The sequence below is a fragment of the Nicotiana tomentosiformis genome, chromosome 9 (assembly GCF_000390325.3).
Source record: "Nicotiana tomentosiformis chromosome 9, ASM39032v3, whole genome shotgun sequence".
Lineage (NCBI taxonomy): Eukaryota > Viridiplantae > Streptophyta > Magnoliopsida > Solanales > Solanaceae > Nicotiana > Nicotiana tomentosiformis.
Window position 1 is genome coordinate 53,164,353 of NC_090820.1, and position 72,089 is coordinate 53,236,441.

Genomic DNA, 72,089 nt, shown 5'->3' on the forward strand with positions numbered 1-72,089 from the left:
ATTAATGCTCGCGGTACGTGGCCAGATATCATAGGATCTGCTGTTGGTGGCAGTTTCTTAGGCAATGATGGTTACTTTTAGTGATTGATGTGAGCCTGACTCTAGGGGTTTTGGCTTTGATTTTTGTCTATATATACGCATGAATAGCACCATCTCTTCTGCCTTTTTTTTTTGCTTTGCTAGCTTTCCCACTTTGTTTCTTCCTTATTTGTTGTGTTAGCTTTCTTACAAAGTGCTACAGATTTACAAGATATTCACCATGCTGCCTTGTTGCAAAGTGCTATGGATTCACGAGATATTCACCATGTTCTTCCTTACTTCTTGTGTTAGCTTATTTGCAAAGTGCTATGGATTCACAAGACATTCACCATGTTGCAGCTGCCGTCTTAGTGGCTCTATCTATTGTGGTGGCGGAGCCCTCTAGTAAGGTGGCCGAGTCTAATCTTTGCAAGAGTAAGAGGGTGGCAAAGGTTTCTTTGAGTAAAAGGGCAAATACTAATGTTGAACCCACTGTTTCAGATATCATACCAAAGCAGGGCGGCAGTGGGGCGGAGGGTGGTGCATGGAACAACACGACGTACCCTATTGGCACCTTGAATTTTCTTGTGAGATCAGACTATCTTCCTCTAGTAAAGGAAAAATGTGGCTAGGATCACATAAATGTTCAAGCTCCCTTAGTTTCTAAGCAGATCATTAGCTACAGAGAAGGTTTGTTTTCTTGTATACCTATCTTTTTACCTTGAAGTTTAACCCTATGGTAGATTCCGTAATCTTAGATCTTTGTTGGAAGTTTAATGTCACCTTGGCCCAGGTTGGCCCGACAATCTGGAGGTTTGTGGCTTGTTTCCGCCATCTGTCGAATCTATTCGGAGTAAGTTTTTCTCTTCAACATATCCTTCACTTGCATTTCCTGGAGCTATACAGAGGATGTGATATCATTGTTTCTAACCAAAGCACATGAAAGATCATAGATACTGAGGATGATTTTGATAAGGGATGGTATGATCACTTTGTGGCTGTCTTACTCGGGAGTTTACCCAACTTGTGAGGAGATCCTTCCCGGAGAGGTGGAATGGCAAGCGTAAGTACATTGTTTTTCTTCTGAAATTTCCTTTTACCATTCATCTTACTCAGTCTTTGAAATGCAGTCGCTCTTAGCACGCTTTGAGAGGTACCCCATATTGAGGAGTGGGTTAAGAAGATCTTATCTTTTTCTCTACTACACGAAAGGTCTTGGAGGCACATCTCGGAGTTGCCGGATGGAGGCATCGAGGAAGCCTCTATCCTGGGCCTTGGTTTATCCTCGTTCAAGCGTTGCCTAGGAAAGGATTTAGGAGCTTTCAGCGGCCAGCCGCAGTAAGAAAAACTCTCAAGCAGATGCTCCGGTCAATAGCCCTACCAGCTTTCCCAGGAGAAGGACTCGATCCAGCTTTGTGAAGAAGCCTTCTCTGTCCCGGGATACCGGTCCTATCTTCATAGATATTGAAGAGACGGAGTCCCTAGTAATAGATTCTCAAGAGTTCTTGGAGGGTGGTCCCCATGTAGCGGAAGCACTGCTCATTCTGGAGATTCCTATATCTGATCCAACTCCGATCATAGCCCCATCAGCCTGAACTTCTCCCCAAGTTGGTCCCTCCATTAGCACCGATAAGCATTATATTACGGTGGAGGTTCCCAAGGGGATTGACTTACAAAAGTTGGAGGAGAAATCCACTTCCTATCTTGTGAGAGACATATTAAACTTCCCTCTCCGAGTATGTCTTTATATTGCATTTTATCTTATGCTCATCTTTAATTATAATATTCAAATGGTTTACGCTCTGTCAGTGCAGGCCAATTTGATGTCTCCCAACATATAGAGAGGACCCATTGTCATGAGGGAGTAATTGAGGAGCTAAACGATCATATCGAGGCTAGGAGAGAGCGTTCCGAGAAGGTAGTTTATGAGTCTCGGGCCAAGATAGCGGGGGAGGAGTTGGAGCGAGTAAGTATTGAGAAAGCCCAGTCTGCTAAGAGGATATTCCATCTCGAAACCTTGCTCGGCAAGAAGGTGATCCTCTTAGGTCGGGTTACCAAGGAGCGCATCACGCTAGTACCTAACCTTTGCCATGCGAAGGAGAGAGGAAGAACCCTTGAGGCGCAGCTTGAAGTTTTGAAGGTTAAGGATGAGAAGCTTAGACGTGAAAAAGATAAGATAGCCTCCGATTAGGGACTTTGAGATTCATTCCGAGCTTGTTCAACACTGCTTTGTTTTTGGAGTCCCGATTGTTTGTTCCAGTGATTCGGACTTGGAAAAAGAGATAAGAGATGCCAAAACGAGCATGGAATGACGCCTTACTGCAACTAGATTTAGATGACATTGACAATTACTCCTCCGAGGCGAAACCGAATCTGGATATGCCAGAGAACAATATGGGTCAGGGAGCTATTAATGTGCTCTCTTCCCTTGACTTCTCAGGTTACTCTTCCCTCGGGAACTCCATAGTATCTCCCATGGCTCCTTTGAATCCTTCAGTTGTCTCTCCTTCGCCGGATACCCAAGCAAGCATGTCATACTCTCCTTCTCCTAGTGGATGTTAACGAACCGTGCAGTGACCAATTTGGTTGAGTACTTTACTCTTTGTTTTTAGAAGTTTTCTTTTGGAAATCTTGTGAGTGTTCTGGGATACTCATTTGTTTTTGGGAGGTTTTTTTGGAAATCTCATGAGTGTTCAGGGATATTGATTGTTGTAATTCTTCGTGCTTTGAACAATTTACAAGCAATTTTTTGCTTTTATCTCTTATTAGAACCCCAAGGGTATTTTAGTTTCTTAATAATGTGAGTGGACTTCAGTGTATTCAACTCGTAATTGAAAGGTGTAGCACATGAGGGTGACATATCATCCTCTCTTTAGGCGTTATGTTAATTTTAAAGTGATGTAATTCGGATACCTCTTTGGGAGCACGTCCGTAGAGTAAAATGAAGATAATTCTTCAAAGGAATGTAATGTCATTGTAAAATATTTGTAAGGATCATCGGAGGGTGAAACCGCAGAAGGCCAAGCGTATAGTAGGAGACAACCAGATTATTACCTAGTGTTCACATATCCGACTTACACACTAGGGGACTATGCCTTCTGCAGGTCAAAATCACGAGGAAAAGCTCGGGATCCAAAACAGTCATCACTGAAGGTCAACCCCAATAAGATTGTAACATGAAGATGTCTACAAGGCACAATAGGCCAAGGTGACTTTCCAGAGTCATTATCCCCTAGCATTGGTTTAAACGAATATTTCTAAGGAGCTATAAACGGGCACGATCACCCTATAAACTAAATCTCTATATTCGGGTCATGCCACCCTATTATCCAAGGAAGCAAAATGGATTGGGGGTGTTCTTTTCGATAAAGACTATGTCAAACCCCTTTTTAGTTAGATGTTGCTCGACTGTGGCCGAGAACTCTTTGAGGTTCCAAAATTTTGCTGATATTCAGTATAATCATCATTCTAGCCGGGTAAACTTTTAGCATATCATCTAAATATGTTAATAAGAATATAATAAAATTAATTTGTAACGCGTGCAGAAGGGAGGAGGCGAAATCGTTGCAATTCTAGAAATAGAATCATTTGAGGTGTACTGTATTTCAGTTCGATTTCCCGGGCTTCCTATCCATCTTTTCTAACTTATAAGATCCTTTCTTAGTTACTTCTACGATCTAGTATGGTCCTTCCTAGTTGGGTCCGAGATTTTTTACATTTGACTCCTGCATTTCTGAGAACATATTCCGGAGTACGTAGTCCCCAAACTTGAAGTTTCGTAGGTTGGCTTTTTTGTTGTAATACTTCTCGATCTTCTAATTCTGAGTGTCCATCCGGACCATGGCCAATTCTCGCCATCCTTCGAGCAGATCCAATTTTGTTGCAAGCGCTTTGTTATTGATTTCTTCTGTAGTGTGAGTGAACCTTAGGCTCCCCTATTTCAGTCGGAATAAGTGCTTCAGACCCATATACAAGGCAAAAATGGGGTATTCTTGGTGCTAAATTTTATTATTGTTCAATAAGCCCGAAGTACCCCGGTAATTCATCCGGTCAATTTACCTTAGTTGCTTCCAACTTCTCCTTTAATGAATTTAGCAAATCCTTGTTAGAAATAGAAGGAACTTTACTTTTTCCGGTGCCTGTGGTAATGGCCTCATATTGTCCATTTCCCATTTCATGAAGGGTCACCCTACTGAATGTAGGGGCTCATCCAGTTGATGCAACCATGAGGCGATCCACTAGCATTTCTCACATCTTTTGACAAAATTTGCTGCATCATGTTTCATCCGAGGCTAAAAATATCCAGCTCTCAGTAGATTTTGGACCAAGGACCTATCCCATGAATGATTTCTGCAATGGCCCTCATGAAATTCTCGCATCATATAATCGGTATCCCCCGAGCCCAAACATTTGGTTAACATGCCACTGTAGGTTCTTCAATATAAGTCACTTGACACGAGGCAATTTCTGGCGACTTGGTTTCAAGCTTCTGAGATTTTTTCTTATCTTTCGGTAGTGTCCCATTTTACATGTAACCGATGATTTCACTTTGCCAATCCCAAACTAGACGAGCCATGTTCACCTCAACTTGGTGTTGGTCGATAGTGGAGTAAAATAAATGAACTACCAAGGTTTTCCTAGATTTAGTGATGTTTGAAGCTGCCCCGAGGGTGGCCAGGGCAACAACTTCGACATTTTCCTCTTAGGGTATCTGAGTGGCTTTCTATTATCGAAACTGATCAAGAAGAGAGGTAACTTTGTTCATAAACCGCATCAGCCGGGCATCTCTGGCCTCGTAGGTCCTTCGAATTTGATTGACCATCAACTGTGGGTCACTTTTCCACTCTATATATTCTACTCTTATCTCCTTATCTAGTTCAAGATCTGCAATCATAGCCTCATACTCTGATACATTATTAATTATAAAATGGCATTTAATAGCTTGACATATCGTTAACGGTTGGAGTTGTAAGCACAATACCTAATCTGAAGCCTTTGGTGCTCATTGAGCCATATGTGTAAAAGGTCCAGAGTACCGAAGCCGTTCCGGAAATTTTAATCAGCTTCCGGGAATATACTCTCACTAAAGTCAGCAACAAAGTCGACTAGGACTTGTGACTTAATGGTGGTGCAAGGTTGATATGTTATATCAAATAAACTTAGTTCAGCTGCCCATTTGTCAAGCCGTCCAGAGAGTTTCGGCTTATGAAGAATATTCTACAGTGAGAAAGTGGTCACCACGGAAATAAGGCGACACTAAAAATAAGGCCTTATCTTTTGGGAGGCTATTATGAGTGCTAAAGCTAACTTTTATAGGCTAATACTTGGTTTCAGTGTCTATAAGTACCTTACTAACATAATAGATTGGAGATTTTGTATCTTTGTCCTCTCGCACCAATACAACACTTATAACTATTTCCAATACGGTTAAATGCACCAGTAGTTGTTCTCCCTAGCAAGGCTTGAATAAAAGTTGGGGATTTGATAGGTATTAGGTCCCCTAGTGCTTGTTGACACTCGAGGTTCCAGTAGAAGTCTTTTTTTTTTTTTTTATCTTTAGTGATATGAAGATTTTGTGATACCTTTTTTAGGACCGGGATATGAATCGACCGAGTGCTACTATATGTTTAGTCAGCCTCATTACATCTTTCTGGTTCTCTTATATATTTGGGATTTCCTTAATGGCCTATATTTGCGCAGGGTTAACTTCAATATCTCTATTAGAAATCAAGAAACCAAAAAACTTACTTGATCCCACTCCGAATGTACATTTCTTGGGTTTAGCTTCATGTTGTACTTCCAAAGGATAGAAAATTTCTCCATTAGGTGATCAAGATGATCATCTTCTTAGACCGATTTGACCAACATATCATCAATGTATACTTTCATGGATTTCCCAATGTAATCTTTGAACATTTGGGTGACGAGCCTTCGATATGTTGCACCGGCGTTGTTTAACCCGAATGACATGAAATTGTAGCAACATGTCCCCCCATCAGTTATGATGGATGTTTTCTCCTGATCTCCTAAGTTCATATTTATATGGTTATACCCCGAATAGGCATCTAAGAAACTCAGCAACTTATGTTTGATAGTGGAGTCTATAAGTTGGTCAATATTTGGCTTGGGGAAGAAATCTTTTATGCAAGACTTATTGGGGTCTTTGTAATCGAGGCATACCCTCAGTTTGCCTTTCTTTTCGGGTACCACCATGACATTGGCTAGCCAATCTGGATATTTTACCTCTCAGATAAATTCGTTGTTCAACAATTTGGCTACCTTCATTCCATAATTGTATTCCGCTCAGGTATGATATTTCTATTTTTTGTTTGACCGAGCGACAATTTGGGTTGACATTCAGTTTATGTGTCATTACCTCGAGTGGGATCCCTTTTATGTTTGCATGAGACTAAGCAAAACAGTCTATGTTAGCACGTAAAAATTCAATTAACTTACATTCTGTTTGAGGGCCAGCTCTGAACCACTATAGACTTTCCTCTTTATCCAATAGATGAAAAAAATCTCTTCCTTCTACTCTTTGGTAGTTGATTCTACAACACCAGCCTTTTCTAGTTCGATGATTTTATCCTCAAGAGTCGACTCACTCTGCTCCGAAACATGTGCTGTAGTTGCTATTTGTTTGTTTCCTTTTTGTGAAGGTTATTGGCAATTGCAATTGAATTAACTTCTCAGGCGGTGCTTAGCTCTCCCCGGATCTCCCTAATTCCTTATGGTGAAGGGAATTTTATCACTTGTGCAAGGCTGATAGTACTACATACATGTCGTATAGGACCTAGAATAGCATTGTAGGTCATATCTCTGGCTACTACTTGGAACAGGGTTTCCTTAGTTACCCCTCCTGCAAAACTCAGTAGAGTAATCCCACCTTTGGTCATCTCACTAGAGTTGTTGAATCCAGAGAGTAGTAATGCTTTTGGGACAATTTGATCCACAAGCTGCATCTCCTCAACCACTCATATTTGGATGTGTTGGCTGAGCTACCTGGATCAACTAAAACATGCCTAACATCAGTGTTATCAATTCGTAACGTAATTACCAGACCATTGTCTTGTGGCATGATCAATCTATCTGCATCTTCATTGCTGAAAGTGATTTTTTCTCTGATCAGGGTGTACCGAGTGCGCTTCTCGCGGTTAATGGATATTTTTGAGAGATTCTTCAATGATGTATATGTGACACCGTTCACCTCTTTTCCTCCTAAGATGACATTAACCACCCGTTTTAGAGATGGAGCCCAGGGTGGTTCTTTATTGTTCTTGTTTTGCATATAGGATAGTTTGCCTTTTCACTAAAAATCTCTGTAAGGTAACCTATCTTGAGGAGTCAATCCACCTCGCCCTATATGACCTTTCATTCTATGATTTTATGTCATGGTCTCCATAGAATTAACTCCAATGGGATTGTCTTCTTTTGCTGGGATCTGATCTCATTTCCTTGGTCATCTCACTTTGTCTCCCATGCCTCAGAGTACTGCTATCAGTTTTGTGGTGTTAAAGTTAAAGTTGTAATCAGCCAACTTGTGTCTAAGATAATGATCATTGTCTCGCGATATCTCGGGTTCCTTGCCCTTCTGGGCTGCCCCTTAGTGTTTTTGAGGTTGCTTCACCTGTGGTCCCGTGCTGGTTCTGACCTCATATCATGTGTTTGTCTGGAAAGACCATGATAAGGCTCGTATCCACCTTTAGGATTTCCTCGGGCAGGTTCAACACACATGGTGTTATGGATTTTAGAAAAAATACGCAAGCAACAAGAAGGTTGAAAATAGGATTGAAAAACTGTCTCTAAAATTTTATTAATCATAGGGCTTTAAATAGCCAAATAAATAAAGTAGTAGACTCCTCCTACAACTAAATTACTAAAATCTTACTATAATTAAAATTCTGAATCTTCTAGCAGACTCCTCCTAAAACTAAACAACTAATTATTCTAGAAAACAGTAGCAGTAACAGATGCAAAATCCAACACTCCTCCTTGCTTCTGTTGCTGCAGTCTAAAGAAGGCCATCCTCAATTCCTTCTTCAGCTATTAATGCTTGTGCATGAGCATCTTTGAACTTGCACACTTTTGTAACATGACCTTTTTGTTTGCAATTTCCACATAATGCATCAGGTCTCCACCAACAAAATTTTTCCAAGTGTGTTTTCTTTTTGCAATATTTTCAATAAGGATAATCGACTTTTTCTTTTTGGTGTTTCGCATAAAAAAAAATACCCTCAATAACTTTGTCTTGTCTGAAGGCCTTTCTTTACTCTTGTGCTTGAAGAGCATTTATTAATTCTGCAACATAGATGGTAGAGAGATCTTTAGACTCTTCTAGAGAGGAAATTTTGGATTCAAATCTCTCGGGAATTGTCACAAGAATATTTTCAACTATCCTGTCATCTTTGAAATCCTCGAGAATTGTCACAAGAATTTTTTCAACTATCCTATCATCTTTGAAATCTTCGCCAAGTAACCTGATTTTATTGACAATTAAAGAAATTCGGTCAGAATACTTAGCGATGGTCTCATCATCTTGCATTCTAAGAGATTCAAAATCTCTTTTCAAATTTAAAATCTGATTTTGTCTGCCTCGTTCACTTCCTTGATACTTCTGTTTGAGTGTTTTTCAAGCTTCTTTTGCTTTCTCACATGCAATGATTTTAGAGAAGATTGAATCTGCAACTGAATTTTGAATTATAGTTTTGGTTTTGTATTTTTTGATTTTCTCATCTGAATGAACTTTGATTTGAGAAATGGTAGGATTTGCAGGAACTGGTTGTATAAGTTTGTCTTCATTACAACTTCCCATAGATCATAAGCTTCAAGATAAGATTTCATATTCACTGACCAAATCTGATAGTTTTCACTAGTGAAAGTTTGTGGGGTATTCAAAGAGAGACCGCTGCTTGCCATTATTAAAAATTTGGTTAAAAATCGGTATGGGTAAAAATGTGTATGGTTTAAAAATGGTTGAAATTGGTTGTTTTTCAGTGAATTCAGAGATCCGTCAAGATCAATGGAGGCTCTGATATCACTGTTATGGATTTTAGGAAAAATATACAAGCGGCAAGAAGGTTGAAAATAGGATTGAAAAACTGTCTCTAAAATTTTATTAATCATAGGGCTTTAAATAGCCAAATAAATAAAGTAGTAGACTCCTCCTACAACTAAATTACTAAACTCTTACTATAATTAAAATTCTGAATCTTCTAGCAGACTCCTCCTAAAATTAAACAACTAATTATTCTAGAAAACAGTAGCAGTAATAGATGCAAAATCCAATACCTGGGTGTTACCTCAGGGCTCCTGCTTCTATGTGCTTCTCGATTTCCAAAGCCGAAGAGTGTACGTAGATTTGTTTCAACCTGGAGCTTGGTGCTGTAATAATTATATACTTTATTCCAAGTCGTTGGCGGGAATTCTCATAGGATGTCTTTAAAATACCTTGTAACTTCAGAATTCATCTCGTTCAAATTCTGGGCAAAGGCAATGGCAACTCAATTATCTGGTATAGGGGGAAGCAACATCCTCTCCCTCCGAAGTCATTCAACGAAGTCCTAAAGTATCTCGTTCTCCCCTTATACTATCTTAAAGATATCTTTCATCCATTTTTAGACTTTTGTGCCTCGCTATGGGCTTTCACGAATGCATCTGCAAGCTTAGCAAAAGAGTTAATTGAATTTGCAGGAAAATGAGAATACCAGGTCAAGACACTATTTCTTAGAGTTTCGCCGAAGTTCTTGACAAGGACTTATTCGATTTTTGCCTTGGGTAAATCATTTCCCTTAATGACAATTGTGTAGGCCATGAGGTGGTCTGTTGGATATGATGTTCTATTATATCTTAGAATGTTCAGCATTCTGAATTTCTTTGGAATTGCCATGGGCATTGCGCTAGGCTTAGGGTTGTTGAGAGTACTTGTCCATGTTGGATTTCTTGATCATAGGGGGAATCTCTGGAACTTTCTCGATGCACTCTATTTAATCCTTAAGGCGTTCCTACAGAGTTAGAACCATGCTTTTTAACAGCCGTACATGACCCTCTTGCCTCAAAATTATCAGGAATTTTGGAAGCCGTCAGTAATGAGTTGGGGGTATCCACGTCTGGCATCACTCCTATTTGCAGGATTGGTGTGCTTTTATGGTTATTACTCCCAGTCAATACATCAAACATTATACCTATTTGAGCATTCAAGTACTGATGTTAAGCTATAAAAGAATTCAGGGTTTCTTCTAAACTAGGCTGATCTAAGGAATTTCTTCGAGGTGACGCCCTACGAGAACTTCTCTAGGGTAACGCCTCTCGGGAACCTCATGGCGAGGATTTGCCACTCTATTCGGTAAATCTATAGGTCGGCAAGTCCATGTTGGAAGGCAAGTCTTTGTTATGTGACACGTCCTTGTGGAGTGAAGCTCCTTTGTTGGGTGTTGCATCTTTGCTAATCGGTACCTCTTTACCCTCATGTGGGACCTTCTTTCCTTGCGGATTCATGGAGTCCCCGGATTGTCCACTAAGTTGTGGCACCTTGCTCTGATTAGTTGGCTGATCATTCTTTCCGGTCATTTTGAGTTACAAAGTATAAATGAAATTGATAAATGAGTGAGAATTAAGCATTTTAATGAGAACGAATTGTTGAATTTTGCATCTGTTACTGCTACTGTTTTCTAGAATAATTAGTTGTTTAGTTTTAGGAGGAGTCTGCTAGAAGATTCAGAATTTTAATTATAGTAAGAGTTTAGTAATTTAGTTGTAGGAGGAGTCTACCACTTTATTTATTTGGCTATTTAAAGCCCTATGATTAATAAAATTTTAGAGACAGTTTTTCAATCCTATTTGCAACCTTCTTGCTGCTTGCATATATTTTCTAAAATCCATATTAGTGGTATCAGAGCCTCCATTGATCTTGACAAATCTCTGAATTCGCTGAAAAATAACCAATTTCAACCACTTTTAAATCATACGCATTTTTACCCATACCGATTTTTAACTAAATTTTTAATAATGGCAAGCCGCGTTCTCTCTTTGAATACCCTACAAACTTTTACTGGTGAAAACTATCAGATTTGGTCAGTGAAGATGAAATCTTATCTTGAAGCTTATGATCTATGGGAAGTTGTAATGAAGAGAAACTTATACAACCACTTCCTGCAAATCCTAGCATTGCCCAAATCAAAGCTCATTCAGATGAGAAAATCAAAAAATACAAAGCCAAAACTATAATTCAAAATTTAGTTGCATATTTAATCTTCTCTAAAATCATTGCATGTGAGACAGCAAAAGAAGCTTGGAAAACACTCAAACAGGAGTATCAAGGAAGTGAACGAGGCAGACAAAATCAGATTTTAAATTTGAAAACAGATTTTGAATCTCTTAGAATGCAAGATGATGAGACCATCGCTAAGTATTCTGACCGAATTTCTCTAATTGTCAATAAAATCAGGTTACATGGCGAGGATTTCAAAGATGACAGGATAGTTGAAAAAATTCTTATGACAATTCCTGGGAGATTTGAATCCAAAATTTCCTCTCTGGAAGAGTCTAAAGATCTCTCTACCATCTCTGTTGCAGAATTAATAAGTGCTCTTCAAGCACAAGAGCAAAGAAGGTCCTTCAGACAAGACAAAGTTACTGAGGGTATTTTTTATGCAAAACACCAAAAAGAAAAAGTCGATTATCCTTATTGCAAATATTGCAAAAAGAAAACACACTTGGGCAAGAGTGGGATTGGGACTTGGGCAATGCAATGGTAATGGATGGATGAAAATAGTAATTTTGTGATTTGTTGTTGATGAAAATGGCGAGAAAATTTTAAAACCTCCATTGTCACTGTTGGGTGTTTTGCAAGGTGTGAAAAACGTATGGATATTATATCATATGGAATAAATAGAAGAAAGTTATAGGGCTTAAGCCTTTCTACTATCTCTTAAAGAGTTGAGAAGAAGGCAAGTCTTGCATCATTGTTGCTCTTACTTTGGTTGTGGTCAAATGATTTTTGTAATTCCACAAAGCATTTTTCAAACGGCCATCTTCGCACTTTTTGATTCTCCAACTTGTAGGCTATAAATTCAAAGGCTTGACCTCAGTTTTACACATCAAAATTTTTGAAATCTTTCTCCCCCGTTCTTTACATTTTTTTTTCAAATAAAGTATTAAGTGTGATTGCTCCGCTCTCCGAGTTAGTCGAAATTCTGTAATTTAATTTGAAGTGCTGCTGTTATAGAAAGCAGATCGAACAAAAGATCTTCCCACTAATACTTTCATTCTCCCGGCTATGATACTGGTAAAGAGCCCTCTTCCTTCTCTCTGACACAGTATATTTTACTTTATCATGGGAGGAATTAATCCGTACCTTCGCCAACAAAGAGGAAATTAAATTCCTTAAGAACACAGTGATTTATGCGGGTTAAAAATTATTTAAAGTTTCTGGTTATTATATTTTCCCGGCCTTTTTGGCCTTTACTGTTTTGGATACATATATTTAACAGTCACTAATAGAGAAGAAGCAATTCTCCACCAGAAGGGAGAAAACCAACTCCCAATGAAAGAAATCGAAGGAGGTAAAAGCTCTTTATATTGACAGTGTATATAAGTTAAATTCATTGTGAATTATGATTTAAGTCTACTAATACAATTGAAAATGAATTAGAAATGACTAGTTAATAAGTTCATGATGGGATAAGTGTAAGGATATTTCATGTTCTAGATTGTGGTTCATAAGCAATCTATGTAAAATTCTATCAATTATTTAGAACCGTGGAACTAAATAATTTTCACATAAAATGCATAAATCAAACAACATACTTTATTCCATTGATGATTCACAACGGAATTGTGTGACCTTTACTTGTGATTAAGAAAGTTCTTTCTCTCTCTTTTCTTTCTGCTTTCTTTCAGAACAACAAAGATGGAATACGCTATTATTTGCCTTTTTAAAGACAAAAAGAAAGGACCGGTAGTTTTAACGTATAATCCCACATTTTAGCTAATGTGAAACCGTTCATGTAGGGTCCGCACGTTCATGCATGAATTTCTTTCAATAATTTGGTTGCCTCAGCGGCATCCGCACATCTCAACAAATCCGTGTTTGGGATCCTCCTGTACAGAACTTCCCCGTTAAGGAAAACGTGATTTTCTAATCTCCTAAGCGCTCGCTTCTAACAATTAGTAGCATTCTCTGGGTATTCTCTTGTTTCGAGGAATCTTATGATACCATGGTACCATGGTTTACCGTCAAGCTCTTGGTATACATGAAAATAGTACTCATGTTGATACATGATCTCTACCTCGATATGGTCGATATAATTCTTATCTGGATGTTGAATCATGGATGATAAGGTTGCAAGAGCATCAGCAAACTCCTGTTTACTTACACAATACACCTGTGCGTTACATAGACCATTCACAGTGTTTACTTACACAATACAAATACACATGTGCGTTTCATAGACCGTTCACAATGTTTACTTACACAATACACCCAAAATTAACTTCCCCAAGTAGCCAGTAGGAATTTAGCAAATTTAATTTAATACATATTAAACCCAAAATAACTTGTAACCAATGTAGGTCATATTTTACATTCTCCCACTTGGAACACATGAATTATTCACTTAATGGCTTAATAAATATTTAAATTATGCGCACAATTAATACTAAATCCTTCTTTCATTGGAAACATCATTCGTTATTATTAAATAAGTAAACTAATATGAGTCATGGCGGTCATACATCACTTACTCGATATAGTCCCTTCCATGCACTATAATATTAGTTTATTACCCAATACAACATGTAAAAATAATACTTAAATGGTCCAGCGTTAATGCATAGAATATCTTTATCTAAGCCAGAATCTGTCATCGTTATTCTCAACATTATGTATATAAGAGAGAACATGTATAAAATACCAAAAACATATGCTTAAATGAGCTCAAAGTGTCAATTTCATAAATATAATTTTTATATAAAGACATACATTGCTATTAATAATGCCCATTCTTTCAACATGTTCAATAAATAATTTGGGCGATAATCCTTTCGTCAAAGGATCGGCAATCATAAGTTTAGTGCTAATACGTTTAATTGACACTTTATGTTTCTGGACTTCTTCTTTGACGGTAAAGTATTTCACTTCTATATGCTTAGCACCTTTTGAATACTTGTCGTTCTTAGAGAAAAAGACTGTCGCGGAATTATCACAATAAATTTTTAGCGGCCTGGTAATATTGTCGACTAGTCCAAGTCCCGAAATAAAGTTCCACAGCCAATTAGCTTGAACTGTAGCCTCAAAGCATGTCACAAATTCAACTTTCATGGTGGATGCAGCTATAACAGACTGCTTCACACTCTTCCATGATATTGCTCCTCCAGCTAACAGGAACAAATAACTAAATATAGATTTTTTTGTATCCATACAACCAGCATAATCTGAATATGAATATCCAATCACGTCAAGATGATCAGATCTTCTATAAGTGAGCATATAATCTTTTGTCCCTTATAAGTATCACAACACTTTCTTTGCAGCCTTCCAATGGTCAATTCCCGGATTACTTTAATATCTGCCCAGCATTCCACCAGCAAAACTGATGTCTGGCCTTGTACATGTCTAGGCATACATTAAATTCCCAATTATAGATGCATAAAGAATATCTTTCATTTGTTCACATTCCAATTCATTCTTAGGACATTTATTGAGACTAAATTTATCTCCTTTCTGAATTGGAACGGGACTTAATGAGCATTTTTGCATTCTAAATCTCTCTAACACTTTATTAATATAGGCTCTCTGAGACAACCCCAATAATCCTTGTGATCTGTTTTGGAATATTTCTATCCCGATTACATAGGATGCCTCTCCCACATCTTTCATTTCAAAGTTGTTAAAAAGAAATTTCTTGGTGTCATGCATCATACCAAGATCATTAGAAGCAAGCAAGATGTCATCGACATACAAGACTAACATAATAAACTTACTCCTACTGACCTTCAGATATATACACCGATCAATATTTTTTTCCCTTAAATTCAAAGGTGACAATAGTTTCGTTAAATTTAAGATACCACTGTCGGGAAGCTTGTTTAAGTTCGTATATTGATTTATTAAATTTACACACAATGTGTTCCTTTCCTTTAATGGTAAACCCCTCTAGTTGATCCATATAAACTTCTTCCTCTAAATTTTCATTTAAAAAAGCAGTATGTACATCCATTTGATGTAGCTCTAAGTTATAATGAGCTACTAAAGCCATTATACTTCTGAGTGAATCTTTTATAGAGACCAGTAAAAATGTCTCTTTATAGTAAATGCCATCTTTCTAAGTGAAACCTTTGGCAACAAGTCTGGCCTTGTGACGTTCGATGTTGCCATTTGAGTCACGTTTGGTCTTAAAGACCCATTTACACCCGACTATTTTGCAACCTTCCGATAATTTAACAGGGTCCCAAACCTTATTCTGTTCCATAGACTTTAACTCATCTTTCATAACATCTAATCATTTATCAGAATTATTACTTTCAACGGCTTGTGAAAATGAAACTATATCATTAACAATTCCAAAAGATTTCTGACTCATGTAGATAAACTAAATAATCTTATGAAATAGCAGATCTCTTTTGTCTTTGAGACCTTCTTAATGCTACTTCTTGTGGTTCATCTACTGTAGGTTCATTAATTGTAACTTCATTGTTAGTAGTAGGATCATTTATTTTTTGTTCTTGCTGATTATTAAGTTGTATAACAACTTCAGGAACGACAAGTTTAGAAGAAGTGCAGGGTAGAGGAACTTGCACCCTGACTTCTTTAATTTCCACATTACGTGGTTCTTCACTCCCACTAACTTTACTATTCTCAATGAACCTAGCATTTCCAATGTCAACTATTCTCGTCTTGTGATTAGGACAGTAAAATCTATACCCATTTGATTTTTATGGATAACCAATGAAGAAAACATTGATTGTTGTTGAATCCAGTTTCTTTGCTTGTGGATTATAAATTCTTATCTTTGGCGGGCAACCCCAAACATGCAAGTGCCTCAAACTAGGTTTCCTACCGGTCCAAAGTTTAAAAGGAGTCTTTGAAACTGCTTTACTAGGAATCCTATTTAGCAAGTAAAGGGCAATCCTTAATGCATCCATCCACAATGAGATGGGTAAGGACAATCCTTAATACATACATCCACAATGAGATAGGTAAAGATGAATTACTTCACATACTCCTAACCATATCCATTAATGCACGATTCCGCCTTTTTGCCACACCATTTTGTTGTGGTGTGCCAGGCATTGTGTATTGAGTACATATGTCATGCTTTTTAAGGAATATAGCAAATGGACCAATGTGTTATCCCGTTTTGTCATATCTTCCATAATACTCACCACCTCTATCTGACCTGATTATTTTTACCTTTTTATCTAGTTGTCTTTCAACCTCATTAATAAATACCTCTAAAGCATTCACTGCTTGAGATTTTTCATGCAACAAATAGACATATCCATAATATGAAAAGTCGTCAATAAAGGTGATAAAGTATCTTTTCTTACCGAAAGAAGTGACATCAAAGGGACCACATATATCAGTGTGTATAATTTCAAGAAGTTGTGTGCTTCTTGTGGCTCCTTTCTTTGTGTATTTTGTTTGTTTTCCTTTAATACAATCCACACAAATATTAAGGTCTGTAAAATCCAAATCTGAAAGGATTTCATTCTTAACTAATCTTTTCGGTCTTTCTTTGGATATGTGACCTAAACGTTTATGCCACAAGTAAGCAGAGTGTTCATTCACCAAACTATGCTTGGTTCCAACATTATGGTGCAGAGTTAAGAGAGTTTCGGCAAATAGATTATCAAAGACTCAATTTGTATAAGCCATCACAAATAATACCAGAACCAATAAGATGATTATGCTTAAACAAATTGAAACATACATTGCCAAAATTTTAAAAATATCCAGTTTTATCCAACTTAGACAAAGAAATTTTCTTGAAAGAGAAGGTACATAAAAAGTTTCAAATAAGTCTAAGTGACGCCCAATGTCTAGGATTAAACGATAAGTCCCGATAGCTTCAACTGGAGCATTCACTCTATTATCCATGTACACAAATCTTTTATTCCGATTTATGGTATGGGTTGTAAGGAATCCCTGCATCGTATTAGAAATATGAATAGTAGAACCAGAGCCAACCCACCAAGTATTATAAGGAACTTCAGTTAAATTTAATTCGAGACATGTAAAAAAGCGCAAGGCTTACCTTTCTTCTCGAACCATGCCTTATGTTTCGGGCAATCTTTCTGAAAGTGTCCAGGTTTTTCACAGAAACGACACTTATCATTCTTGTGTTTCTTCTTACGTACTTGAAAAGAGGACTCATTGACATTATGTTGCCTTTGTTTAACCTTTCCATATTTTTTTTCCAGCTCCTTGATGGCCTACAAGGTAGTGGATGTCTTAATTCTTAAGCCTTGTTTCCTCTTGAATCATCATTCCATGCAGTTCTTGGATGTTCGATTTATCTTTCATGGTGTTATAGTTTATTTGGTAAGGACCATACTAAGATGGTAATGAGATAATAATGAATTGAACAAGGAAATTCTCATCCGCTTCCATTCCCAAAGTCTTAAGTCTTGCTGCTATATTTGTCATTTCAATGACATGCTCATGCATGGTACGTGAACCATCAAATTTTATGGTGGTTAAAGTACCCATTAATGTCCCAGCAAGAGACTTATTAGTAGTTTGGGAGCATTCTTCCACAAGTTTCATAAGTTTTTCCGTGCTTTCAGTTTTGGGAAGAGTAGTCTTTATATTACCCGCAATATTCATTCACATAAACATTAAGTTTAGTATGTTGGACCTATCCCAATGCTTAAAGTAGGACTTTTCTTCAGCAGTACTAGTTTCAGTTATATTAGCTGGCTTCTCAGTATAAAGTGTAACATCAAGATCTAAAGCTCCAAGATGGAATTTGAGCTGTTCGCACAAATTCGAGAAATTAAATCCGTTAAAGGTCGTAATAAAAGCAGAGTGCGAGTGAAGGGCAAGTGCTGTAAATAGAATATGCTCATTCGTTAATGATTTGAGTTATAAAATTTAAACATACTATTAGATTCAGAAACGGTTTTTATTTACTCTTAAATGTATATTAATGTCCACCTTTTGGCGAAACACAAAATACAACTTTTAACATAATGATGCTTAAAATAAATTTTACATAATTCGATAAGTTTAATGTACAAATTAGTAATATTACTATCTTTGGATAAATAAATAAAACTAACGATACATTTAAAATATTGACTTAATGTTCAATAATTATAGGAACAAACAAACGATCAACCTTTGGGCGATCCATAAATATCTTATAATCGAGAACTTTAGTTTACCCAATATTTATTATGTCGTTGATAAGCTTCACAATTTATGGATAATATATTGAGATAGGCTTAACCATTACTTTGAAATTAAGTATTCATAATAATTCGATCACTTTAGTCATTAACGAACCTCACGTTTATAATTCCAATGAAATTGTGAATATGGTATTTATTCAAATATAATACATAAGTTTGGATTTAACTAGACTCTGTCTAACTAGAAGGGCTTTCATAATTTACACTACTGTGCCAACAAGTATTTCCAGTAAAAGAAGTTCCAATGATGTTTAATTTTACGGTTATCAATCATACTAAAAATGATGCTATAAGCAGGGGCGGACTCACGTTGAAGCTAGTGGGTTCAACTGAATCCGCTTCGCAGAACAATATACTGTTTATATATATAAATTATATTGGAAAAAGATAATTTTCTTGTTATATCGCTGCAAATGAATCCACTTGACAAGCACGAAGGTTGTGGAGCAATGGTCAAGCGGGTTCAATAAGTCCAAGAAGTTCCGAGATTGAACCTCCGCTGGCTCGGTTGTACTCTTTTTTTTTAAACAAAGTTATCCTGCAATTGTCTTATTCCTTATCAAAAATTCCCTTACGGGGTCTTTGTATACCTAAGGCTTGAAATTCAACCCATATGTTTCATTATTAGTTTATCAAATTTCTTTTCTATACTATCAGTAAGGTGTTTTTTAGTTCAGTAGTAAAATCCAGAAGAACCCTGTGAAATTTGATTTCTTTTATTTGAGCAACTAAACAATTAAGCCCACATATGTGGATTACTAATTCGATAATATGATATATATTTCCTAAGAATTTGTTGATTTTGTTTTGTGGCAGAATTTGCTGAAACACATTTATTATTTTTAGGATACTTTAACTTTCGTTTATATTTAATTTTATTTATGCTACAGTAAAATTATTTGATTGCTATACAACTTTCTTCCTTCTATTACACTTTGTTAGTTTTGTTTACGTTGTAGTTCTCGTTTCTTTTTAGTTATTTTATTAGTTCATTTTTTATATGTATATAATTTGCTTTTGTTATTTCCATAAGAAATTATTAGATTTTTTAAAGTATGTTAAAGTTTAACAAATTTAAAGAAAAAAAATATAAGAGTATATATTTGAAAGTAAAATTTATCAAAATGTAATTGTTTTTGATAAAATTTAAATTTGATAATTTATAATTCTCTTTTCTTAAGTGATGGCATTAACATTGATATATCTTTGTCGAAGTGCTTAAAAAGAAGGGGAAAAGGCTTAAAAATAATGCAAGATGTCAACTTTATTATGATTGTGCCATGACTTTACAATAGTTTTTGACTCCGCTTATGAGAAATCCTGGGTCCGCCACTGGGTATAAGTACTTGTAATCACCATTGGACAAAATAAGCAAATCCCATAATCTGGTTATACATAGAAAACCATAGAAACAATATGCATACCTTTTAAAATTAGTAAATCAATTTCGTAAAAATAAGTAAAAAGCAGACATATGAATCACTGAATTTATATATTTGATAATATACTTCACATGGATTCAACCTTAAAAGCATTCTGAAGCAAATCAAGCCCATATAACAAAGAATTCACGTACGTTCTTTTAAATAATTCATTTACATGACAACATGGAGAGTACTTCATCCTTACTGTCACACTTCCTTTTTCCCGAGGGGGATAAGGGAGTTTTTCCAATTAAAGTGACATTAATCGAAATGAGATTATTTATTTATTTCAGAGTCGCCACTTGGAATAATTTATGGTGTCCCAAGTCACCAGTTTATTTTAAAATTTCAAATCGAGAAAATTTAACTCTATTTATGGTCCGCGAACACAGAAGACCGGGTAAGAAATTCTGTTAACTCGGGAAAAGGTGTGAGGCACTCCCGAGTTTCGTGGTTTTAGCACGGTCGCTCAACTATTAATAATTGGCCTAATTATCTGATTTAATACATGTTTTAAAACCTAGTGTGCATTTTTATCTTCTAAACCGCTTTTAATATTTATGAAATTTGTTTGAACAAGTCACGATGTCGTGCACTCACTATTTTGGTACACGTTGCAAACCGTGCCACATGAAATGCACCCACGATTTACGACATATTTATTTTTATTATTATTTGAAGTTGTGGTCGAGTCACGTGAAACGCACACTCGAATTGGGGATTACGTATTATGACTATGCCACGGGAACCGTACCCATAATCACGATGATTTATTTATGCGCCTAAAGCAAAACCACGATGTTCTTCCTCTTCCCTCACACACATTCTAACTAGTAGAATTAACAAAAATTTATCTGCAAAAGATCAATCGACCTAAGGAACAACCAAGCAAAGTCATCTGTAAAATATAAGCCAATGGAAAATGAAGTTATTATCAAGTTAACCCATTTTGTTTTCCACTTTTGGACTTCCTAATTAAAAAATGCATTTTATGCAACATGTTTATGCACTTCTGTCTCTCACGCACTTGAATTGATAAGGGAGAAGATAACAAATCTGCAAATGTATATCTAATTTGTTATAGTGAGAATGATATGATATGGTATGACAAGTAGAACTACGAAAGCATATCAAATTGTTGTGTGGTTGTAGTTAAGCAGGAATTTTAGCCACGTACAAACTTGTAACAATATCGATAAGCACATTTACACAAGATCTAGTTTAGTGGCCAGCCATAGAAATCTGATCAATCCCTCTTAACAACTCAACATCAATGATCCAATAACACCAAAACAATTGACAAACAAGATAAAATCACACGTGAAAGCATGCTAACAGAGAAGAGGGGATCCATTAACAACATTCATCAAGCTATTATAATAAGATGAGATAAGAACAAAAAGAACCTTTTATAAATGCATCTGAGCTTCGATTCCTAGACAACCTTTGAAGCTCAAATACCAACAAAATCGCGTACAAGACCTCAACAGAAACTCGACCAAATCGCCGAAAACTCGAAGCCGACTCAGGAAACTCACTAAATTCCGGTAATTTTACACAACTGAAATGGAGCTTAAACTGCAACTCTTTAAGTGATGTAAGAAGCTGATTTTCGGACTGTTTTAATGGAGGTTTTGTTACGTTCCTGGACTGATTTTTGGGCTGGAGTAAAAGGGTCTGTTTTGGTGACGAAAATGACGTGAGGAAGGTCGGATTTTGGTGAGGAGTTGCTGCTGGTCATTTTTGGAATTGGAGTTGGGGGGGGGGTCTTCGAAGTGTTGTTCAAAGATAGAAATGGCATGACGTTGCCGCTCGTTCTCTCTTTTGAAAGAGAGTAACGATGGAGATGAATTTTTCCTCAGAGAGTCCGCCGCTATCCCTGTTTGGGGGGTGCTCTCTCTATATTCTCCTTTTTCCAGATCTATCCCCATTTTGTGTGTTGGGTGAGTGGAAAATATATAGGTCTAGATATAGGGATTAATTAGTGGCCAAGAAAAAGAGTGTGTATGGGCATGTGCATTTTTTGAGAGAGCATGTGAGTTGGTTACAAAAGATAAGGAAGAATCTTGCCACATGAAAATGACTCATTGACTCTTGCTTTAATTAATATATATTTTTTTAAGAGTGTAAAATAAAAATACTAGCTAAATATTTTAAAATCAAGAACATATAATTTTTGTGATTTTTAATTTTCTTAAATAAAACCTACTAAAAATGAAGTTAAGGTTAAAATATGTAGATTAAACTTAAAATTATTTACATACTAAAAAGTGTTGAAAAATCACAAGTATGGTAAAAATTAGGTGCTCACAGCTGCCCCTCTTTGCTTGGGAACATGAAGAGTTTTCAGGCAAAGACAAAAGTGAGCCGTGCGACTAATTTTTTACCAAATCTTTATTCAAAAGGGAAAATAAACAAAGGAAAGGGTGCAACCGAGTCCTGGTTCTGGACAGTCTACATATCCCGGGTCATAAGGGAATCAGATTGCGTGTAGTTCAAGGGGAGTGATGGAATGATGGGTTGATTAGTCGAGTGAGGTTCCTTCGAGGCTCCGGTCCGTGGTCCTGTTATTACATAAAAATCAAAATCTAAAGGAACTAAACAACCCTATCACCTATGAGTTACAAGATTCCTATCTATAAGTCTTCCGAAGCTTGATCTTGAGTCTTAAATGGTTCTTCATGCAGACTTTTGATTTGAACCTTGATGCTTGCTAGCTGCAGGTGCTAGTTCATTCTTCTATGGTTTCTTTGGATCAAGACGCGACATGCAAAGCTTGTGACTTCAGCCATGTCTTGAGCAATCCACATCCTTTCATCCGCTTGTGCATTTCGAATTCACTTTTTTTCCTTTTCTTTTCTTTTTTTGGATTGAGACTTCTTTTTTGGTCATCTTGAACCTTGTGCCCGAGGTAAAAACCTTATTCCTCAAGCAACTTGTGCTACTTCTGATTTGAATTGAAAACAAAAATTGGAGATTGCACCTATTCTTCAGGCGGGATCCTGTCGTCTCTGACATGAACTTGAAAACTGAAACTTGACCTTGTTCTTCAGGCGGGCTCCTGATGCTGAATTTAAACTTGGAATGAAATTTGAAATGAATTCCCTCGTTCTCCAGGTGGGCGCCTGCTACTAACTTGAAATTTGAAGTATTTCTGAAATGAATTCCCTCGTTCTCCAGGTGGACGCCTGATGCTGACTTAAAACTTGAAATAAATTCCCTCATTCTTCAGGTGGGCGCCTGCTGACTTAAAAACTTGAAATGAATTCCCTCATTTTTCAGGTGGGTGCCTGATGTTGACTTAGCACTTGAAATAAATTCCCTCATTTTACAGGTGGGCGCCTGATGACTTAAACTTGAAATAAATTCCCTCATTCTCTAGATGGGCGCCTGTGCTGACTTAAAACAGAAATGAATTCTCTCATTCTCCAGGTGGGCGCCTGATGTTGACTTAAAACTTGAAATGGATTCCCTCATTTTCCAGGTGGGCGCATGCTGACTTAAAAGTGAAATAAATTCCCTCGTTCTCCTGGTGGGCACCTGCGACTTAAAACTTGAAATAAATTTCCTTATTTTCCAGGTGGGTGCCTGATGACTTAAAAATAAAATAAATTTCCTCATTCTGCAGGTGGGCGCCTGCTGACTTAAAACTTGAAATAAATTCCCTCATTCTCCTGGTAGGCGCCTGTGCTAACTTAAAATAGAAATTAATTCCCTCGTTCTCCAGGTGGGTGCCTGATGACTTAAACTTGAAATAAATTCCCTCATTCTCCTGCTGGGCGCCTGTGCTGACTTAAAACAGAAATGAATTCCCTCATTCTCCAGGTGGGCGCCTGATATTGACTTAAAACTTGAAATGGATTCCCTCGTTTTCCAGGTGGGCGCCTGCTGACTTAAAAGTGAAATAAATTCTCTCGTTCTCCAGGTGGGCGCCTGCGACTTAAAATTTGAAATAAATTCCCTTGTTTTCCAGGTAGGTGCCTGATGACTTAAAACTGAAATAAATTCCCTCATTCTCCAGGTGGGCGACTGCTGACTTAAAACTTGAAATAAATTCCCTCATTCTCTAGGTGGGCGCCTGAGACTTAAAACTTGAAATAAATTTCCTCGTTTTCCAGGTGGGCGCCTGCTGACTTAAAACTTGAAATAAATCCCTCATTCTCCAGGTGGGCGCCTGTGCTGACTTAAAACAGAAATGAATTTCCTCATTCTCCAGGTGGGCGCCTGTGACTGACTTGAACTTAAAATAAATTCCCTCATTCTCCAGGTGGGCGCCTGCAATCATGACAACACAAACAAAACAGAGAAAATTTTCTGCCCCAGTTTATGCCAGGAACATTCTTGAGTGTTAGTTGAATCCCATTATCGAGGAGGGTCCTGAAAATTTAAAACTAGATCCCATTATCGAGGAGAGTCCTGAAAACTTTAAATTAAATCCCATTATCCAGGAGGGTCCTGAACAGTTAAAACTGAACTTTTCTGGAACATGCTTTCCTCATGGGGGATTCCTAGCAAAGAAAACAAGATTTCTTTCCCCTGCTTAAAACAAAGAAAATTTTGTCAATTTGAAAATATGGTGGTTAGTTTGTGGCATCCTTGCTGAAAGTGTCTGCTTCTGTCACTACCCCGCTTCATTTTGATTAGCTGTTTCGGGCTACGAAGAATTGTTTGACCTTTTGATCGGACCTCGACCACAAAACCTCTGAATGACTTGAATCCCTTACACTCAACTCGTCGTATGGTACTTTCATTCTGACAACTGTTGAACCTTGCATTTCCTACAAATTCATGAATCACTTGACCACCTGAACTTCAGTTATCACCGCATTGCTCATTCTAAATCATGTCCCTTGTGATGTGCAAGGCCGAATTTTGCTTGGTGCAAATAAAAAGATGGTAATGAGCTTTGAAATCCTTTCTTGCTTGCTTAACAAAAGGCTAATTTGATAGAGACTTAGAAAAATAGATCCAAAAGAAACGAAGCGAAGTGACTTCGAGAATTAGGAATAAAATAAAAAAAACAAACAGAGATGACTATTTGAAGAAAAATGAAAAAGAGACTTATCTGAATGAAACAACTGGCTCCAATGATCATGACATACATTTCGGATTGATCAGCCTAATCCATCCAACTAATCACATTTTAGTTAATGCCATGTCTTTATACTTCAAAACCGGGGTTTCCATAATTCAATTTCTCTGTAAAGTCATGAACCCCATTCGACTTGTAATGTCCCGAGGGGTTTTCACCAGCAAGTCTCTCTCATTTGCTCCTCTCTCAACTCACTGTCGCCTTACAGTGCCCATAAGGGTTTTCACCAATAAGACTCTCTCATTTGAATTTTCTCTCGACTCACCATCGTCCTATAGTGCCCGTGAGGGTTTTCACCAATAAGACTCTCTCATTTATTCACTTTTCCTTGTGCCCATGAACAAAGGTGCTACCCATGATGTAAATCGTACCTCCATCTAACTTGAATTGGCATCCTCAAAGTTGATCAGAAGGTCTTTCTTTGGACTGTAGTGTAGGTTTTGGATAGGGTTAGAAAGAAAGGGTGGCATGAAGGCTCAAAATAATTTAAGGTGAAGGGGTTCGAAATTACAACTTTTGGAATCAAATCTTTTTTTTTTAACTAAAACTTCTGCCCCAGTTTCTTCGAATCTGGGGAATTTTTTATTTTGATGGGACCGAACCGTGTAAGGCTGCCTACGTATCCTTAAAAGGAATCAGGTCGAACGTAGTTCAAACTAGTAAAAGTTGTTTTGTTTTTTCTTTTTCTCCTTTCTTTTCTCTTTTCTTTATTTTGCTTTTCTTTTCCCTCTTTTTGTTTCTTTTCTTTTATATTTCTAACTCTGCTTCTGATTCCAAAAGAGGGGTATGAAAGAAAATAAATAAGGCTCAAAAAGGGGTAACAAATGATAAAAGTGGTTGGGATAGAAGAATAAAATGCCTTCGTCATTCCAACTTTGAACATGCCTAGTACAAACTGCGATTGAAGATAAGCAAAGAAATCATACATAATATCTCTTGACTGCATCAGAATTGATAGCCATATCCACACATTTACCTTCTATGTTTGTTAAATGCAAAGCACCATTGGGCAACACCTTTGTCACAATGAACGGCCCCTTCCAGTTTGGGGAGAACTTGCCTTTAGCTTCAGCCTGATATGGAAGGATGCGTTTCAATACCAGCTGACCCACTTCAAATTTTCGGGGACGCACTTTCTTGTTATATGCTCTTGCCATTCTTTTCTGATACAATTGACCATGACATGCTGCTGCCAATCGTTTTTCATCAATCAAACTCAATTGCTCTAGCCGGGTCTTGACCCACTCATCATCATCAATTTCAGCTTCAACAACGATCCGAAGGGATGGAATCTCAACTTCCGCAGGTATAACTGCCTCGGTTCCATATACCAGCAAATAGGGAGTTGCACCTACTGAAGTGCGAACAGTAGTGCGATAACCCAGTAAAGCAAAAGGTAACTTTTCATGCCATTGCCTGGAACCTTGCACCATCTTACGAAGTATCTTCTTTATGTTCTTGTTAGCAGCCTCAACAACTCCGTTTGCCTTAGGACGATACGGAGTGGAGTTTCGATGCATAATCTTGAATTGCTGGCATACCTCTTTCATCAAATGACTGTTGAGGTTAGCAGCATTATCTGTGATGATTACCTTGGGAATTCCGAACCGGCAAATAATGTTTGAATGAACAAAATCTACCATCGCCTTCTTGGTCACGGACTTGAAAGTTACAGCTTCGACCCACTTGGTAAAGTAATCAATGGCCACCAGAATAAACCTATGCCCGTTTGAAGCTGCCGGCTCAATTGGTTCAATGACATCCATGCCCCAAACAACGAAGGGTCAAGGTGCAGACATTGTGTGCAACTCAGATGGCGGGGAATGAATCAAATAACCGTTCACCTGGCATTGATGACATTTGCGAACGAAGCTGATGCAATATTCGTTCCATGGTGAGCCAATAATAACCTGCTCGAAGAATCTTCTTCGCCAAGACATACCCACTCATATGTGGTCCGCAAACCCCGGAATGCACTTCGGCCATGATAGTCGAGGCTTGTTTAGCATCTATACACCTTAGTAATCCTAGATCTGGAGTTCTCTTGTACAATATTCCCCCACTTAAGAAAAATCCACTAGCTAGACGTCGAATGGTTCTCTTTTGATCGTCTGTGGCATGTACCAGATATACCCCCGATTTGATGTATTCCTTGACATCATGGAACCAAGGCTCACCATCAAGTTCCTCCTCAACCATATTGCAATAGGCATGCTGATCACAGATTTGGATATGCAGAGGGTCGACATAAGTCTTATCCGGATGGTGTAACATTGACGCCAGAGTAGCCAAGGCATCGACAATCTCATTATGAATCCTGGGAATATGCTTGAATTCTACCGACTTGAATCGTTGACAAAGATCATGCAGATATTGTCGATACGGTATGAGCTTCAAATCACGAGTCTCCCATTCTCCCTGAATCTGGTGAACCAACAAATCTGAATCTCCCAAAACCAATATTTCTTGAACTCCCATGTCTATAGCTAGCCTCAAATCCAGAATGCATGCCTCATATTCATCCATGTTGTTAGTGCAATAAAATCGAAGTTGAGCTGTTACGGGGTAGTGATGCCTTGTTTCATAAATTAGTACAACCCCTATTCCGACACCTTTCATGTTAGCAGCTCCATCAAAGAAGAGTTTCCAACCTGGCTTTTCATGATGATCAGCCTCGTCAACATACATCACTTCTTCATCAGGAAAATAAGTCCTCAGTGGCTCATATTCTTCATCCATCGAATTCTCGGCTAGGGCTTGGGATTTCATCGAGGTCCGAGTCACATAGATGATGTCAAACTCTGTGAGTAAAATCTGCCACTTTGCCAATCTTCCTGTGGGCATAGGCTTCTAAAAGATATACTTTAGAGGATCCATTCGAGAAATGAGGTAAGTAGTGTAGGATGACACATAATGCTTCAATTTTTGTGCCACCCAAGTCAGGGCGCAACATGTCCTTTCAAGAAGAGTATACTTAACCTCATAAGGAGTGAACTTCTTGCTGAGATAATAAATGGCTCGCTCTTTCTTTCCCGAGATGTCGTGTTGATCCAACAAACAACCGAAAGAATTATCCAATACCGTCAAATAGAGAATTAAAGGTCTCCCAGGTTCTGGCGGGACCAGCACATGTGGGTTTGACAGGTAACTCTTGATCTTATCAAATGCTTCCCGACACTCATCAGTCCACTTAAACGCAACATTCTTCTTCAACAACTTAAAGATGGGCTCACAAGTGGTCGTGAGTTGAGCAATAAACCTGCTGATGTAGTTTAACCTTCCGAGAAGGCTCATTACCTCAGTTTTGTTCTTTGGCGGTGGTAATTCTTCGATGGCTTTGATATTTGATGGGTCCAACACAATACTGAGTCGACTGACTATGAATCCCAACAGTTTCCCGGACGGGACACCAAATGCATATTTTGCCGGATTGAGCTTGAGGTTGTACATGCGGAGCCTTTGGAAAAACTTTCTCAAGTCTCCAACATGGTGGGACTACTTCTTTGACTTTATGATCACATCATCTACATAAACCTCAATTTCCTTGTGTATCATGTCATGAAATATGGTAGTCATTGCCCTCATATAAGTTGCCCCAACATTCTTCAAACCAAATGGAATTACCCGGTAGCAGTATGTCCCCCATGGTGTGATGAATGCTGTCTTTTCTGCATCTTTCTCATCCATCAGGATCTGGTGATATCCTGCGTAGCAATCCACAAAATATCCAATCTCGTGCTTGGCACAATTGTCGATCAGAATATGGATGTTCGGCAATGGAAAGTTATCTTTTGGACTTGCCTTATTGAGATCACGATAATCAACACATACCCTGGTCTTACCATCCTTCTTTGGTACTAGCACGTCATTAGCTAACCAAGTGGGATATCGAGTGACCCGAATGACCTTTGCGTCAAGCTGCTTTGTGATTTCTTCTTTGATCTTCACACTCATGTCAGTCTTAAACTTCCTTAACTTTTGCTTGACTGGAGGGAATTCCGGATCATTTGGCAATTTATGAACTACCAAATCAGTGCTCAAACCCGGCATGTCGTCATACGACCATGCAAAAACATCTTTATATTCAAACAGTGCTTTGATTATTTCTTCCTTGATTTGTGGTTCCAGATGCACACTTATCTTGGTTTCCCTGATATTATCTTGATTTCCTAAATTGATTGCTTCAGTTTCATTCAAATTAGGCTTGGGTTTTTCTTCAAAGTGATTTAGTTCTCTACTGATTTCCTGAAATGCTGCTTCTTCATCATATTCTGTTTCATCATCACACTCTACTTCTTGGATTGTTGTTTCAGAATTAGATTGGGTTTTAAGATTTGGCTGAAAATTCCTCATGCATGTCATGTCATTGAAACCAGCATAAAAAGAACTGTACAGAAAAAAAAAAAAAAATGAAATGCCATTAGGAATAATGGAAAACGGGAAATTGTATTTCATTGAAAATAAAAGATAGAAGGGTTTGTACATCAAAACAAGCAAAAAATAAAAAATCTGGATTACAACCCTGGAATAACCCAGATAACAGAAAGGAAAATAAAGCAAACTACCAAAACTCCTTCCGGGTGGGGAGAAGAGTAGCTTTCCAATTGCTAAGCTTCACATTTGGCCCAACGAGCTGCACATCGGCATTACTGGAACCTTCCCCGATTTCCACCATGTTAACCTCATCAAACAAACTCTGGAACCTCTTGATCAGCTCTTCATCAAATTTTACCACAGGTTTTGGGACCGCTGATATTGGGCGTTTTGCAACCCCTGGCTTGAAAAAAGACTTGGAGATATGTGGAACAGGCTTATGAAGTGACCATGCCTTTCTTTTCAAAATTTTAGCCTTTTTCATGTCCTTCCCTGTGAGTGTGAATCCCAAACCAAATGTACCGAAACTTTCACGTGGACACACCGGATGTGCAATACCCTACAGAGACGAACCTAGGCCTTAGCCCGGCACAAAACCATTCTTCAACATTTTATTTGCTACCATGACGGACGCGGAGGGTAGCTTTGGACCTGGAATGCATTCTCCTTCAGGAATCTTCTCGACATACACTGTTTCAAACGTTTGGTACACCCAAGGCCCTTTATCATCTTCAACTTCAATAAATGGAACAATTGTGTCATTGTAAGCACATAAGTTCTCATCACCGTGCACAACTATTTCCTGCCTATCCCATTCGAACTTTACCATTTGATGCAGAAAAGATGGGATTGCCTTGGCAGCATGTATCCAGGGCCTGCCCAACAACAAGTTATAGGAGACAGCCACATCTAGCACTTAGAACTCCATAGTGAACTCAACTGGCCCTATTGACAATTTGAGCATTATATCACCGACATAATCTTTCCCTCCTCCATCGAAGCCTCGAACGCATACATTATTAATGTGGATCCTTTCAGTGCCAATCTTCAACTTTTGCAAAGTGGACAGAGGACAAATAATTACACTAGAACAGTTATCCACCAGTACCCTTGAGACAGCAGAATCCTCGCACTTCACTGTGAGATAAAGAGCTCGATTGTGTTCTGTACCCTCTACAGGGAGTTCATCATCTGAGAAAGTGATCCTGTTTGCTTCGAAAACCTTGTTAGCATTCTTTTCCAAGTGGTTCACCATGATCTTATCAGGAACATGAGCCTTGTTCAAAATCTTCATCAGGGCTTTGAGGTGTTCATCTGAATGCATAAGCAAAGACAAAAGAGAGATCTGAGCTGGTGTTTTCCTCAACTGTTCTACAATGGAATAGTCTTGCATTTTCATCTTTTTCAGGAATTCTTCAGCCTCTTCTTCGGTGACTGGCTTTTTTACTGGGATGTGGCCATCCTTGAATGGCTTGGGTTTCCTCAGTTCTTCTGGGGCAAAACATCTCCCAGAACGAGTCAGTCCTCCGGTTTCATTGACTTCTTCCTCTACTTCTTTCCCTTTATATGTTACTATCACCTATTTGTAATTTCACGGGACGACCTTTGTGTCAACCATTGGTAACTAGGTCACTGGCTTAATAATAACGGGGGTAATACGAGCTTCTTCCACGATTATGACAGGCTTGCCCGGGACCCCTGGTACAATCACTTTTTGCTTTTCCTGGTTCTCTTAAACATCAATCGGAGGCCCTTTCACAACCAATATAGATGGCTTCACGTTGAGCGTGCTTAGCTTCTCCGACACCCCTTCAACTGTCAAGGGCATTGCTTTTGCAAAATCTAGAGATTTAAATGGATTACTTTCGCTAGCCCGGATCATCATGACAGACTTGGAAGGATTCTTGGTCTCCCCATCCTTATGAACTATCTCAATCATATGTGTCTCTACATGAGCCGGCAAAGGATTTTGGTTGATGTTTGGCGCCTTCGGGCTTTGGACCACAATTTGATTTGTATCAATAAGCTCTTGGATCGCCCTCTTCAAAATCCAACAATTTTCTGTGTCGTGCCCTGGGGCATCAGAACAATATGCGCATCTGAGGGAATAATCAAGGTTCCTTGGAGGTGGATTTGGTGTCTTTGGCTCAATCGGCCTCAAAACGTCCAACTGCCTCAACCTTTGAAACAAACTGGTATACGGCTCTCCAAGAGGGGTGAAGGTTTCTTTCCGCTGCTGCCTCTCTTTTCTATAATCCGGCCTCGATCGAAAGCTTGGACCAGTAGGGTTTCGGTATGGTTGTGGGGGTGGATAAGGATTTTGTGGAGTTGGAGCATGCCATTGCGGGTAAGGAGGGGGTTGCGCATATGACTATGCATGGTGAGCATGGTATTGGGGTGGTCTGACTGAATATTGAGGGTCTTGTGGTGGAAAATAATATTGGGATGGATTATATGGAGCTTGGGTGTAGGCTAGAGGTTGGGGTCGAGTTTGGGTGTACTGGTGAGGCGAACCCCTTGGGCCACGCCCTGATCCATAGACAAACATAGCGACATCATCTTTCTTCTTTTTGCCTAACAGGCTTCCGGTGCCACTTTGAATTGCTTGTGTGGTTGCTTTTATGGCGGAGTAGCTCATGATCTTACTTGACTTGAGTCCCTCTTCCACCATTCCTCCCATATTCACCACATCATTGAAGGACTTACCTATGGATGAGATCAAATGGCCAAAATAAGTAGGTTCTAAGGCTTGAAGAAAGTACTCGACCATCTCATCTTCTTCCATTGGAGGATTGACCCGTGCAGCTTGTTCTCTCCATCTAAAACCATATTCCCTAAAGCTCTCACTGGGCTTCTTCTCTACCTTGGTCAAAGATAGGTGATCCGGGATAATGTCTATATTGTACTGAAAGTGCCGAGCAAAGGCCTGAGCCAAGTCGTCTCATGTGTACCACCTGCTAGCGTCTTGGCGGGTGTACCATTCCAAAGCCGCCCCACTCAGACTCTGACTGAAATACGCCATTAATAATTCATCTTTCCCACTGGCGCCTCTCATCTTGCTACAAAAGCCTCTCAAATGGGCCACGAGATCTCCATGTCCCTCGTACAGGTCAAACTTGGGCATCTTGAACCCAGCGGGTAGTTAGACATCAGGGAATAAGCATAAATCCTTGTAAGCCACACTTACTTGGCTTCCTATCCATTGCATGTTCTTCAAAGATTGTTCTAGACTCTTCACTTTCCTGAATATCTCATCCTGCTCCACGTTCCGGGATGGTTTCTCAGTTTCAACAGGAGGTTCAAAGTGAGGGGTGTAGGAATAAGGATCCGTGACTTTGAAAGTTGGTTCCGGAGCATAATATTGGGTATCTAGAGCTTGGAACGCGGGTTCACTAGAAGATCGGTGGAGGGTAGCTCGCGGAGGGGCTACGAAAATAGGAGCAGATGTCGGAGCCGGGTATGCGGTTGTTTTGGCTGGTGGAGCATGGAAAGTTTGGGACGAGGTGCCAGGGTAGTGGTGGAAAGGGGTAAAACCTGCTGCATGCTGAGGGGAAAGATCAACGGTAGTGGGATTCTGGGCTTGTGCCAGTGGTGGGATAAAAATAGGATTTTCGGTGTAGTTAGCGGGAAATGAAAGTGGAGGATGCCCCCTGATCCAGGCTTGATACATTTCAGCCATTTGATGCTTCAACCTGTGGACCTCCTCTTTCAATTCAGACTCTGATTCTACAATCTCCCTCGACGGGTCAACAACACCCGTGTCCGACTCTTTGCTAGTCATGACTGCCTTGCGCTTTGATCTGGTATTATAGGGGTGACTTGCCAGGATGCCAACAAACTAACCACCTAAACAGAACCTGTCTCTATGCACACACAATAACTTGGTCAGTTTTGAAGCATTTAACAGATAGGAAATCACATATTGGGGATGCAATGCACCTAAGCAGTTAAACGTTTCTAAATGCTTTGCGACGACTTATGTGCTTCATCCCGTCTCTTTTCCCAAATTTCGAATCCTGATTTTTTCCTCTCTCCTTTTGCTGTGTTTCGCTCTTTTAATTCTCATTCTCTTTTTTCTTTTGTTTGGCCCCTCTTTTCTTTCTTCCCTCATTTTTTCTCTTCCTCTTTCTTTTTCTTTTGGTTTGTTTTCTTTTCTCTATTTTCTTTTAAGACTATGATCGAATCCTATGGGGATTGCCTACGTATCATGACGCCACATGAATCAGATCATTACGTAGTTCAGGGAAATAAATGCGAAATGATTTTTTTCAATATTTCATTAATAAAAGACATCCTTTTGGATTTTCTATTACAAGGACTTAAAAGTAGTGATGACTACAAAAGAAAAATCTACAAACTCGAAATAAAGCAATAAGCAGCCTTGACAAGGATGAACAAAACTCGAGGAAAGTAAAATACAGACTCAAAAACTAACTAAAAAAATCAAAAATACATAAGAGCCTCCACTAGTACTCCGGGGGCTTGCGGGGCATCAACCGGTCTCCGCATGGGCCTACGGGCAATATCTTCTTGAAGGTGGTCTAGGTCAACCATCACCTGTCGAACGAATGTCATTACAGAAGCAAAAAGCATAGACTTGGTCATGTCTTCACATTCATGGAATTTCATTACAACATAATCAGATATCTCTTTAATCCTCATTCTGATGACACCCTTTTCTTGAAGCAAACGTCCAATCTGCTGGGCCCGAGCCTCTAACACTTGTGTATCTATGTTATTTTGGTCTTATAACTGTTGCATGCTTTCTTGTAGTTGGTAAATCAATGCATAGCAATGCTCTCTTTCTGTCTTGAAATCCTTTATTTGCTTGACCATTTCATTTTCCAGGGCAACCAGCTTTTTCTGTAAAATTGCTACTTCTTTGTCATATTTCTGCTTCAACTGGTGGGCTAATCTAGCATGTTCTTCCGCACTTTTGGTCAACTTTGCTTGAGCATTTAACAAGTCCCTTTCGGCTTTTGTCAAATCAAAACCATAATCATGCACTTTTCGCCTTAGGTTGGTTATAATTTTCTCATCTCTCTCACTTCTTACCGGTGTCTCGGCGGCTATTTTCATTCTCTAGATTTGGGCTCGAAGGGCTTCATTTTCCCTAGTCAACCTCTTCTTTTCCCCTTCATCTTCGGCTGCCTGCAAACTACTATCAAATTTGATTTTTTCAATTTGTTCTTCTAGTTTGTTTATAGTAGTCCGGTATTCCTTTTCTTTAGCTAACCAAACCCATTGCTCTCGTGCTCCATCAGTGAATTGCTGGACATGGGGCCTTTTGGCGGGTTGTTCTGGCTCTTGATCGACCCGACTTCTTTTAGCATACCATGTGGCGTAGTTGGATCCTACTTCACCCATGGACAAATCTCGGTTCCAGGAACCTACATTGGTGCCAAATCTGGCGAACCCTTTCTTCTGGAAATGTGGCTTTTGGGCATAGTTCAATAACCTGTGGACTCAAATCTTCGTCATAGGGGACTGTTTGGTATCTGCCCAATTGGCATAGGACCCGATGCGGGGCATATGGCTGAATACTCCGAAGACCTATTAATAAAAGAAAGCATACTCTGGCGGACATGCAAATAACTTCATCGACCGGGAGCCAACCGAAAGTCCACTCAATTCGATTTGAGTTTAAAGAACCCAAATACGCGAACCATGCCTCAGTATCTTTTGGCAACTCATGACCGTTTACTCGGTTTTCATATTCTTTGATGCAATTGAGTTCGGTCAGACCATAATTCATTTAACCTGGGCGATGACAAAGATGTTCTACCAACCATATTTGTAAAAGCAAGTTGCAACCCTAAAAAAACTTTGTCCCGTCTCGACAAACGGTTAAAGCTCGGTAAATTTCTACGAGAATCATCGGTATGATAGTGCCATTGGCCTTTTTGACCATAAAGTCGGCCACTCCTGCGAGCCCCAATTCTATATGTATGTCACTCCTTGGGCATATCAGAGTGCCTAAAAATGCCACCACAAAGGCCAAACCCCTGCGTGCTTCCCATTTGTCTTTATTTCCATGATCATTCAAACCAGTGTCCGGAGCCTCAAATCCGTGGGGGTCCCCATATCGGCTGTATAAGAAACAGAATGTGCAGAATCCTTCGGCTAAATTTTTATCTTTAACCTGCCGGCTAATACTCAAGAGGTCCAAAAACTTATGAAGGGTTACAGTTCTTGGTGCTACTGGATATTGATGCCTTAGCTTCCCTTCGAAACCAACATAACCTGCTATCTCCTCTAGTGTAGGGGTCAACTCGAAATCAGAGAAGTAGAAAACATTGTGTGTCGGGTCCCAAAACGGTATCAAAGCTTCGATTATATCAACCCTTAGTTTATCTCCAGAAGACCAGTGAGCCCACCTAAAGCCTTTGTCATAGAACGCTTGCTGACCTCCCCCAGGTCGTTCCACCACATATGGAGTCCTAGAGGAATCTCGTCTATGACTCGAAAAGGTATATTCTCAACAATGCTCATCCTGCACATTTTTATTTAAGGGGACTGGTGAAAAACAAGTGACTTTTTTTTATATATGTTTTTTTTATTTTTGACCCCAAAAGAAAGATTATTTGTGCAAAATAAAATTCAAATAACTCAAGGCCACCTTTGCAAATACGTCCCTTTAGCCCTTCAGAAATGAAGATTTTAAAACTGTGCTTGCTAAGTGGTCAGAATTAGGAAAAGAGCCATATGTGACTATTTTTGCAAAACAAGCCTTTCGGCGTCCCGTCGGGACGCTTCTGGATATTTGGACAGAAAATGGCATCCCCTAAATTTATTTATGACAAAAAGATGCATTTTTTGGTTATTTTTGCAAAAACGGGGCCGGACCCGATGAGGGTTGCCTACGTATCTCACATCCGGTGAGAATCAAACCCGCGTAGTTCGGTCAATTTTGATGCACAGAAAAATATGATTTGTTTTGAAATGATTCTCCTTTTTTTTTTTTTGAAATTTTGGCAGAGTAACGGGATTTTTGAATATCAGGATTATCAAAATCGGGCATTTTTCTATCCTACCTCACTCTTGGTTTTTCTTTTCCCTTTTTTCTTAATTTTCTTTCCTTACTCTAGAAGCCGGTCAACATACAAGCCAAGCAAATTAATGCACAAGTAGCACGTAAAGAATGCATTAGGATGGTCTTTTGATTTTCGGGTGCACCTATCCTAGACGGACCCAACCCCTATGTTGAGTCCCTTAAGTCAAATGCACGTGATGCAAGCAAACGTACCTACTAGGGATCCGGCATGAGGCTGTGCTATTCTAAGTTTTAAATCTTGGGTGTATTGTTCTAGACCTGGCTTACCCGAGCGGAAAACTCGAGCCCGGGGAGGGGGGGCAGCGTACCGGGAATACAGAAGCTTCACCGGCTTTGCAACTTGTCCGAACCTCGTTCTAAAATTAGGATATGACTCTAACAGAAAAGAAGCCACGCGAAGCGCTCGCTCCCCAGAAGATTTAGAAGACTCAAAGAGAAGGAGGGTTTCGTAGCAGTTTATATACAGTTCAAACAATATTAAAGCGGTAAAAAATGGCATTTAGCACATTAGGGTCAAACACATAAAAATCAGATAATAGACAAAAACCAAGTATAACAGTTATTCTAAGCTCGAATTTTGAACCCTGAACCAGAGATTCTGGGTTCGTTCCCCAGCAGAGTCGCCAGAGCTGTCACACCTCCTTTTTCCCGAGGGGGATAAGGGAGTTTTTCCAATTAAAGTGACATTAATCGAAATGAGATTATTTATTTATTTCAGATTCGCCACTTGGAATAATTTATGGTGTCCCAAGTCACCAGTTTATTTTAAAATCCCAAATCGAGAAAATTTAACTCTATTTATGGTCCGCGAACACAGAAGACCGGGTAAGAAATTCTGTTAACTCGGGAAAAGGTGTGAGGCACTCCCGAGTTCCGTGGTTTTAGCACGGTCGCTCAACTATTAATAATTGGCCTAATTATTTGATTTAATACATGTTTTAAAACCTAGTGTGCATTTTTATCTTCTAAACCGCTTTTAATATTTATGAAATTTGTTTGAACAAGTCACGATGTCGTGCACTCACTATTTTGGTACACGTTGCAAACTGTGCCACATGAAATGCACCCACGATTTACGACATGTTTATTTTTATTATTATTTGAAGTTGTGGTCGAGTCACATGAAACGCACACTCGAATTGGGGATTACGTATTATGACTATGCCACGGGAACCATACCCATAATCACGATGATTTATTTATGCGCCTAAAGCAAAACCACGATGTTCTTCCTCTTCCCTCACACACATTCTAACTAGTAGAATTAACAAAAATTTATCTGCAAAAGATCAATCAACCTAAAGAACAACCAAGCAAAGTCATCTGTAAAATATAAGCCAATGGGAAATGAAGTTATTATCAAGTTAGCCCATTTTGTTTTCCACTTTTGGACTTCCTAATTAAAAAATGCATTTTATGCAACATGTTTATGCACTTCTGTCTCTCACGCACTTGAATTTATAAGGGAGAAGATAACAAATCTGCAAATGTATATCTAATTTGTTATAGTAAGAATGATATGATACGGTATGACAACTAGAACTACGAAAGCATATCAAATTGTTGTGTGGTTGTAGTTAAGCAGTAATTTTAGCCACGTACAAACTTGTAATAATATCGATAAGCACATTTACATAAGATCTACTTTAGTGGCTAGCCATAGAAATCTGATCAATCCCTTTTAACAACTCAACATCAATGATCCAATAACACCAAAACAATTGACAAACAAGATAAAATCACACGTGAAAGCATGCTAACAGAGAAGATGGGCTCCATCAACAACATTCATCAAGCTATTATAATAAGATGAGATAAGAACAAAAAGAACCTTTTATAAATGCATCTGAGCTTCGATTCCTTGACAAACTTTGAAGCTCAAATACCAACAAAACTGCGTACAAGACCTCAACAGAAACTCGACCAAATCGCCGGAAACTCGAAGCCAACTCAGGAAACTCACTAAACTCCGGTGATTTTACACGACTGAAATGGAGCTTAAACTGCAACTCTTTAAGTGATGTAAGAAGCTGATTTTCAGACTGTTTTAATGGAGGTTTTGTTACGTTCCTGGACTGGTTTTTGGGCTGGAGTAAAAGGGTCTGTTTTGGTGACAAAAATGACGTGAGGAAGGTAGGGTTTTGGTGAAGAGTTGCTGCTGGTCGGTTTTGGAATTGGAGTTGGGGGGGGGGGTCTTCGGAGTGTTGTTCAAAGATAGAAATGGTATGCCGCTGCCGCTCGTTCTCTCTTCTGAAAGAGAGTAACGATGGAGATGAAATTTTCCTCAGAGAGTCCGCCGCTATCCCTATTTGGGGGGTGCTCTCTCTATCTTCTCCCTTTTTCAGATCTATCCCCCTTTTGTGTGTTGGGTGAGTGGGAAATATATAGGTCTAGGTATAGGGATTAATTGGTGGCCAAGAAAAAGAGTGTGTATGGGCATGTGCATTTTTGAGAGAGCATGTGAGTTGGTTACAAAAGATAAGGAAGAATCTTGCCACATGGAAATGACTCATTGACTCTTGTTTTAATTAATATATTTTTTTTACGAGTGTAAAATAAAAATACTAGCTAAATATTTTAAAATCAAGAACATATAATTTTTGTGATTTTTAATTTTCTTAAATAAAACCTACTAAAACTGAAGTTAATGTTAAAATATGTAGATTAAACTTAAAATTATTTACATACTAAAAAGTGTTGAAAAATCACAAGTATGGTAAAAATTAGGTGCTCACACTTACACTTGCCGAATCCACTACGCCAACATGATCATGAAATCAGATGATAATCAAATATACTATTGGTCATCAACGCATAAAATCAATTTACATATGCTTCGCTATTACTATTGACAGTAATTGTGAAATTCCTTAAATACATAATTAGGGTTGACAAAATTGAGGAAACATTAATTTTAACGGAAAATCATTAGTTCTTAAACCTGTGCTCTTGATACCACATGTAAGGATTTTTTATATTCTAGATTGTGGTTCATAAGCAATCTATGGAAAATCCTATCAATTATTTAGAACCGTGGAACTATATGATTTTCACATAAAAAGCATAAATCAAGAAACATACCCGATTCCATTGATGATTCGCAGAGGAATTGTATGACCTTTACTTGTGATTAAGAAAGTTCTTTCTCTCTCTTTTCTTTCTGCTTTCTTTCAGAACAACAACGATAGAATATATTATTCTTTACCTTTTTAAAGACAGAGAAAGAGGACCGGTAGTTTTAACGCATAATCTCACTTTTCATTAGAGTGGGGAGTAGGGAGTTTTAATCAAAATTAACTTCCCCAGGTAGCCAATAGGAATTTAGTAAATTTAATTTAATATTTATTAAACCCCAAAAAACTTGTAACCAGCGTTGGCCATATTTTACAATAAGTTGTTTTAGAGATCCCAACATAAAATTCTTTTGATATGAGAATGTGTAGTAATTACACTTAGAAATAGCCATGTCTATAAACAAAAAAGGGGGTTGGTAAAACTTATATACAAATCAATCTTGTAGGAAAACAGTAAAAACATACAAGATATTTTTCTATGCATTTTTAGGATCGAGAAATTCAGAAGTCTTGTGCTTCTTCAAACCAAGTATAAATACTTGTCAAAGTCAGATAGGTACTGTGCTAATGAAGTAGTATGTTCATTACTCTGAGCTGTTGTTGAAATAGGATTTTCATTAGGAACAGGTCTAATGATTGTTCGAGGAGATGTTGGTGGAGATGCAAAAAACATAGTGGTTTCTAGGACTTGACGACTTATACTTTCTTGATCAAGCAATAGTCTTTGCGCTCGTAGTGCTATCATGTATAAACCAGCCGCCAAGAAAACTGTCAGTAGACCAAACACTCCAGCAGCTGAGAATAATCCTTGTCCAACTACTAAACAACTTTCCTTTGCTATTTCCCAATTTTTTAGATGTCCAGACTCTACACTTAGCCCTATTAGTAACAATATCTCCGCAACAGCAAAAGAAACCCTGTTATAAGATTGAAATACTACACACATTAATGAAGTATAAAAAGCTTGATTTGTCCAACATGATATTATATTATAGTATGCTAGGATATATATTTGCAAAATGGAAAAATAAGATTGAAACCAGAGGTGGATCGTATATTTTAAGCCAACGAATGTGAGGTATCACTGCAATATTTTCTTTGTTCACAGCAAGTGCAAATTACGGTCAAAAAGGTCGATCCACCCATGACCGAAATATACCTTTGGCCAGGTGAGGATTTATGGGGTTGCCCTACATTCTTTCCAAAATATGATCTTTAACTCTTCAAATTTTTTATACTTCAGAGTTCTGCTATCAAACTGTTACACTTTTACCTACATAAGTTACCTCCTCCTCCACGATTAATCTCAAAACCTACTGTCTTTAGTGATACAGCTTCTAACATTTTCTCTAGGGCGGTTAAATTTGGCCCAAGCCCAAATGACCTACCCAAAGGTTGGGCTGGTTATTGACCTGCCTATTTATTGAAGGGAAAATTACCTCATATACCTATTTATAAAACTCACTTTCATGATATACCTAAGTTTTGAAATTACGTCAGATATCCCAAAAATATTTCATGCTATACCATTCTAATTTGGAATACAATATTCAAAGTAAACATGCTACAATATTCTAATTTGGAATACAATATCCAAACTAAACATACCACAATATTCTATTTTGGAATACAATAGGTATATACGATAAAATAAAGTTATAAAGTAGGTATACATGGTAAAATAAATTTATAAAGTAGGTATACAAGGTAAAATAATTTTTTTAATTGTATATGGTGTTAACTGATATTTTCAATGGGCATATCGCGTAGATTATCCTTTATTGAACTCATCCCATTTTCATACAATCTATCTCAACCAATTTAAAGTTGGAATTTTTATACAAATAGCCAGCCACATTCGTTGTTTACTTTTTTCTACATTAAATATACACATATAATATATAAATTATGCATATATTACACATCCACTGACTAGTTTTAGTTTAAGTGGTTGGGTGAGCGGCTATTTGAGTTAATTCTTCTTCCATGAGTAACTCTGCCAAAATATTTTAGATTTTTTTTTATTTGATATGTTACGTATGTCCATAACAAAAGAAAAAAAAGTCTTGTTTAGTAATTATATAATTCATACGAAAATAACACATATTAATTAAAGTTTGGTAAGAGTTGGACGGGTTTGGCGATGATTTAAATTTTAGTACATCTTTACCGAGTCCATCTCAGCCCAAGTAATTTTTGGACTTGTCAATGACCTGTCCATTAATTGACTCAACCCATTTTGACCCGTCCAAAATCGTTCCAACCCGCCTATTTGACACCCCTAATATTTTCGTATCTCAAGTTTTATTTTAACATCATTTTGAGATGATTAGAAAAGAAAGGTGACATTATATATACATACCATGTGGAAACAAAGAAGAAGCCAGCTTGCCAAACAAGAGTGTTGAGAGATTCAGAATGAGGATCCCAATAAAGTATATGAGGAGGAGTTGCTTTGCTCACAACAATCAACAAGTATGTGTGCTCAATCACCATGGCAATAGCCAGAGCCAAAAATGCAGCAGAAGCACACAGTAGAGGTGTTTTCCCACTACCACTATATGTGCATTCATTTGTCCCTCCTCCTTTCCCACTCAATATCACCTGCAATTTCCATTAAACATAAGTATTGTTCAATTCCAATATGCAACCATTCACTGTTCTAAGATAAAAGATGTTTTCAACTAAAATTAAGGAATAATACATAATTATTCCATTTAGATTGTCTCACTTTACTAGATGCACCATTTTATTTTGCGGGGTCCTATGACTCCCCTTAACAACTTTGAACTGATATCATTATCCTCTTTCTAGCCCACATGACATGGAGAGTGTATATCACTTGTTTAAAGAGAGTTAGGGGATTAAAAAGAAAATTAAAAAATTTAATTTTTTCAGATTCTTTACTAAATGTAATTTTCTTTTACTTTTCTTTCTATTTTGTTTCACTGTTCCTCATCATTTTCACAGTTTTCTTTTTTCTTCTCTTCTTCCATGTCCCTCCTCCACCACTTAACCGCCTCCATCTCCACCAAACCCACCCGAATTTTTTTCAACCAAAAGAAAAAGTTACACTATATATATTTAGCCATTAAATCACACCCACCACCCCTTTGATTGCCACAATTTCCACTACATCGGTTAAAAAAAAACTTAGGAAGCTTCAACCAAAACAATACGGCCTAATAGAAATTTGAGATTTTGTTTTCCGAAGAAACCAGCTGTTAAGGAAGGACAAAGTCGTCGGAGCTCAGATTCGAAATCTTTATCGGTCTTCTTCGGTTACAGATTTTAGGAGATGACCGAACATTCATGAAATCAGAAGCTTTTTATACATTTATTGGAATTTTCTTTTCTCTGATGAAATAAATTAGCAATGAAAATAGCCATGGAATTCTTCTTCTCCTTCATAATTTGATTTTAATTTGTTAACTGAAGAATCTGGGAATGACTGGCAACAGGGGCAGATTTAGAGGGGCGAAAAAATTACACTATAAATATAAGACAAGATTTATTTTTTATCTCTATATATTAAGTTTTAAACCTTCAATTCCCACTAATTATGATTTTTTTTTTTTGAACCTCTTTAGCGAAGATACAGCCTCCGCAACTGACAAGAGAGAAAGTGAGGGAGCGTTAATGGGGTTTGGGGTAGAGGTTTACGGGAAGGTGCTGACAATTTGGGGGAAGGATATAAAATTACCTTCTTTTTTTTTTTAAAAGTTTTTAGTGTTTTGACACGTGTCAAGTAAATACTGGTGTGTGCTTTAAAATTGTATAAGGGGTACTCGCAAAATAGAAGATGCATCTGGTATAACTCTATCTGGTAATTATGTATTATCCCTAGAATTAACTTCTTTGGATTTGGTGACTACTCATCTCAAATTTAGCTTTCTTTCATGAACCTTTCCCAATTTTCAACAAAAATTGTGGTATTTCTTTTTGAGAGAAATTATATAGCATAATTTAACTTGTACAGATTGACAGTATCATACACTTTTTTACAAAAGTCAAGTCACTTAAACAAATAACTATAGGTAATTATTCATAAAATGTACTTTAGTAATTTGGAACATAAAGTAAGCTATATGTTACAATAAGTTAAAACACATTGATAGTATGCAATTTTAGGGATGACAATGGGGCGGGACGGATGTGAGGCAGGGTGGATTTTCTCTTATGCGGGGTGATGTGGGTTTGCTCTTACGCGGGGTGGGTTTTCTCTTATGTGGGTTTGCTCTTACGCGGGTGCGGGGCGAGTTGACTGTTTTTTATTAAAATTTCAAGCGGGGCGGTGCGGGTTGAAACCATTAAAGCAATCTACTCCCTTTCTTGCTCTTCCCCCGTTTTGACATTAAGCTAAATCACTTCACACAGTTTTGTTTGTCTATTAAACATTTAAACTCTTTTCTTTATCTCTATTTTGTATGTTACTTGGCGAGACTATCTAACTCATTTTCTGCAAGACCCAATTACTTGACAATTCTTTTTTCAATTTGTGTCAATTGAATAGAAAAATTCTTGGCCTAACAGAGTCATCTTATTATTTTCCTTATATTAGTATTGGTATATATTTTGCAACTAGAGGAGACAATGTTAACAACCAATTTTTTAATTAAAAATGACCAAAAAACAACTGAAAAACAACAAGAAGAGAGTTATTGACTTTGTAAATACAACTGGGTCAATAAAAACGACAAAAAGGTTTGAGTACATTTGATTAAGAATCAGTTGAATTGCAATAATTAAAATTTTTTGTTTCTGAATTCAAATAGGGTCTTTTCTTGAGACCACAACACAAAGGAAAAAAAGAAAATAAAGTACTTAGTTGTTTGAGTAACGTAACTAATAAGCTCTTCGTTTAAAAGAATAATGAAATGTTTAACCTACTATTTGTTTTAGTTAAATAACAAAATAACAGAAGAAAAAAACTTATGTGAGTGCCGTGCAGGGCGGGTCTTTGCGGGTGCTAGGTGAGGCGGATTGAAATTTTTGTGGGTTCAATCCAAACCCGCCCCGCCCCGCCCCACTGCCATCCCTAATAATTTTCTTACACGGTTGGTGTATATAAGGTAAATACGAAAAAGAAAACCTACCTGAGAACGCGTGGCTTCGGCAATGAGGGAGAGAATGAAGCAGAGGAGGCCAAGAAGTATTGACAAGACCATAAGAAATGCACCCATTTTGCTACCTAAATTGGTACTAGGGCGACTTGGGGCAAGATCTGCATGAGTCACAGCCATTCCAGCAACAACAGGAAGATCAATTTGGTCAAGTTCAAAATTAATGGATGGTACAGAAGACAAAAAATAAAGATTGTACTCTTTCGAATTAGCCATAAGAGAAAAAGTTTTAGAATTGCTTGGAACAAAGGTTGCTTAAAGGCCAAATATTCCTTTGTTCTTGAGCTTTCCATGTAAGTTTTCACACAGAAACACACAAGGTTGTCATTATTGAAAGCTTTTTAAGTTTGAACCTTAATCTAAACCCAAAAAGGTACTACTTTATTAGATTATTAACTAAACCTATAGCCAGAAAATATAATTTAGATCAATGCGGTACTATCTATGCTTTTGTAAAATTAAACCTTTTATTGTGATCCAGAAAGGGAAAGAACGTATTAGTGAAAAGAAGCTTTCTTTCAAATTGATCCTCTGAAATATAAATGCATGGCTTTTCGACACATTATTTGAATGATTTAGCAATTGAGTATTTTATACAATAAAGAACTTTAAGTTGAATCTATTGAATTAAGTACTACTGCAAATTCTTGAATGACCTTACATCATTTGCCGACCCAGATGCTTGTATAAAATAGCACGAGGCAGGCATCTTATTTTCTTTACCAACTTTTGCACTCAAAGAATAATAGTTCTGTGGGCATAAGTTCTTGTCGTAGTGCATATTAAAGCATAGAAACAAATTTGAAACTCTTGACCTATTCTCCACGTTTATATTGCTGGATATTATTTGTCTATTCATCCCGAATTTGAAATTTATTAGTTCCTAAAACAACTTTAAGTTAATATAAAATAATAATTGGATTTATAATTATATATTTAGAGAATTTCTTAATACATTTAGATGATTTCAATTTCTTTTGATTGAAAATATGAATGTTCCCATCCAAAAACAGTAAAACTTTCTGTCAACCTTAGTTAAGCAGATAATGCATTAGAAGTCTTGAAACAGTGTTCATTATCAAGTGGACACTCTGTCTCTCTCTTTCCCGAAAGATTTTTCAATTAATTGATATAAATTCTGCCTTTTGCTTGGTGAAGTTATAAGGTCATGACTAACATCATTCTTCCATAGTTCCAGTCATGTTTCCTTTATAACAAGGTGAAACAGTTTTCAGATTCAACTTCTAAAAAAGGAAACACTATGGTTGTTTTTGGTGCGAAGGAAAATATTTTCTCAATTTTTTCATGTTTGGTTAGCTTAAATATTTTGAAAAATATTTTTCTCATGAATTCATTTTCCTTCCATGGGAATAAACCAGAACTCTTTTTCAATCTTCTCCACCCTATTCCCCATCCCCACCAACCCACCCCCACACTCCAAAAAAGAGTATTTTCTTTTTAATTATGGAACATAAATTTTAACGTTGTTTTTGCGTAAAAACATAAAGCAGCACATTAGTTCCTTTGTGTTTATTTGAATTTTTAAAAGTTAAATTAAATTTTTGAAGAAAATAGAATCCTTAAAACATTGGGTATTTGGGGGGGAGGGGGAGCATAATGAAGTAAGATGGTGACTCCGACACCTGCGAACGTCAAGCAGGTATACCTTGAAGTCTCCCACCGCATAGACACAACTCTCAACAACACAATTAGAATACCCGGATTTGCAAAAAATGTGCAGAAGCATAGCATGAGTACACCACAACGGTACCTAGTAAGTATCAAGCCTAACCTCGGTAGAGTAGTGACGAGGCCATGTCAAGACACCTACTAGATATAGAAACCTGTTCAAGCTATACATAAGCTAACAATGGAGAACATCAATGTAGGACCAACAACGAAAAAATTATTAATTTACAACCAATAATGGAGTAATAGAAACATAAATGGCAGCACGTAGTAAACAAGTAATAAAGAAACAACATAATCAGAACATCGATGATATGTAAATGAACTCAAATAAGAAAAAACGGATGACAACTCAAATAATCAAATCGCTTCCAACGCATGAACTTACAACAAGAATTACCCCGAGGCACCACACCTCTCAAACCACAAGTCATGGATTACAATTCCCAAATCTTACACATATGGCACCTCGTGCCCACAATAACAATCACCTTCGCATAACAAAGCCCACGTGCTACCATGTACTTTGCAACCATGATAAATATTAATTTAGATGAACAAAAGATATATTTAAACACCATAAAATATAATAACAATCTTGAATAAAGTAAGGTGTCGAATAAAATAATGTGTTTATTTTAGAAATCAAGTAAAGTAAAATAATATACAATTTGTAAGAAACAGATTATAAGATGGGTTTAGTTTAGAAATCAATAGAATTGAGTAAAAGTATCATTTTTAAACAAAATAAAACATAAATTAAATTAATAAAATAAATATAGAATTTATTAAGGTAAAACATGATAACGATTTTAAGTAACGTAAACATCTAACATGGTAATGAGTATAATTTGAGAACCCAATTATAGTGAAAGTGCGATAACCATTTAGAATAATAAGGCACCGAGTGAGATAACGAGTTCTATATTAAGAGGCACATAGAATAAAGCATGTTAAAAATTCTTTTATTTAAACCGTTATGTTACCAACCACTCAACAAAATATGATATAGTGAGTACTCCACGCAATTAAATTCACATTGACAATCAATTCATCAAATTATAACGAAGGCACATATTGACATGTTAAAGCAACACAATAAATCACGTAGAATACATGACTGTCACGACCCAAAATCCAACTAGTCATGATGGCACCTAACCCAACCCGTTATGTAAGCCAATTTAACAATAATCCAATTCAAATGAGGTTTACTATAAGATGTAATGATAATATAGCTGAACTTTTATACAAAATTTCTAAGGATTGGTAGTACAAATCATGAGCTTCTAAGATTTAGAGTTTACAAAACTGATATAAAATAAATACATCATATATTTGAAATATACATGAATAAATTAATAATTCTAAATCTACCAAGAACATGAGGCAGGTATGACCGGAACGCAGGTACATCTTCAATTCTAGTTCCCGCCATACACAACAACATCAACATCCAAAATCTGCACGCAAGGTGCAAAAGTGTAGTATGAGTACAACCGACCCTATATACTCAATAAGTAACAAACCTAGCCTTAGGTTGAAAGCAGTGACGAGCTTGGACAGCGGTCAGAGTCCAACACCAATAGCCAACATCAACTTATAACGATATAATAAAGTAGTACAAGAAACAACTCAAAGATATGATGCTCAGTCTGTTCACAATTATGGAAAAATAGGCATGCTTTTTAAGTATAACAATAAAATCCAAATCTTTCACCGAAATTACCAACATATGAGTATATAAAAAAACTGTAATTTTTCCCAAAAACTTTTAACAACAGATAAAAATATTTCAATCTCCGATGGCATGAGGAAAGTACATCTCTATGCCTATATATCAATGTGCATATGAAGTCATGAATGTCACAATACCGTGTAGCATGAGGAAATGCATCTCTATGCCTGTATGTAAAATATACATGTCAATGCAATGCATCGCAGTGATGAACTCATGTACTCACACTCTCAGAGTACTCAATCACACTGTCTCGCACTCCCACTCATCATGCTCAATCCCTCAGCACAATCAGTCACTCAACACTGTATGGTGCCTGCCGCAGCGTGCCACCCAATATCATCAATAGTAATAAAGCCTATAAGGCCTGCTGTGGCGTGCAACACGATCCACATATAGCCATAAGGCATGTTGCGGCGTGCAACCCGATTCACATATAGCCATAAGGCCTGCTGCGGCGTGCAACCCGATTCATATATAATACCACATATAAAGCCAATATGGCCTGCTGCGGCGTGCATACCGATCTCATCTATTTCACTCAAAATCCGACCCTCGCCCCCCAACTCAGTCATTAATATCTCCAGTCTCTTGGGCTCACAAATCTCATGCCAATCAGCCCAACAATGATAACATAATGTGACAACAAATTATAACAGAAAATGAGATATGATATACAAATGAATGACTATGACTGAGTATGTATATGTAGATTTTAAGCAAATAACTCAACAGTAGAAATGACCTCAGCGGGTCTCAACAGAATAAACATATAGCCTAAACATGGTTTCTAATATGGATCACAGCTCAATTACTCTATCACGTAGAAACTTCATGGATAAAGACAAGATTAAGTAACTAACAGTAGCACAGAATTAACCGAGTTACAATTCACACGGTGCACGCCCACACGCCCGTCGCCTAGATTGTGCGTCACCTCAACACCAACACATAACACGTATATTCAGGGTTTCAAACCGTGAGCACCAAGTTTAGAAGTGTTACTTACCTCGAATATTTTGAATCCAATATCGAGCAAGCCAAACGATACTCTAGAAATGCCATCCCGTGCTTACTGATCTATGAACGGTTCGAAACTAGCCAAAATTCACTCGAGAACATCAAATAATGCCAAAGGAAACAAACCCAATCGATAAAGTTTGAATCTTTTATTAAAAATCCAAAGTCAACCAAAAAGTCAAACCCGGTCTCGCACCTCAGAACTCGACAATACTTAGAAAATCTGACAACCAATTCAATTACGAGTCGAACCATACTAGTTCACTCAAATCTAACTCCGAATCGATGTTCAAAACCCAATTATTCACTTTAGAAAAGTTTTTGACAAAACCCTAATTCCTCTTTTTAAATCCCATGTTTTGATGTTAAATCTTGTGATGGATTCATGTAAATCTCATAGATATATGTTAGAATCACTTACCCCAAGCTTGTAGATGAAAGTCTAGGTTGAAACCCTTCAAACCCGAACTCCTAAGTCTCTAAAGTGGTGAAGAATGAAATAAAAGTCCAAAACTCACATTTATATACTACAATATCTGATCTCCCACAATGTTGACCGCACTTTTCCTAGTGTGGTCCGCACTTTCAAGTCCTGCGGCCGCAATCCATATTGTGCGGACTCACTTCAGCAGTGACTGCACTACCAGTCTTCAGTTAATTGACTATAACGTTATATACAAATATCCAAATGATGAACGGTTTGATTTTCTGGAAACAAGACTCAAAGGGCTACAACTTTCGCTTTTAGATCATCTCAAAATTCATTATAGATTGCAAGATATAAGCTCCCGAAGTTGAACCAACAAACCTGGAGATTTCCTGTTGCGGCCCTCAGTGCCGTCCGCACTTTGGCCATTGCCTCCACAAAATTTTGTGTGCAGCCGCACATGGGCTTTGCCTCAGCACTCCCAAAATGTGCCCTCCGCCCTTCACTCGATCCAGAACATCATCAAAGTGCCGAAATGCCTAAACTTGTCCAAACTCTCCTGAAACATACCCGGGGTCCCTGGGACCCCATCCAAACATACCAACAAGTCCTAAAACACAATACGAACTTACTCGATGCCTCAAATCACATCAAACAATACCAAAACCACGAATCGCACATCAGTTCAAGCTTAATGAACTAATGAACTTCCAACTTCTAAAACTCATGCCGAACCATATCAAATCAACCCAGAATGAACTCAAATTTTGCACACAAGTCCCGAATGACATAACGAAGCTGTTCCAATTCTCTGAACCTGATATCATCAAAGTCAACTCCCGTTCAAACTTATGAACATTCCAAATCTTCAAATTTTCAACTTTCGCCAATTAGTGCCGAATTTTTTTAGAAATATCCAAATGCAAATCTGGACATACGCCCGAGTCCAAAATCACCATCCGTACCCAACGGAACCATCAAAACTATGAACCTAGGTCAAATACTAAAAATTCAAACTTGGTCAACTCTTCCAACTTAAAGCTTCAAACATGAAATTTATTCTTCCAAACTAATTCTGAAACACCTGAAAACCAAAACCGACGATACACACAAGTCGTAATACATCATACGAAGCTAATCAAGACTCCAAATGGCGGAACGGAATGCTAATGCTCAAAATGACCGGTTGGGTCGTTACATTCTCCCCCACTTAAACATACGTTCGTCCTCGAACTTGCCCAGAGTCGTCCCAAAGCCATCAAATCACTGTGTAACCTTACCATGCACATACCTGGGGGTGATCCCACGTCACTCCAATCTATGTAAGCCTGAAAACATAACATAATTGAGGATCATTGCTTTAACCTTAGTCCGTAAGCCTTAAAACCCAATTTCCCACATCAGGAATTCCTTATAAGACCCAAATTTCGCGTCTACACACTATATAAGTATGAACAAGCTGTATCAAGGTATGACCATCACCCAAGATGTAATCACATGATATACCACATAACTCGCATGCTCGTAGTAAAACTTCCGATCATAGTAGCTGCTCAGAAACAAACCCTGTACCGATAAAATCCTCATGTCAAATAAGACCTCATTCCAAAAACTTTGTTCACTGCCGATGATGAAAGAAACATGCAGAAATGCATAACCACTCATTAGATCAACAAGTCGTGGATCTCCCTCTCGTACGACAAAACCAAAGCCAAATCCTAAGCTGACTTCCGCTATTATTCCTCCAAACATACTGTAATCAAATCCGATAGTACCTATTCTAGATCTGATGAACTCATCTCCTCAAACACAACCATTCTATTGACATGCCACACCAATACAACCTAAAGCCACAAACCGTACAATCTGTGCACCAATAAGCAACAATTCAAATGTATTCAAATCATGGAAAATGACTCAAATGAGAGAACCGTTCCGCAAGCTCAACAAGTACTACCACAATGCAATGATATGATCCCATCACACATAGTAGGACCAAGACACATGAATCTAATACAAAGGATCATGTCCCAACATTGCCCCCTGCAATGCGTGAACCATCCAAACACCGGTCCATATGAAATACCTCAAGCCACAACACTCAAAATAAACAACTACATGCAATTCAAAATCAAGTACATGAAGTGCATGACTATAACCATGGAGAAATAATAACACAATATACCACAGCCCGGAAAGACCATAACCAAAGCGCAATCAACCATTCTATACCCCGATCAACATCTCGCTAGAATTCCGCTATAAAGCCCAAACAGAACTGCATCATGTGTGCACAAAACCAATAAATCACAACCCCTCATAGCATAGAAGAGTAACATATCTGAACACTAACAAGCTCAACTTTAACCAAATGTCATACACCTCAACACAAACAGTTCTGAGTCAACAAATCGGACCCGGTGTAGAATACACATCCTCAGTGGGCCTACCAATGGGCCCCCAAATTAACTCCATTCATCTCCAAATGGATAAATAGCCCTCCAAAAGTCCACAATGATCTAACCATAACACGTACTACCAGCTGGATAACCTTGACCACATCTTCACAGTCCACAACCACAAAGCAGTCTGCTTCTAGGGACTACCAATCTCCAAATCCAAAGAGCACACAAATCACCATAGCCGATCCCAACTCTACCACTCGAATGGCTAGCACATCTCCCATACACAATCATCCCGCGAGAAATTCTTTCATAATTCTTCCGTGCCACATAGCAAAATTCGAACATCAGCAGTCGATCAACCAGGCGAGTACCGCAATACCAATAAAGCATCCGTAAGTCAAAACACAACACGCCTTCTGAAATATGCACCTTTCTCAAGCATTACCAAGTAGTTATAGCATTCATAGAAACATCGGAAACCGTCCATGCTGTCTAAGAATTCATGACCTTCCCTTCAAAACTGAACCGTGACCTGGCACATGCAAATCTCAATCCCACAGGACGCACCACATCTATCATGCCATCATATGAAAAATACGAGAATCTCATAATCAACTCTAAGTCACCAGTAGAATATATACCCGATCAGTCAGAAACCTTCCATTTGATCGCATCTAGGAGAAAATCGCAATACACAACATGCTCCTCATGCCGGTAGGAAATATCCACCTCAAACCGTGGTAGAAACCATTGAGAACTCTTCGAAACCCATTTGCACAAAACCAAGCCATCAGAACTGAATCTCTCTAATTCAACCAAGCCACGCAGGTCGCCAAACCCAAGAGTATTGCCACAAGACACCTGTAGAGACTCACCGCATCATAAGTACCCAAATAACCGATCATATCAATTATCGTGCTGATCCAACCTACTACCAAGCTATCCTATTTCTCCGAGTTCCTTCCAAACTGCCTTCAAATTAATACTTCTCCTTGCCATAACACCACGATCCTTACCCAAATCTCACCATAAGAGATCCTAGCATAAAACCACATCGTCTTAAAGCCCATAAGCCGTTGCATTCTCTCTTAAGAACCCAAAAGTACCACAACCGAGACACCCACTATGAGGAGACCTTTTGTGAATCTAAAGTCTTTTCCTTCACCTTCCTGATACTAAAATGTAGAATCCATAATGATATAGAAATACCGCGAGTCCCGACACCATCCGATGCAATTTCATATTCTAGCCATATACATATCCGGAAAATTCTCAATTGCCACATATAAATCTTGAATCCATTAGAACCCTCTCAAGAGTCATCCACTCTGCTCAAAACTCAATTGCACCACCCAAGCGGGTCGAACGACATGTGCCCCATTATCACAACAACACCCAAAAAAGTAAGCCTGCCTTAACGTAACCGAGTAAATTCCTACTCCATGCGCACTACATCTGTCACGAATAACAACTCAAATCATTTCATGATTTCCATATACCCATAAAGTGTAACCCATATCCAGAAATTCCCTTACTCAAGTCATTCTTGATCTCAACCTCTACAAGTCATAACCGATCCACAAGTATGCCTCAGACTGAAACCAATACAACACATAACAATGCAATCAAACCGTCGATAGCAGACTCCCCCACTTGGCTCAAAGCCATATATCAAAACACTCGATAACTCACAATGCCCATATTTTATTACTGCCATAATACTGCTGTGAGATTCAACTAAATCTTTCATAAGCTCATGTAACACAAACCATATAATACCTCAAATCATATGCTTAGTTCACATTCATCCTCGTGACGGTCAGGTCAACTTTCTCAACCAATCCAAACTCAAACTGCAACACATATAACCCACTGGTAGAAAGAAATTCTTCACACAACATTATAAGGATCACACATCCATAGATTACCCCGCAGGTGATAACCCACCTACTTAGCTTCAAACTGATATCTCTCTATGCCCTTTCACAGCCACAACTACGACGCCACCGCTTAATCTTCCTGAGTCTGAACTCACAACAAGACATGAAAATCTACTTCGTTCCACAAGTGAAATAACACGAAATAATCTCTCAAAACCCTTATAACTCCAGACTGTATAGTACATTCACGGATATCAAGCATCTAATAGTCCTTTTCACATCTCCAGCAAACTCTTTCCGTCACATTCAAACCATCTGATCACATCCCGTAGCCATATCCCACTCATCATATAGCCATCCAACCACTCACCGAGCCACCAGTCCCACTCACAGGGACACCACTGGACATAGAAGTCCAAAAGCACATGCTCACATAACTGAAACCACCGAGCCCAAACTATGGTAAAAACCCAGCCTCAGGTCCTCCATACTAGCGCATCATTAGCACACAGAAAACACATCTTGCACCTCATCCATGGAATCACAAGCCGTCGATGCACAACTGATACCGAGCGCTCACGTACGCATATGAGTGAGTGGAAGGAAATTCAAGTGATATGCTTCAAGCTAAATCAATGCCGCACGATAAAGAAAGAAAGATAAGAATTTTATCCTAAATACCCTGTAGCCTCTCAAAGATAGGTATGTACGTCATCATACCGATCCACAAGGCTCTACTAGACACGTGCTCATGACTCGTGGAACCTATGAACCTAGAGCTCTGATACCAACTTGTCGCGACCTAAAATCCAACTAGTCATGATGGCACCTAACCCAACTCGCTAGGTAAGCCAATTTAACAATAATCCAATCCAAATGAGGTTTACTATGAGAAGTAATGATAATAAAGCAGAATTTTTATACAAAACTTCCAAGGATTGGTAGTACAAATAATGAGCTTCTAAGATTTAGAGTTTTCAAAGATGATATAAAATAAATAAATTATCTGTTTGAAATATACATGAATAGATTAATAATTCTAAAGCTACCAAGAACATGAGGCAACTTTGACCGGAATGCAGGTACATTTTCAATTCCAGCTCCCACCATACACAACAACATCAACATCCAAAATCTGCATGCAAGGTGCAAAAATGTAGTATGAGTACAACCGACCCCATGTACTATATAAGTAACAAACCTAAGGCTGAAAGCAGTGACGAGCTTGGACAACGGTAAGAGTCCAACACCAATAGCCAACATCAACTCATAACGATATAATAAAGCAGTACAAGAAACAACTCAAAGATATGATGCTCAGCTCGTTCACAGTTATGGAAAAACTCTCTATGCCTACATGTTAATGTGCACGTGAAGTCATGAATGTCACAATACCGTGTAGCATGAGAAAATGCATCTCTATGCATGTATGTCAAATATACATATCAATGCAATGCATCGCCGTGATGAACTTATGTACTCACACTCTTAGAGTACTCAATCTCACTATCTCGCACTCCCACTCATCATGCTCAATCCCTTAGCACACTCAGTCACTCAGCACTATATGGTGCTTGCTACGACGCGCAGCCCAATACCATTAATAGTAATAAAGCCTATAAGGCCTGCTGTGGCGTGCAACCCTATCGACACATAGCCATAAGGCTTGTTGTGACGTGCAACCCGAACCACATATAACCATAAGTCCTGTTGCGGCGTGCAACCCGATCCGCATATAGCCTTAAGGCCTGTTGCAACATGCAACCTGATCCGCATATAATAACATATATAAAGCCAATATTGCTTGATGTGGCATGCAGCCCGATCCCATCAATATCACTCAAAATCCAGCCCTCGGGCCCCAACTCAGTCATCAATCTATCCACTTTCTCGGGCTCACAAATCTCATGCCAGTCAGCCCAACAATGATAACGTAATATGACAACAAATGATAACAAAGACTGGGATATGATATGCAAATGAATGACTATGACTGAGTATGTATCTATAAATTTTAAGCAAATAACTCAACAACAGAAATGACCTCAGCGGGTCTCAACAGAATAAGCATAAAGACTAAACATGATTTCTAACATAGATCGCAACTCAATTACTCTATCAAGTAGAAATTTCATGGATAAAGACAAGATTAAGTAACTAACAATACCACAAAATTAACCGAGTCACAATTCATACAGTACACGGCCACACGCCCATCACCTAGCATGTGCGTCACCTCAATACCAACACATAACACGTATATTCAGGGTTTCATACCATCATCACCATGTTTAGAAGTGTTACTTACCTCGAACAAGTCAAATCTAATACCGAGCAAGTCAAATGATGCTCTAGAAATATCATCCCACGCGTACCAATCTCCAAAAGGTTTGAAACTAGCTAAAAGTAACCCGAGAACATCAAATAATTCCAAAGAAAACAAACCCAATCGATAAAGGTTGAATCTTTGATTAAAAGTCCAAAGTCAACCAAAAAGTCAAACCTGGGCTCGCACCTCGGAACCGGACAAAACTTACAAAATCCGACAACCCATTCAATTATGAGTCCAACTATACTAGTTCATTCAAATCCGACTTCGTATCGATGTTTAAAACCCAATTATTCACTTTAGAAAAGTTTTTGACAAAACCCTAATTCCTCTTGTTAAATCCCATATTTTGATGTTAAATCTAGTGTTGGATTCATGTGAATCTCATAGATATATGTTAGAATCACTTACCCCAAGCTTGTAGATGAAAGTCTAGGCTGAAACCTTTTAAAATCGAGCTCCCGAGTCTCTAAAGTGGTGAAGAATGAAATAAAAGTCCAAAAATCCCATTTATATACTACAATATCTGATCTCCCAAAGTGCTGACAACACTTTTCCTAGTGTGGTCCGCACTTCCAAGTCCTGCAGCCGCAATCCATATTGTGCGGCCGCACTTCAGCAATGATTGCACTACCAGTTTTCAGTTAATTGACTATAACCTTATGTACAAATTTCCAAATGATTAACGGTTTGCTTTTTTGGAAACTAGACTCAAAGGGCTACAATTTTTGTTTTTGAATCATCTCAAAGTTCTTTATAGATTGCAAGATATAAGCTCTCGAAGTCGAACTAACAAACCTGCTGATTTCCTATTGCGGCCGCACATGGGCTTCGCCTCAGCATGCCCTCCGCACTTCACTCGATCCAGAACATCATCAAAGTGCCGAAATGCCCAAACTTATCCAAAACTCACTCGAAACACACCCGGGGTCCTCGGGACCCCATCCAAACATACCAACATGTCCTAAAACACAATACGAACTTACTCGGTGCCAAAAATCACATCAAATAACACCAAAACCACGAATCACACATCAGTTCATGCTTAATAAACAAATGAACTTCCAAATTCTAAAACTCATGCCGAACCATGTCAAATCAACCCAGAATGTACTCAAAGTTTGCACATAAGTCCCGAATGACATAACGAAGCTGTTCTAATCCCCAGAATCACAATCCGAACCCGATATCATCAAAGTCAACACCCGTTCAAACTTATGAACATTCCAAACCTTTAAATTTTCAACTTTCGCCAATTAGCGCTGAAACCTTCCATAAATATCCAAATGCAAATCCGGATATACACCCGAGTCAAAAATCACTATCCAGACCCAACTGAACCATTAGAACTCCGAACCGAGGTCAAATAATAAAAAGTCAAACTTGGTCAGCTTTTCCAACTTAAAGCTCCAAACATTAAATTCATTCTTCCAAACTAATTCCGAAACAACTGAAAACCAAAACCGACGATACACACAAGTCGTAATATATCATACGAAGCTAATCAAAATCCAAATAGATGAAAGGAATGCTAATGCTCAAAATGACCGGCGGGTCGTTACAATGACTCACACAAGAAACCACAATCGTTCCAACACCAAGATAACAACGAATAACCAAACACAATCAAAATGCGGATGAATGATTGAAGGAAGAACAATGATCATTCAAATTAACAAATCGTTCCAACATGGAATGTACAATAAAAATTATAACCGAGGTGCCTCCTCGTATTCACATTTCACAATTTCAATCACAATCTTTCCTTATATCACCGCGTGAGCCTTACATTTAGTTTTAAAAATAATTTTTCCCGAAATAGCTACACGCGGTCTAACCCACCTTATCTCACCTCGTGGCTTCAAGTAGTTCCCCTACTAGCAACACGCGTACCAAGCCCACCTTATCTCACCGCATGTGTATCAACCCCTAGCCTTATACCACCGCATGCATATCAATATCACAACACAATCACAACTCGCACAACAAGTGACCATATGCCACAACTTGCCACAAAGTCAACAATACCAATATTTCCAAAATAAATAGCCCATAGCTCAACCACAATGTGTACAATAATTTAAACAATAACATAATGAATGAGGATGCTTAACGAGGAAAGGTATCTCAACAATTAACAACTTCGCCTTAATGTGATAACCGCCATTACAACTTTAACACCAATAACTCAACAAGATGATATTTCATGAAATAACAACTTCAAGTAAAAATGATTCAATAATTAAGAGGTAACAAGACAATAAGGAAGGGAATAAATTCAACTAAAGCATATAAGAGCAAAATAACAAGTAAGAGGTAGAACAAGTGCTAACAACGTTAAATACAACATGTAAGAGTAGATTAACAATGAGAGATATAACATGTTATGACAATTCAATTAATGGCATGGAAAGAGTCTAGATAATCTAAACCGATCAAATACCACATATATCCCGTGTACCCACTCGTCACCTTGCGTACACGACTTTCACATAACACAAATAGCACAATCAACCCAAGGGGTAGTTTCCCCCACACAAAGTTAGGCAAGATACTTACTTCAACTAGGCCAACTCAACCCTCCGAAATAGCTTTTCCCCTAATTCGTCTCCACACGGCTCAAATCTAACAAAAAATAACTTAATAACATCAAACAATGCAAGAGAAATCAATTACAATAAATAAATCTATGATCTTTATATTTTTTCCAAAAAGTCAAAAACATCAACATCGAGCTTGCCTTGGATTCCGAATCGAAGCTTACCTGAGCGAAGCCCGAACTATTACAAGCTCACAAGAATGAAAAATGACTCAATCGGAGTCCGATAGCTCAACTAATTTGCCAAAACATCGCTCTTGGGTGTTCATAACCCAAGAGTCCAACTCACACTAGTTGGGTCCTATATCTCCCGAAATGCTCCTCCAAAACTCACCAAATTCGAGTATGTTATTCTCTTAATATAGGAGAACAAAACCCCAAAAGGAATTGTGAAATAAATGCCTCTAATGCATTTTTAATTTTTGTAACTTAGGACATAACCCTAGGTCTTGATTCAAAGAATTAAATGGGTTTTCAATTTAAATCATAGATTAAAGCTTAAACCAAGGGAATGAATCAAATGAAAATACTTAGGTTATGGTTTAGACGTTAACCCATGTAAGAAACTTGAAGAAACTCCTTGAATTCTCCCAATCCCAAACTTTTCAGATGAGAAAAACTCCAATAACATTAATAGCCAAAAAAACCCAGTTGTTCTGCCTCGGTTTTTATGCTAAATGATCCTAAAACTCACTTTTGATGCCTTCAATAGATTCCTCGTGAAATTTCAATTAAGTTAGGCTTTTGAATTACTCCATTTGACCTTATAATGAAGGAGATATGTTGGTTTCAATATTAAAAATAGTGTAGATTTTTAAATACGAATTCAGTGATAATTTCGTAATTAATCTGAAAATTCTCGTAACCCAATTCTTAGTAAAATGATCATAAATTCCTCATACGATGTAAAAACTTGATGATTTCAGTTGCTATAGTTTCAAAATTATGATACAAATATAATGGTTTAGTCGAAACACGAATCAAAGGCCGTTTGCTCAATATTGTAACCTTTATGCTCAAATTGATGTCGAAATCGAAAACAATCACCATACAATCCAAACTTATCCAAAACTCATCGGAAGTTAACCAAACTTTGTGGACATGTCCAAAATCATCATACAAACGTATTGGAATAATTAAAATCGAATTCCGAGTCCGTTTATCCAAAAGTCAAACCTTGGTCAACTCTTCCAACTTAAAGCTTCTAAAACGAGAATCATTCTTCCAAATCAATCCTGAACAGCTCGAAAACTGAAACCAACCTTACACGCAAGTCATAATACATAATATGAAGCTACTCAAAGTCTCAAACCACTGAATGGAACGCTAAAGCTCAAAACGACCGGTCAGGTCATTACATATATGATAGAGGGTCCCCCAAAATATAATCACTTCTCAGTCTTACAACACAACATGGTAACAAAAACTACAACCAAGAATATCCACAGTACAACCTCTCTGTTGCGGCATGCAACCCTATCCATCCCCCCACACATATATAATAATAACAACAACAACAACAACAACAACAATAATACTAATAATATTGTGGCGTGCAACCCGATTCACATATATATAATATTATTGTTGCGGCGACAACCCGATCCACATATATATAATAATACTATTGCGGTGTGCAATCCGATCCACATATGTAGTATAATAACAACCAACTATGGCGAATCTCACAACGTAAAATAAAAAGGGAACTAAAGCGCATAAATTCTCTAAGACAATTCGATATAATATAGTAGAGTAAAATAGGGAGCAAGTAAAGGCAATTAAGCAAGTAAAGGCATGATACATGTAAAAGTGTTTATCTAATAGCATGTAAAAACATATAACAGGTGAAGATGGACAATAAATAAAGGCATGGATAGATGGAAGCATGTAGAAAATAGGGACATGTAACAAGTAAAGGCATGTATTCAACAAGTAAAAACATGTAGCAAATAAAGCATGTAACAAGTAAGAATATGGAATACATGAAGTCATGGTATAATTAAAGACATGCAATTAATAGTACACCATGCATGCTTGAACCCATAACAATGCATATGCACTCGTCACTTTGCATATACGCCGTCCCTACACATAAATCGCATAGCAAATAGACCAATCAATCCTAATTCTCTCAAATCAAGGTTAACCACGACACTTACCTTTTTCCGGAACTAAGTCAATAATCCAATACAACTTTTCCCTTGGAACAAGCCTCCAAACCACCCGAATCTAGTCAATTATTGTTCAAACAAGTCAAAACAAGCTTTAGAAACTAACCCCATACAATAAAAGTTCCATCTATAACACAATTTAAAAAGTCAACCCAGGCCCACGTGGTCGAAATCCGAAATTAAGATAAAATCCTTATTATCCATTCACCCCTGAGCCCAGATATGTGATTGTCACGACCCAATTCTCCCACCGTAAGATGTCATGATGGCACCTAGTCTCTAAGACTAGGTAAGCCTAACATGCATGAAGAAATAATGAAAATAACAATAAAACTTCAAATTAAACCATCCAACTATCATAAAAGAACGCCACAATACAACTGACAATAACTCCTAAAATCTGGTGGGATTGAGTCATAAGCTCTACACAAATATACTGAACTAATCCTTAATACATCAGTGTCTAAATACAGAGTAAACAGTAGAAAAGAGACAAGGACATAGGGTGACTCTGAGGCCTGTGAACGCCGGCAGGTATACCTTCAAGTCTCTGGTCTGAAAGCTCAACTCACTGGTGCCTAGCCTGGTATGAAGTATCTGCATATGCACAAAAAGATGTGCAGAAGCGTAGTATGAGTACACCACAACGGTACCAGTAAGTATCAAGCCTATCCTCGGTAGAGTAGTGATGAGGTGAGGTCAAGACACCTGTTGGAATTATTAAAGAAGCTGAACACGCGTGGTATAATACAATAATGGAACAAGGAAATGATACAGTAAAGAAATACAACAATATAAGCTACACTAAAATTAAGGCAATGAAGGCATCAAGGGAGGAAAACATAATATGAATGCCAAGGAAACAGTGCAGACAGAACACAGTTAATGTAAATGAATGGTAACAACAAGAATCACGTCCGCGGTACCGCCTCGTATCTCATTTCACAAACACAATCACAATCTTTCTTTATATCATCGCGGGAGTCTTACATTTAGTTTTAAAAATTATTTTTCCGAAATAGCTACCCACGTTTTAGCCCACCTTATCTCACCGCATGCGTATAAATATCACAATATCTCACAACTTGCACCTCAAGTGCTCAAACACCACAACTTGCCAAAAGAATCAACAATAACAATGTTTCCACAATAAATAGCCCATGACTCAACCGCAATGTGTACAAGAGTCTCAATAATAGCAACTGAAAGTGAATAACTTAACAAGAATGGTACTTCAATAATTTATAATTTGCCTCAATGTGAGCACAACTTTTACAACTTCAACACCGAAACTCAACAATACGATATTCCAAGAAATAACAACTTCAAGTATGGTAACACAACAGTTGAATAATTAACAAGACAATAAGGAAACAATAACTTCAACTGAATATGTAAGGGCAAATAACAAGTAAGAGATGTGACAAGTATTAGCAGTGTCAAATAAAGCATGTAAGGATAGATTAATGATGATGAATATAACATGTTATGACAATTCGATTAAAGGCATGAAAATAATCAACATGGCTTAAACCGGTCAATTACCATATTTAGCCCATGTACCCACTCATCACCTTACGTACACGGCTTTCACGTACCACAATTAACAAAAAACAACACCAATTCTAAGTAATCCCCCCACACAAAGCTAGGCAAGATACTTGCCTCAAAACATGCTAACTCTATCCACTAGTAAGACTTGTCCATGAATATCCACCTCCGAACAATTCGAATCTAGCCAAAATAACTTTATACCATAAATACAAACCATAGGAAACTATTCTGGATAGTAAAGTTGCAATCTTTAAAGAAAATCAAAAAATTAACTCAAAAGGTCAACCCCGGGCCCGCGTCTCGGAACACGACCAAACTTACATAAATCCGAACACCCATTCAATAATGAGTCCAACCACACTAAAATTATTCAAATCCGACCTCAAATCGCCTTTCAAATCCTCAAAATATAGTTTATGAAGTTTTCACTAATTTCCCTAATTTTTTCAACTCAAAACACTAATTAAATCATAAAAACAATGATGGATTCATGTATAATAGAAAAATACAAGTTAGAATCACTTATCCCGATCAACTCTTTTAAAAGCTCTCTCAAAATCACCCAAAACCAAGCTCTCTAACTCAAAATATGGATAATGAAATAAAAACCTCGATTTGCCCCTTTTCTGCCTAGCGATTTCGCTTCTGCGGACCTACAGTCGCTTATACGGCTCCGCACTTGCCAAAATTCCATTGCAGGTGCGACTCTCACTTAAGCTTATGAAATTCTACTTCTGCGGACACAAAAGCGCATATGCGCTCATGCTTCTGCGGACAGTGGCTCGCTTCTGCGAGCCCACTTCTGCGGAGTGTTGAACGCACCTGCGGTCCTTCCCTAGCCCACTCAAATCCGCTTCTGTGATTCCCGCTTTGCACCTGCGTGTCCACACCTGTGGCGAAACACACCGCAGGTGCAATGACACCAGACTTCAGCAACCTGCAACAATCAACTAGTCTAAAAATGATCCTATTTCAATCTGATTCACACCCGACCCCCCAAGGACCATGTCTGAATATACCAACAAACTCCAAAGCACATAACGAACCTACTCGAGCCCTATAATCACATCACACAACAACGATTCTACGAATCACAACCCAATTCAAATCTATTGAAACCATGAACATCCAACTTCCAAAACTAACGCCGATTCATATCAAACAAACTCTGATTGATCTAAAATTTTGCACACAAGTCATAAATGACACAACGGACCTATTCCAACTTCCAAAATCCGAATCCGACCCCGATATCAATAAAGTCAACTCTCGGTCAAACTTCTCACCCTTCAAAATTTTCAACTTTCTAACTTTCACCAATTCAAGCCGAAACAACCTACGGACCTCATATAAAGAAGATCGAGAAACCACGCAAGTGTCATGCCCCAAACTCGGGGAGCGCGACCGGCGCTCAACTGAGTGAACCCGGCCGAGCAAGCCTATTAGATTTTCTTCTACCCAAACTCATCCGTGAATAAATAAGAGATGTACTCCATTAATCAAAGACTGAAAATATTTTATTAACAACTCTCATTCATTCCATTATCAAATTCGTTCATAATTTCCAAAGTATTACAAGTTTATAGGTATAATGAAAAACATGTTTGCCAAATAGCAACATTTTTAGTTCAATTCCCAACATCATACACCACCCACAACCTGTCTACGAAACCTTTAAGTGTGACATGAGAATAGTATGGAAGTGCCGGCAACAAGGTCCCGGCTATACCTCAAGACACAAAGTGTAACATCAAGTGACATCGGGCCCGGAATAGAGTAGGGCTCCCCAAAACCTGCTGAATAGGGAGTAACTGCTAACGAGAACCAAAGTTGCACCACTGATGAATCACCTGCATCTATTGAAGATGCAGCGCCCCCGACAAAAGGGACGTTAGTACATATGGAATAGTACTAGTATGTGAAGCTAAGTGTCCTCTTTCAAAATAGAATACCAATGTAAGAAAGGGAAATCCATTGAAACAACAAGTCACATTCAATGATATTCAAATGCCAAGTTAAAACATAATAATTTCCAAAATACAAAGATAACATTGTGAAGTGATAATCAAATTATGATGATAATATTATTTTTGGTTGGGAGATCTTTAGCACTGATATATCACTGTTCACAATTTCACCTTTTACAATACCAATATTCACAATAGCAATGTTCATAATACCGATGTTTACAATACCAATACCACCGTACTTTTAGCACATAGTCCGATCACGACCCGACCGACTAGGCTATCTCGTTTGAGACATCAACCACAATTACTATCAATACCAATACCACCATAATTTTAGCACGGAGTCCGATCACGACCCGATCGGCTAGCCTATCTCCTTAGAGACATCAACCACAATTAATATCAATTCCAATACCATCGTAGTTTTTAACACAGAGTCCGATCACGACCCGATCAAATAGGCTATCTTATTAGAGAATCAACCACAATTACTATCAATACCAATACCACCGTAATTTTAGCACGGAGTCCGATCATGACCCGATCGGCTAGGCTGTCTTATTTGAAGACATCAACCAAAATCTCAATTTCAATTACAATTTCCAGCACAATCATCACCATGTGTACGACATGGGGTCCGATCACGACTCGATTGGATACGCTGTCTTATTTGAGACATCAACACTTTTTTATCAATCAATCTTATCCCAATTAAGAGGAATAATTTTATCACATCAATCTCATCCCAAATAAGGGGAATAATTCACAAAAATAACATAGGTGGAAATGTATTTACCTCATCATCTTTCACATTGTATGAATTCTCATTAGTATTTTCAGTCATTCACAACGACAATATTTCCTTGGCTCATTTGGCCATTAACAAGATTCTTTATTCCTGGCACTATGGCCGTATTTCATATTTCATACTTTCACCTCTTTCAATTTCAAAGATCACCATCAAATATCAACATATAGAATATTTCAGAAATCATATACTTCAAATCCATTTGAAATGGGAACTACGAACATAAATGATTTCTTCCAAAAGAATGAGGCATACTAACCAAAAATAGAAACACACATGAAAAATTATAAACAATCAATACACCATTTATTCTTGCAATACTCTTCCCCCAGAAATGACAATGTACAATTTCAACACATGAGTATATAGAACTCGAATCACACTGGATATATTTATAAAGCAAGCAATAGTTAAAGCAACCACTTATGGGCATGAATTGAGTACAAAAGCCTTTAGGCGGTTCTATTTTTGAAATCGATTTTAAACAATCGAGTCGAGGCTCATTTCATATTATTTATCGCATCCTCTCAAATCATTTGCACTACAAACCACAGTCATAACTTAGATTCTTGGCACGTTAGCCACACACTATATCCCCAATTCAATTATTTTATTTCCAACCATCTTTATAGGTTATCAACAATAAGACATTTCCAATCAAGACTTTAGGTACACATATGAGCAATTAAGAGTCTTAAGCATATTGGGTTTTCTCACACAATTTGGTATCATAACCTTCATTCGAAACACAACTCAAAGACATAGCATTTTAATACACATATCATTCTTGAACACATTCCCAAAAGATAACATAATGTGATAGGAACATTCGGAACACGTTTTGAATACATAATTCTCGACACTTTGCTTATTCGGGACAATCAAATTTATTGGGAATATCTCGGAACATAGAATAAGGAACTTGAGACAACCATACTTGAAACTTATGAGAACATCATTGAATTCAATTCTAAGAGAGTAGTTTAGCCAACATACCTTGCTTTGAGCCTTCCTTAAATTACTACAACGTTCCGAAAATTCTAGCAATCCCAATCTATTTTGAGACATAACAAAAATTGAACCATAATTAGGAAGATATTCATGGTCTCAGCTCATTTGAGCATTTTATCAAACACTAGGTGTGCAAATTTAACCACAAGGTTCTTCTATAAGATTTCCTTCACTACACAACCCAATCCTTACTTATTTAAGCCCAACAATCTTCCCACAAATCTTATTGGTACATGCATATATATATATATATATATAATACTCTCATACCAAAGAATCATACTCCTAATCAACCATCTTCTACACAAATTCAAAATTGAAAACGAGGGTATGGAATCTTACCTCTTAGATGAAGAACTTGTGGGTTTTCCTTGTTAATCTTCCAAGATTTGAGCAAGACTTGATGAATAATTAGCCTAGGGTTTCCTCTCTCTCTAAAAAAACTCTCCCTTCTCTCCAAAATATCAGAAAATTTTCTCAAAAATGACCCTTTGTGTATATTTAACGAAGTAGGGTCGGGTTTTAAAAACCCAAAAATGGAGCTCCGGAACAAGGTCTGCGATCGCATATGTGATCGCATAATTGATATGTGATCCGCATACTGGCCGCATAATTTGGCCTCCAAAACTGGGCGTGAACTGACCTGGTCTGCTGTCATTATGCGGCCCGCAGACCTGTTCTGCGGTCGCATAATGCACCGCAGAATTGGTCTACACTAGCATAATGCGCCGCAAACCTGGTCTCCAAAATTCCCATTTTCTGCCTCACTCTGCGACCATTATACGGTCCGCAGAGGGATTCTGCGATGTCATAGCGGGCCGCAGAAACGTCTTCTTTTGCCAAAAATTTTCATTTACTCTAAAATCCTTAAACACTTAAAAACCAATTCGGCACCGCGAAATATTATTTTCTTTTGCAATTTGTTTTTTACTAGGATTTACACTTAAGTACTTCGAAATTTTTCGGGGTGTTACAGCAAGCCAGAATCCGACTAGGCTCCGAAACATCCAATCTAACAAACTGGTTGGCCAAGGCCTGAACATACAATGCTAGTGGACTCTCCGCTACAGGTAGAAATGCTAAAATGCCTAAGCTCTCCACCTTTTGACTCAAGGTATCGGCCACCACATTGGCCTACCCGGGATGATATATAATAGTGGTACCATATTCCTTAAGCAACTCTAACCACCTCCTCTGCCGCAAATTAAGATCTTTTTGTTTGAACAAATGTTGTAGACTACGGTGGTCGGTATAGACCTCACAAGGAACACCGTACAAATAGTGCCGCCAAATCTTCAAGGCATGAACATAGCTGCCAATTCCAAGTCGTGGACCGGATAATTCTTCTCATGAACCTTCAGCTGCCTAGACACATAGGTAGTCAACCTACCGTCTTGAATCAACACCGCCCCAAAGCCAACACGTGACGCATCATAGTACACAGTGTAAGACCCCGAACCCGTAGGCAATACTAACACATGGGGTTGTAGTCAAAGCATTCTTGAGCTTTTGAAAGCTCTCCTGACACTCCTCGGTCTATCTGAACGGAGAACCCTTCTGGGTCAATCTAGTCATAGGTGCATCAATGGATGAGAAACCCTCTATGAAATGATAGTAATACCCAGATAAACCAAGAAAACTACGAATCTCAGTGGCTGAAGACGGTCTGGGCCAACTATGCACTGCTTCAATCTTCTTCGGATCTACCTTGATCCCCTCACTTGACACCACATGACCCAAAAACATCACCGAATCAAGGCAGAATTCATACTTTGAGAATTTTGAATACAATTTCTTTACTCTCAAGGTCAGGAGCACAATCCTCAAATGTTGCTCATGATCCTCCTGGCAGCGGGAGTACACTAAGATGTTATCAATAAACACAATGACGAATGAATCAAGATAGGACTGGAATACATTGTTCATCAGGTTCATGAACGCTGCTGAGGCGTTGGTCATCCCAAATGACATCACAAGGAACTCGTAATGACCATACCGATTCCTATAAGCAGTCTTCGGGATATCCGAATCTCGAATTTCAACTGATGATACCCTGACCGCAAATCAATCTTTGAGAACACTTTGGCACCCTGTAGCTGATCAAATAAGTCATCAATGCATGAAAAATGGTACCTGTTCTTCACTGTAACCTTGTTCAACTACCGATAATCAATACACATACGCATAGAACCATCTTTCTTCTCCACAAACAAGACCGGAGCACCCCAAGGTGACACACTAAGACGAATGAAACCCTTATCAAGAAACTCTTACAACTGGTCCTTCAAATCCTTTAACTCTGCTAGGGCCATACGATATGGTGGAATAGAAATGGGCTGAGTGTTCGGCAACAAATCAATACCAAAATCGATATCCCTATCGGGAAAGCATGCTTGGAAGATCTGTCGGAAATATATCTGGATAGTCTCTCACTATCGAAATTGACTCAACGATAGGAGTATCAACACTGACATCTCTCACAAAGTACCCCTCCACTCCAACCGCATCACACTGCCTCTCAACCATCCGCTATGCTTTAAGGAAGGACACAACCCTACTAGGAACATAATCCAAAGTACCCCTCCACTCTAACCCGATAAACCTGGGATAGCCAATGTCACCGTCTTGGCGTGACAATCTAGAATAACATGATAGGGTGACAACTAGTCCATGCCAAAGATAAAATCAAAGTCTACCATACCGAGAAACAATAGATCAATTATGGTCTCTAAAACACCAATAACAACTAAATATGACCGATACACATGGTCAACAATAATAGAATCTCCCACAGGCATGGACACATAAATAGGAGAACTCAAAGAATCACGATATATACCCAAATATAGAGCAAAGTAAGACGATACATATGAGTAAGTGGATCCTGGATCAAATAAGACTGATGCATCTCTATGACAAACCAGAACAATACATATGATAATCGCATCTAATGCAACCGCCTCCGTCCTACCCGGAAAAGCATAACATCCGGCCTGACCTCCCCCTCTAGGGCGACCCCTACTCGCCTGGACTCCACCCCTACCTGATTGTGTAGGTAGAGAGGCAACTGGAGCAGTAACCACGACCCTAATAATTCCGGTACCCTATGGAATACGTGGAGCCTGAGTAGTCGATGGAGGTGCACCCCTCTTGAGTCTGGGACAATCCCTCACCATATGATGAGTATCACCACATTCAAAACAATCTCTTAGAGGACGTGGCTGCAGACACTATCTTGGGCCTGGTCGGATGGACTGACCACTAAGAGCACCCCGTGCAAGAGGTGCACTAGACAGTGGTGGTGCATAATGGGCAACCTGAGACCTGGAAGTAGCTGGAGTACCACTAGAAACTAGAAGTGCTGAATGAACTGGCCGGCTCATATATCCTCTACCATGACGGGCTGCAACTGGGGCACATGCACCACTATATCTACCAGAATCTCGAGGCCTCTTCGCCTCCTCGTCCTTTCTATCCTAGCTCCACATACCCTCCAATCACCGTGCGATCTCTACCACCTGCTGATATAGGGTATCTGTCTCCAACTTTCGAGCCATGCTGAATCTAATACCATAGTTGAGCCCCACGATAAATCGACGTACTCGCTCTCTAACTGTGGAAACTAAGGTAGGTGCATGTCTGGATAACTCACTGAATCTGACAGCATACTCTGACACTTTCATGGTACCCTGGGCAGCTTCTCAAACTCCGCATGTCATGCATCTCGAAAGCTCTAGGTAACAAACTCTCTCAAGAACATCTCAAAAAACTGAGCCCATATGACTAAAGCTGCATCGGCTGGGCTACCCTCCTCGTAAGCCCGCCACCACTGATATGCTGGTCCTGATAACTGGAATGTAGTAAATGAAACCCCGATCGTCTCAACAATACCCACGATGCGGAGAATATAATGGCATTTCTCTAGGAAACTATGTGTTTCCTCTGTAGCTAGGCCACTGAAAGTATGTGGGTGATACTTCTTGTATCTCTCAAGTATAAGCTGCTCCTCTTCAGATGATATTGCCCTAACCTTGGGCTGAACTGGAATAACCGGCTGCATCAGTATAACCTCTGGGACCTAGTCAACATAGACTCGCTGCTCTGGGTATGGGCTGTGGGAGTTTGAGCTCCTCCCCCAACCTGAGATGTGGCTGGTGCAAGTGGAATCAATCCCGCCTGAGCTAGACTACCAAACATGTTCAAGAACTATGCGAGGGTCTCTTGAAGTGCAGGGGTGGTAACAGGCGCCTCAGGTGCTTGCCCCCAACTATAGCTACTGGTGGCCACTAAAATCGCAGCTCAGGTAGGTGCTATGGCTGCACCACGTTCCCCTCCACGACATCTGCCCCGACCTCTCGCAGCTCAAGCAAGGTGTGTGGGTGTTTGATCATCAGATCCAGCGGTGCGTGCCCTCACCATATGCGAGAGAAAAAAAAGACAAATATTCATAATTTTGAAGTCAACAAGTTCGCACGATAAGGAATCGAAGGAGTGAAGTTTTCTAACAGTTCCGTAGCCTCTCGAAGATAAGTATATATATCTCCGTACCGATTCGCGAGATTCTACTAAAATTGCTTATGATTTATAACACCAATGAACCTAGAGATCTGATATTAGCTTGTGATGACCCCCATCTCCCACCGTAGGATGTCGTGATGGCACATAGTCTCTAAGTCTAGGTAAGCCTAACATGCATGAAGAAATAACGAAAATAACAATAAAACTTCAAATTAAGCCATACAACTATCATAAAAGAATGCCACAATACAGCTGACAATAACTCCCAAAATCTGGTAAGGCTGAGTCATAAGCTCTACACGAATATACTGAACAAATCCCTAATACATCAGTGTCTAAATAAAAAGTAAACAATAGAAAAGATACAAGGACATAGGGTGACTCCGAGGCCTGCGAACGCCGGCAGGTATACCTTGAAGTCTCTGGTCTGAAAGCTCAACTCACTGGTGCCTAGCCTGGTATGAAGTACCTAGATTTGCACAAAAAGATATGCAGAGGCGTAGTATGAGTACACCACAATACTACCCAGTAAGTATCAAGCCTAACCTTGGTAGAGTAGTGACGAGGTCAGGTCAAGACACCTACTGGAATAATTAAAGAAGCTGAACATGTGTGGTACAGTACAATAATGGAACAAGGAAATGATACAGTAAAGAAATACAGCAAGATAAGCTCTATTGAAATTAAGGCAATTAAGGCATCATAGAAGGAACACATAATATGAATGCCAAGGAAACAATGCAGACAAAACACAAGTAATATAAATGAAAGGTAACAACAAGAATCACATCCGAGGTACCGCCTCATATCTCATTTCACAAACACAATCACAATCTTTCCTTATATCACCGCGGGAGCCTTACATTTAGTTTTTTAAAATCAATTTTCCCAAAATAGCTACTCGAGTTTTAGCCCACCTTATCACACCGCGTAGCTTTAAGTAATTCCTTTACTAACAACACGCGTATCGAGCCCACCTTATAACCCCTATCCTTATACTACCGCAAGCAAATCAATATCACAACATCTCACAACTCGAACCTAAAGTGTCTTAATACCACAACTTGCCAAAAGAATCAACAATAACAATGTTTCCATAATAAACAGCTCGTGGCTCAACCACAATGTGTACAAGAGTCTCAACAATAGCAGTTGAAAGTGAATAATTCAACAAGAATGGTATTTCAATGATTTACAACTTTGCGTCAATGTGATCACGACTTTTACAACTTCAACACTGAAACTCAACAATAAGATATTCCAAGAAATAACAACTTCAAGTAAGGCAACTCAATAGTTGAATAATTAACAAGAGGATAAGGAAACAGTAACTTCAACTAAACATGTCAGGGGAAATAACAAGTAGATGGGATGCATATTAACAATGTCAAATAAAG

At 38.3% G+C, this 72,089-nt stretch overlaps 3 protein-coding genes and 1 long non-coding RNA gene across 19 annotated transcripts in view; 1 reads left to right on the forward strand and 3 right to left on the reverse strand.

The window, feature by feature from the left end:
- LOC104110359 (uncharacterized) overlaps nucleotides 1–2,776 on the forward strand; it is a 6,915-nt gene extending 4,139 nt beyond the window's left edge. For 4 of the 16 annotated variants that reach the window (XR_001972028.3, XR_001972034.3, XR_001972035.2 and 1 more), the window contains 3 exons: nucleotides 379–708; nucleotides 812–1,754; nucleotides 1,833–2,776. This is a non-coding gene — a long non-coding RNA (uncharacterized lncRNA). Of the gene's footprint in view, nucleotides 1–220; nucleotides 709–811; nucleotides 1,755–1,832 lie in introns of all 16 variants that reach the window. The other 12 variants (XR_689435.4, XR_001972032.3, XR_001972030.2 and 9 more) reach the window with 7 other exon arrangements.
- Nucleotides 2,777–17,842: 15,066 nt separating this feature from the next.
- Nucleotides 17,843–27,684, reverse strand: LOC138898786 (uncharacterized). The gene is made up of 4 exons (XM_070184886.1): nucleotides 26,790–27,684; nucleotides 26,079–26,299; nucleotides 25,872–26,018; nucleotides 17,843–17,989 (listed from the first exon to the last, which is right to left on the reverse strand). The coding sequence occupies exons 1-4, from the start codon at nucleotides 27,682–27,684 to the stop codon at nucleotides 17,843–17,845; spliced, it is 1,410 nt and encodes a 469-aa protein (XP_070040987.1).
- A 2,551-nt stretch (nucleotides 27,685–30,235) lies between these two features.
- On the reverse strand, nucleotides 30,236–33,100 carry LOC108948172 (uncharacterized). The gene is made up of 4 exons (XM_070184887.1): nucleotides 32,854–33,100; nucleotides 31,834–32,214; nucleotides 31,058–31,392; nucleotides 30,236–30,898 (listed from the first exon to the last, which is right to left on the reverse strand). The coding sequence occupies exons 1-4, from the start codon at nucleotides 33,098–33,100 to the stop codon at nucleotides 30,236–30,238; spliced, it is 1,626 nt and encodes a 541-aa protein (XP_070040988.1).
- A 6,655-nt stretch (nucleotides 33,101–39,755) lies between these two features.
- Nucleotides 39,756–44,869, reverse strand: LOC104103800 (uncharacterized). The gene is made up of 3 exons (XM_009611735.4): nucleotides 44,544–44,869; nucleotides 41,810–42,051; nucleotides 39,756–40,364 (listed from the first exon to the last, which is right to left on the reverse strand). Exons 1-3 carry the CDS (start codon nucleotides 44,784–44,786, stop codon nucleotides 39,968–39,970), a joined length of 882 nt encoding a protein of 293 aa, XP_009610030.1. The 5' UTR covers nucleotides 44,787–44,869; the 3' UTR covers nucleotides 39,756–39,967.
- Nucleotides 44,870–72,089: the final 27,220 nt, after the last annotated feature.

Coding starts and splice junctions, on each gene's coding strand:
- LOC138898786 (XM_070184886.1), bottom strand. CDS start 27,684: ATGGATGAAGAATATGAGCCACTGAGGACTTATTTTCCTGATGAAGAA. Junction 26,300..26,789: donor GCAAATGTCATCAATGCCAG/GTGAACGGTTAT, acceptor TTCGCACTTCAG/TAGGTGCAACTCCCTATTTG. Junction 26,019..26,078: donor CAAGAGCATATAACAAGAAA/GTGCGTCCCCGA, acceptor CTTCCATATCAG/GCTGAAGCTAAAGGCAAGTT.
- LOC108948172 (XM_070184887.1), bottom strand. CDS start 33,100: ATGACTAGCAAAGAGTCGGACACGGGTGTTGTTGACCCGTCGAGGGAG. Junction 31,393..31,833: donor ATCAGGGCGTGGCCCAAGGG/GTTCGCCTCACC, acceptor CTGATGCCCCAG/GGCACGACACAGAAAATTGT. Junction 30,899..31,057: donor TGAAAGGGCCTCCGATTGAT/GTTTAAGAGAAC, acceptor AATTACAAATAG/GTGATAGTAACATATAAAGG.
- LOC104103800 (XM_009611735.4), bottom strand. CDS start 44,786: ATGGCTAATTCGAAAGAGTACAATCTTTATTTTTTGTCTTCTGTACCA. Junction 42,052..44,543: donor CCGAAGCCACGCGTTCTCAG/GTAGGTTTTCTT, acceptor TGGAAATTGCAG/GTGATATTGAGTGGGAAAGG. Junction 40,365..41,809: donor TTCTTCTTTGTTTCCACATG/GTATGTATATAT, acceptor ATCTTATAACAG/GGTTTCTTTTGCTGTTGCGG.